Genomic DNA, 72,089 nt, shown 5'->3' with positions numbered 1-72,089 from the left:
AATTTTTGAAGTAGGGTGTGACAATTTGTGTCACACCATTGATATGCAAGTTCATGATTTTTGTTGACATGCTTCCTGACCTCCAATTAATGTGAAATTTTGCATGAGCCATCTCTTATATGTCTAGTTGATGTGTGAATTTTCCTGGAATTAATTATGCCATTTCCAAATTGTTTGAGATTTTATCCCCTGTTTGACCAAAATGTTGACTTGTGTGATACATCTTGCCATATCCTTTGTGAAATTCTCATACCTTATTGGATGATCATGAAATTTTACATGTGCATACTAGACATCTTGAGCTTTGCATTTGTGTTGATCCCATTCATTTCTCATCTGTTTTCATTTAATTATGATTTTTTGAAGTTGACCCGTGAATGTTTGACTTCTTTGTGCATGCTTGAAATTGTTTTGACTTCCTGATTTTAATTGACCATCTTCCCATGATCCAATTGAGCTGAAAATTTGTATGAATGCCATGTTATGGATTGTGATTGACCCTGAATTATTTGATAATTTTTGGAATTGACTATGTTTGGTTTTGAGCTAAGTCTTTCTGTTGACTTCATTGAGCATGCTTGAAATTTGCTTTGACTTCATGATTTTCATTGACTGCCTTCCTCTTGTCCAATTGTGATGAAATTTTACATGCTTACCATGCTAGGTGTTAGGATTGATCATGAATTATTTGGTGATTTTTGAAAATGTTTGAGTTGACTTTTGATGCAAGTCTTTCTGTTGACTTTTATGTGCTCTCTTTTGCCATGCTTTGCCTTTCTTTGCTTATGAAATCATGATGATGAATGATATGAATGTGGGACCAATTGTGTTTGCTTCTTGAATGTTTAAACTTGATTTTGGTTGACTTTCATTTGCTGTTTTGACTTTCTCATTTCATTTTGACCCTAGGCTTGTCCTAGTGGTCTCCTGGCTCATGTTTGAGTTCATTGTTTCAGGTTGAGCTACAAATGCTTCAAAGAAACTTTTGCAAGTTGATTGGGTTTATCTGTTTATCATGAGCTAATATTTGTTTTGTAGGTTGCTTGGCTCATAAGCCTTGTGCCTTGTGCTTTGCACATTTGTCTATCTGTTTGACTGTTGACTTCTGTTTCCTTTTGCTTTAACTGTTGAACTGTGTACTGATTTGTTTGACTATTTCAGGTACCATTTAGTTGCTTAAGTTCTTTGAACTTGCTTTGCTTTGCTAGTTAGCAATTTGCTTTGAGGTAATCCCTCTTTCTTCATGTAGTCTGGAGACCCGGCCTGTTATTTGGCCGGGCAAACTGTCTGAAGTCCTCCTTAAGAGGCAATGCTTGTGTGTGTTTATTTTTGTCCCAAGCAGGAAAAGTCCTTCAAGTAAGGCAATTGGTAGATCAAAGGGATAAGCAACCTATCCCCTACTATTCTGTGAGTCTTCTCCTTGCTCCCATTATATGGTTGTAGCATTGAGATCTTAGCCCAAGATCAATCGAGTCAATAATATGTGGAGAGAGTTCCTACTTTCTGAACTCCCACACTTTCTGATATGCTCTCCCTGATCAGGGATAAGAGCAATGAGGCACACCCCTCATCTCCTTTCATCTGCTTCACCTTAGCCTCTCAATGGCAAGGTTAAGAGCAACTTTTTACCCTATTCCAGTTGGCCTCAGTGCCTAACCCTCTTGTGTGAGCCTCCTTGTTTGGCTATAGAGTGTGTTGTTCGATTCTCATTGATTGCTTGATTGTTGCATATGCACATGTTTGCTTGTATGCTTCATGCATTTATCATCATCTTCAATTGCCATTAGTGCATGATCATCTCATTTGTATTTGTGATGCTATCATTGTTGCTTACCCATTGAGGACAATTGTAAGTCCATTTCTTTGGCCTTTGTTCCTATGATGTGGAAGGATAGAGTGTAAGACCTCATTGGTCACTCATATCTTCTGTTGTTTGGTTCGATTGTATGTGAGGTTGCAGTTATAAGTCCCTGTAAGTTGGCATCTGTTTTCCTGTGATCATAATTTGTTTTGACTGTTGGTATGTGAGGTTGCAATTATAAGTCCCTGTAAGTTGGCATTTGCTTTCCTATGATCATATTGTTGCTTTTGTTCTTGTATGTGAGGATCCATTGTAAGTCCCTGTAATGTGGCATTGGTTTTCCTATGAGCATATGTGAAGTTAATCTAAGTCCAGATAGATTGGCAGTTGACTTCCATATTTCATCTTCGTTTTCTTTTGAGGAGATTAGTGTAAGACCATTGAGTGGCCTCTGATATCCATTTCTGTTTTAGGAGACTGGTGTAAATCCATCTATTGGTATCCGGTATCCACCTTTTACTTCTTTGTTTGAGGAGATTAGTGTAAGACCATTGAGTGGCATCTGATATCCAGTTTTATTTTAGGAGATTGGTATAAGCCCAGTGATTGGCATCCGATATCCGCTTTTGCTTTCTTCTTTGTTTGTTTGCTATTATCCATTGCTATTCCAAAGGACACACTTGAATCATCTTCTATATGATTTCAAGAAGTGAACCTTCTAAGAAGTTTTACAATCCACCCCCATCCATTCATCCTCATTATGTCCTAAACCTTTTCACACTTTACTTTTCAAATTTGAGATAAGCGTTGTGCAAACGTCTTCATGCTTTTCTAACTAAAAAACCTGGACCCAAGTCCTTGACTTTTTTCAAACTCATTTCATAATACTTCTTTTGAATCAATCTTAATCATACTTTGACTCCACTTTCATAATCACAATCAATTAACTTCACCCATTCACTTGTTTTGGCTTTGTCCATTGTTAATCTTTTCATGCATGAGCTAGAGGTTTGATTTATCTTAGTGGTTGATGTTAATCTCACCTTCTGTCTTTAGTGATTGAATTGTAAGTCTTCCTTGCCTATTATAGGGTTAACCCCTCCCTGGCAAGTTGAAGCTGTTCTCACATGGTGGACTTTGTTGTTTGTATAAGGTTGAGTTTTCTCCCGTGGATAACGTAAGACCTTAGGGTTTGTGTTTAAAATTGAACCCAACTAACTTTTGGAAATCTTTTAGCCGAACTACGGCGTTTTGATCCTTACCTTTGATGGAAGGTACGTAGGCAGCGGGTTCATCCGTTCAAACCCAATAAAAATTGTATATTCTTTTCTCATCATCCCAATCATGTTTGCACAATACTTATGTCATAACAAATAACAATCTTTTACAACAAGTGTGAAAAGGGCTCCCTAGGAGTACCTAGGACGTAGTGGGTGCCTAACACCTTCCCATTGCGTAATTTACCCCTTACCCAGACTCTCTGATCTTTTTATTAGTTTTCTACGTGTAAAACTTCTTAGGCTTTTGTTCGCTTTTTAGCCAGTCCTTTGGATAAATAAAAGTGCGGTGGCGACTCAAAATTTCATTGTATGCTTTGCTTATGGTTTAATCGATAAATCATATAGCGACGAATACACCGCTACACTTCCACACGCCTACACAGGCCCATGCATCCAATTTTCAAATTGCCATGCACGTGAAAGAAGTGTGATCAGCTGATGCATTCACCTATAAATTAAGGTGCCATGAGCTTCATTCAATAATCTTGTGGAGATCCCAAGTGCTGCAGAAGTGAAACCATAGCCCTCACCAAAGGAATCACTCAAAAAAATTCATACTTTCGAGCTTGAAATTCAGTATCATTAGCTGAGTTTTAAAGCCTGATTCCTTAGCCAATCACTTCCATTACACTCAAGGATCAAAGAGGAGCAAGGATCTTGGAGAATTCGTGGCCAGAAGTTCATCAATTTGAAGGTATCCATTCAAACTTTTTTAATCTGAATCTCTTAATTCAATGTAGTTTGCTTGTGTTTCTGTGGTTTTCTGAAGTCCTCCCACTTGAGGCAAGATGTTGATGCATTTAATTTAGCATTTCATGAGCAATCCATGTGGACACCATGATTTTTTCTTTCACATTTCTCTCAATATAGGAAGAGTGAGAGAAATCCATTGGTACAGTGATGATCTCCATCGCACGAGCTTCATTTCCATGGCCTTGTTTTTAATTTTCATTAAGATTTATTTTTTGCAACTGGTGGCCGAATTTTGTTGCTTCGTCGGAGAAGACGGTGGTTTCCACCACCACCACCACCATGTGTCTTGCTCCTTGGCCCTTGGATCTCAATGCCACGATCTAATCTTGATCATTCATTTTGAATACTTCATTTAATTCATGATGTGGCGCGTTTAACTTGTGTGCACTGTGTTTCCTCAAATCTGAACCATTGCCTGATGCCATGTCAATTAATGAAATGCATCTGATGGCTCTGGCTTTTTCGCTTATTTCATTTTTCATTTTATTTTCTGTTAATTCATTTCATTTTCAAAAATTCATTAAAAATTCATTTGAAGTCAGAAAAATATGAGACCAATTCCAAAAAATTTCTTGAAAAATCTAGTTCATATTATGATTTTTAATCATTTTTGTGACTTCATTTGATATTTTTTATGAATTACTTGTTTTTTTATGGTTTTAATTCATTTTAAAATACTTTCTGACTTTTAAAAAATACAAAAATATTTTCATAGCATCTATGGATCATGATAAGTCAATGAAAAATAGTCTTAACAATTTCTTGTTTGTTTTGAGATTATTTTAGATTTTAATTCATATTATGCTATTTTTGGTTGTTTTTAATTGTTTTTAATTATTTTCTGATTTCAAAATTTTGTGAGAAAATTAGTCAAAGTTTGTTTGACTATGTTGAACCTATGAGAATTTAATTGGACTTGTTGAAGTTGTTTTGAATTGAATTTAAGGTTCAACTTTATTTGTTTATTTTTTATTTGTATTTTATTTTAATTCAAAAAATACCAAAAGAATATTGTTGACTTCTTGACTTGTTATCTCCGTTTCTTTTCTGTTTGGTGTTGATTGAGGTTGATTTGAACCAACTTTAATCAATTGGGATTGGTTGTTGTCTTCTTATTCCCCTCCCTTTCATCTTCATCCCTTTCTTTCCTTCAATGGCCAATGAGTTAAAGTCTTGAGGTTGGTCTTGACAAATGAGAAGTTTAACGTTCTTTGATCCAAACCAAACTCAACTTGATCCATGATCAAGTGATTTATTTTGTGTCAAAGATAGGTTGCTTCTTGGTCAAGCAAATAACCAAAAGTTAATACAAGGCCCTTCCCCTTTTGTTTTGGCATGGCAAGTTTATGGAGCTTGGCTTACTAGTCATGACCTATAACTTGTGTTCTTTGCCTATATTCTTATTGACCGGCCTCAGATAGGTGTGACTACTACATTAGTTCACTTACGATTGCTTAACATAGCGCTACATTGTCTTACGACAAGCTAACATAACCTTACTAACTACTAACTTTAATTTGAGCTTTTAATTTCTTGCCATTTACTTTTAATGTCATTTATTTCTTGCTCATTATTCATATTGATTTTCATCTTTGCTCACTTGAGCACATATTTTATGTTTATGTCATTTTTCTTTTGCTCATTTGAGCCCATTACTGTATATAAATATATTGCTACTTTGTGTTGTTTGTGTTTGTTTTGATGTGAACCAAATGCAAAGGAGAAAGGACTTAGAATTAGGATTTACCCATGCTTAAAGGAGTTCAAGAGCAACTAGGCCTCATGCCTTTAGAATGCAAAATTTGTTGAAGAGCAACTAGCCCTCATGCCTTTAGAATGCTAAAATTCAAAGTTGATCTCAAAGTACTTTTCCTCAAACTTATTCTTTGTCCATTCTCTTTATTATGTTATGAGCTTTTTAATGTGTGCTTTTGTGTGATAGGGATCTCATCTTAAGACTATGAAAAGAGAACCATTGTCATGAGTAGCCAAGTTAAGAGCCAAGCCGAATGGAGATCCTAGGAGCTTGAATTCAATTTATTGATTGCTTGTTTGTGTGTTAAATCCAAAGGAAAGGAGCATCTTGAGTCATCTCTATGACTCCAAGAAAAGGAACTCCAATGGTTATCTTTCCCCCTCTCATCTTTGCTTGTTTTAGGAATAGCCCTTCTCTTCTTCTCCCCACTCTAACCAAGCCAAAGATCACTTTCAAAACTTTGACTTTATTTCAAATTAGAAACCTAGGCTTTAGGCCTTTGACTTTTCAAAACCATTTTCATCAATACTCATTGTGAATAAACTTTAAATCCACTTTGACTCCATTTTGTAAATAAATTTAACTTGTAAATATAACCTATTTCAAGTTGTTTTGTGGTTCCAATGGCCACTTGTTAAAACCTTTTTAAAAACATTAGTCATAGGTTTGAGTTATCATAGTGGTTGATGTAAATCTCACCTCATCCTTAGTGTTGGATTATAAGTCTTCCATGCTTATTATAGGGTTAACCCCTCACTAGCATATTGAAGCCTTCCTCACATGGTGGATTGTTGGTTTAGGTTGAGTTTTCTCCCTTTTATAACAAAAGACCTTAAGGATTTTGATCAAATCAATTCACCAATCTTTGAGATTTTTACCCCGAACTACGAGGTTTTGATCCTCCTTTGTGATGGTACATAGGCAATGGGTTCATCCATTCAAATAAAAAAAATTGTAAATATAATCTATTCTTTTCTCATCCCTCCAATCTTTTGCACAAATCTTTTCATAAATACAACCTACAACACATGTTTGCAAAAAGGGTTTCCTTAGAGTACTAAGGATGTTTTGGGTGCGTAAAACCTTCCCATTTCATAACCAACCCCCTTACCTAGATCTCTGACATTTTTATTAGTTTTTTATTTGAAAAACTTCTTATATTGGCTTTTGTTCACTTTTTAGCCTTTCCTTTGGACAAATAAATGTGCGGTGGCGACTCGAATTATATGTTGACTTTTGGTTTAGTCAAAAAACCTAAAGGTAACGAAAACCCCGCTACAGAGAAGTGGCAACTTTGCTGGGGAAACTAATGTCGCATGGGTTTAGACTACTTTTTGCTTATATGTGTTGTATGTTTATATTTATTTGTGACATATTTTTGTGCAAATTTGGAATGAATGTATTGTTTATAATGTATGAATTTCTTGATATATCAATTGCTTGTATGCTTGGTGGTTTCTTGTGAGATGAGTTCTATACCCGAACTCGAGTGCACTTATGATAAGAGAATGGTATAGTCTTGTTGACTTGTGTGGAGTTATTCCTTAACAAGTTAACTTGCAAGTCCATTCACTTGGTGGAGGTCTTATAGGGATCAATAATGTCACACAAATAGTCGTGGTTAGGCATTACTCTTTCCAATAGGAACCCTAGAAGCCAAGGACCTTAGATACCTAGCCCATCTTGGCCTATTTTAGGACGTAGTGCGAAGGTCGTTCAAGTGTAAGACTTGATGCGATTGTTACGCGATACTACTCTCATAAGAGTCCCTCTTGAGAATATTTTTGGAGGACGAGTAATCGTTTTATCCGATAATATCCAAAAGATGGGATGATGACTATGGGGACCTTGTAGAACATGATTGTCAGGTTTAACCATAGTACACTCCCGTTGGGTGGTTCTTAACCGAGACTCCATGCTCGTGACTTACAACAAACCCGTGATTCACGGTCGATCCGTTCTCGTATATCCTCAATATCAATGGAACTTGGGTGTTGATAAGGTGTAAACCATAATCCACCAAAATGGATGATTGATATGGATGATGACATGAGCCATCCCGTGACCTTTGTGTGGTGTGACTTGCTTGATCCTTGAGTGTGTTTGTTGCATCCATGCATCCATGCATTCATTCTCATTCATGTCATCAACAATAAGATTTTACAAGGAACTTAAAGGGTCTATTTGCAAAATTTTCAGACATGGATAAGCAAAGAAGGAATACGAAGAAGTATAGTTTCAGACAACCCGACTTGAAAGAGTTAAGGCGTCTGACATCTTATGTATTAGAGTCCTTGGAGTTTAAAGCTCGCCATGGGAAGCTTCTATCTATTCTCTATACCAAGGTGGATGAGGGTCTGATGAGTGTGTTGGTACAGTTCTACGATCCTCTATATCGGTGCTTCACTTTTCCGGATTTCCAGCTTTTACCTACCTTAGAGGAGTATGCTTATCATGTGGGTATACCTATTCTCGACCGATTGTCGTTCAGTGGTTTGGAGAAGATTCCGTCTTCTCAAGAGATTTCTGACATGCTTCATGTGGAGGTATCCGACATTGTTGCCAATATGACTACCAAGGGTTGAATTCAAGGTCTCCCGTCTGATTTTCTGATTGCCAAAGCTACCTTGTTTGGGAAGGCCATAAGTAAGGAAGATTTTGAAGCCGTATTTGTACTCCTCATCTATGGGCTAGTGTTATTTCCCAACATCGACAACTTCATGGATGTGAACGCTATTAGGATTTTCTCTTCTCTTAATCTCGTTCCGACTCTGTTGGGTGACACTTATTTCTCTTTGCATATGAGGAATGCAAAAGGTGGTGGTTCCATTGTATGTTGTATGCCTCTGTTTTACAAGTGGTTTATTTCGCACTTGCCTCAGACGCTTGCCTTCAAGGAGAACAATAGATGTCTACGGTGGTGCACGAGACTTATGTCTCTCACTAATGATGATATCTCTTGGTATAATCGTGTTTATGATGGTGTTCAGATTATTGATTTTTGTGGTGAGTTCTCCAATGTACCTCTTCTTGGTACATGTGGTGGAATTCACTACAACCCTGCTTTGGCTCGACGTCAACTTGGGTTCCTCTTAAAGAATAAACCTAACAACATTTCGTTGGAAGGCATATTCTTTCAAGAGGGTAAAGATCCCCAAAACCTAAAGGATAGGATGGTCCGCGCCTAGCGCAAGGTTCATAGGAAAGGGAGGAATGAACTTGGTCCAAAGAATTATATTGCTTTGGAACCTTACACCTCTTGGGTAAGGAAGAGAGCCCTCGAGTACCGCATGTCATACGAGTATCTGAGACCTACCCCTATGATTATGGTTGGGCCTTCAACCCTCCCTAATCAAGGAGTAGAGGAGTTGAGAGACGAAGACCATTCGCGTGCTTGGGTTCGTGAGCGTGAGGAGCTTCTTCAACAGCTCAAAGATAAGGATGCAATGATAGAATTTCTAGAGCATCAGGTTATTGATGAGCCCGATGATGTGGTTACTTCTCTCCTACCTCACTCCTCTAGGTTTTGGAAGAAGAGGTATGATCAGCTTGCCAAAGAGAAGGCCGACATGGAAGCAGCTTATGAGAGAGAGGTGAAGAGGCTTCGTGCGACGTATCTTCCGATCTCGAAGGCTTTAGACGGTTGCTTCTAGGGCTCCATATGATGTTTATTCTCCTTTTCTCTTATATTGTATTTGGTTACCGAGACTGTACTACTTCTTTGGTGTAAAAAGTTTCCAAATATTATATTGCTAAGAGTATTCCACATATATCTTAAAAAGTTTAATTTTTTTCAAAACATTTGCAAATAGATCTTTATAAAGTTCCTTTGATAAAAAACAAATCATATGCACGAGCATTGCATGCATCATATGCATAAGCAGGTTTTGGTTCCGAACTCTTGATATAGTGGTCTAATTCTTTGCTCTTCATTTATTTGAAGACAAGTTGACACACCGGTACAACACCAGAGCTAATCATCAGAAGATCATGGAACACCTTGAACAAGAGAACCGAGATTTGAAAGAGGAGATTGCCCAACTGACTGCCATGATGGAGTCAATTCTTGCTGCACAGAGTCAAGCTTCTCCAACTCCTGCAACTCCTCATGTGAGGACAGTCATCTCTGAAGTGGTTACCTCAATAGTGCCTGCTGCCACCGCCACTTCGCTCCTAATCTTCCTACTGGATTCCCTTGGGGAATGCCACTTAATTTTGTACCAAAGGGTTTTGCTCCCACTTAAAACGCTGAGAGGCAAAGATCTGTTTGGGAAGAGTGCTGCTGAATTGTGCTTAGTGCCCAACATAAAAATTACAGTCAAATTCAAAGTGCCTGACTTTGAGAAGTACAAGGGAAACACGTGTCCACTCAGCCATCTTATGATGTATGCCTGCAAGATGTCGACCCAAACAGATAATGATCAACTACTGATTCACTATTTTCAGGATAGCCTGACAAGTACTGCGCTCCGGTGGTATATGGGGCTAGAGAGTGCAAGCATCCGCACTTTCAATGATTTAGGAGAGGCCTTTGTGAAGCAGTATAAATACAACGTAGACATGGCTCCAGACAAAGATCAGCTGAGGGCGATGTCCCAAAAAGACAAGGAAACCTTCAAGGAGTACGCCCAGAGGTGGAGGGAACTGCCAGCTCAGATAGTGCAACCCTTGGAGGAGAAGGAGATGACAAAGATCTTCTTGAAGACTTTGAGCTCTTTCTATTATAAGCGCATGATTCCTAGTGCTCCCTCGGACTTTACCGAAATGGTAAATATGGGGATGAGGCTAGAAGAGGGAGTCTGCGAAGGACGGCTGTCCCGTGAAGATTCTTCGGCAAAGAAATATGGAGGATTTGTAAGGAAGAAGGAAGGGGAGACTCATGATATTTCTTCCCATATCAAAAGAAGACCCTTTGTGAGGAGGAAAGAGGTATGACTCATCGTCAACCAACACCAGGTGGCTCATATAGCACCTGCTTTCAGGGAAGCTCAACAACCACAACAACAATCTCGTCAACAACAACAGGCTTACCAGCCTCGCAATAATAACAACAACAGCACCAACAACTATGAGAGGAAGAGGGTGACTTTTGACCCGATTCCTATGACCTATGCTGAATTGTATCCTTCCTTAATTGATAGGAAGTTGATAACTCCGCGTGATCCTCCTGTTGTGCCAGCCAATCCTCAATGGTGGTACAAGCCCGAACTTCACTGTGTGTATCATTCCGGTGCTCCCTGACATGACATGGAGAATTGTTTCTCGTTGAAGACCAAGGTGCAAGACCTTGAGAGGAGTGGGATACTATTCTTTGAGGATGTAGGCCCGAATGTCAAGAAGAACACATTGCCCGAGCATGGGAAGGCAGCTGTCAACATGGTCTAGGGTTGTCCTGGCAAATATAAAGTCCTTTATGTGAATGACATAAGGCAGTCCTTGGTTGAGATGCATAGGTTGTTGTGTGAGCACAATCACTATAAGCACGATCAGGATAGGTGCCAAGTGTGCACTGTTAACGAAAGAGGATGGTGCAAAGTAAGAAAGGACATCCAAGAGATGCTAGACTAAGGGATGATTGAGATACTTCAGAATCGTAATGAGGATGAAGTTGTTGTTATCACTCCTATGTTCAAAATTCCTGATCATGTTGTCATTAAGTACGATGGCAGCAAGAAGAAGGCGATGCCAACTCTTGTGATCAAGCCAGCGGGCCCTGTCCCGTATGTGTCAAATAAGGCGGTCCCGTACCGTTATAATGATGTTATGCTGAAAGATGGGAAGGAGGTGTCGTTGCCCTCAACCTCTGTTGTAAGCATTTCCAATGTTAATGGAGTGACCTGTAGTGGTCGTGTTTTCTCGGCTCAGCCGAAATCCCATGAAGACGTCGTAAAGAAAGATGTTGTTAATCCTTTCGGTCCCGTGGGGACTTCTTCTAAAAATCATTCTATTCCTGTTGTGAAGGGTGTTGACCCTATTGTTGTCAAATCTGTTAAAGCTCATATCCTGGTGTTGGTGTAAGCCCTAGAGGCCAATACTTTTGGTACTTGTATCGAATTATTTATTAATAATAAAAGGCATTTTCTTTATTATGGTTGATTAATAAAGTCCCTGGAATAGATAGTCCGTTTAATGTATTAAGTGTGACTTAATCATGAGAACACATTGAACATAAGGACACTATTCTTAAAGTATTCGTAGTCGAGCTTTAGTGTGAAGTGGGATAACATTAAAGCATTAAGACTATTATGTTTGTAGACTGATGATCACATCTCATGGATCATGGATAAAGAGTTATCAAGTCTTAAACATAAGTATGAATATTAGGAGTAATATTTATACCGGATTGACCCGCTATGAGAATACTATATAGAAAGTTATGCAAAGTGTCATAAGTTATTCTCATGGTGATAATAGTGTATACCACTCTTCGACCTGAAACCACTATGGATCCTAGATGTAGAGTCGAGTGCTTTATTGCTGATCCAACGTTGTCCGTAACTGGATAACCATAAAGACAGTTGATGGGTACTCCATAAAGCATGCTAAGGGACATGAGTGTCCTAGATGGAGTTTGTCAATCCTGCGTAACAGGATAAATGTCTATGGGCCCAATATTGAACTGGACAAGGGTGACACGGTCTATACCTTGTGTTCAATATAGACATATGGGCAAATGGGTAATTAGACACATAATTATTATCACAGGAGGTTTTGTCAGATCACATGACATTTTCGTGACTTGGGTAGCAGTGATGTGTTGCTAGATACCGCTCACTGTTTATTATGTTAAATGCGTGATTTAATATAATTGCCAACGTCGCGAAAACCTATAGGGTCACACACAAAGGACGGATTGATAAGAGATAGAGTAACTAAGGAACACCGTAAGGTACGGTGCACTTAAGTGGAATACGAAATATGGTAAGGTACCAAATACTTAAGTGATTTTGGCATATTATGAGATATGGGCCAAAATACACTTAAGTGGGCTTTCTAGCTTGAAGCCCACACAAGTGGTTCTATAAATAGAACCCCTTGGGTAGAAGCATTGTGACTCCACAGAAACTCACTGAGACAGAAAACACAACTGAAGAGTTGGAATTTCGTATCTCTCTCTCTCACTCAAAGCCTTCATTCATAACAGCTAGCACTGCGATTGAAGGAATCCGTTTGTGTGGACTGAGTAGAGACGTTGTCATCGTTCAACGTTCGTGATCGCCCCGTGGATCTGTATCAAAGGTTTTGATCATTATCAGAGATCTGCACCAAAGGTTTGAATCGCCACAAGAGGTAACGATTCTATCACTGATCATGCCCATTCGTAAGGATCACTAAATGGAGAAAATTTTAAATTCCGCTGCGCCTTGGATGGCAATTCTCCAACACCTGGTTGGCCAGTCTGGCATGTTGAGAGAGGATGGTGATGAGATGCTGAGGCTCATCAAGAGGAGCGAGTACAATGTTGTGGAGCAGTTGCTTCAAACTCCATCAAAGATATTTGTACTATCTTTGTTGATAAATTCAGAGCCGCACCGTGAAGCGTTGCAAAGGATGTTGGATGTGGCATATGTGGATCACGATTTCACGATTGAACAGTTTGACAGTATTGTTGCAAATATAACTGCCTACAACAATTTGAGCTTCTGTGATGATGATCTTCCCGAGGAGGGAAAAGACCACAATTTGGCCTTACATATATCTATGAATTATAAAGACGATGCCATGTCCAATGTGTTGGTGGACACATGGTCATCACTTAATGTATTGCCAAAGTCTACTCTTGCCAAACTTTCATATCAGGGGCCTCCCATGAGGCAGAGTGGAGTGGTAGTAAAAGCTTTTGATGGATCGCGTAAGACCGTGATCGGTGAATTAGACCTCCCGATCAAGATTGGACCTAGTGATTTCCATATCACTTTCCAAGTTATGGACATACATTCGTCATACAGCTGTTTACTTGGTAGACCATGGATTCACGAGGCAGGTGACGTGACATCCACCCTACACCAAAAGTTGAAGTTCGTCAAGAACAAGAAGTTAGTGGTGATAGGGGGAGAGAAGGCTCTCTTGGTCAGCCATTTATCTTCCTTTTCCTACATTGATGTTGAGGATGAGGTTGGAACTCCATTCCAAGCCTTGTCTATTGCTGAGCCTTCTAGGAAAGGACTTTCTTCATTTGTCTCCTATAATGACGCGAAGTTGGCCATTGAGCATGGCGCAACTAATGGTTTGGGGAAAATGATAAAGATGGAAGATAATAAATCTCGGGCTGGTATAAGGTATTCTTCTGGTGTTTCTAATGATCTTGGGTTGTTTCAGAGCGGAGGTTTCATCCACACCGTTGAAGATCAAGAAGTTGCTGCTATTGTTGAAGAAGATGGAGAGGAAGACCTCGGCAACTTTGTCATACCTGGAGGGATTTGTAATAATTGGGTCGCTGTGGATGTTCCAACAGTTATCCATAAGTCAACGTAATATTTTCATTTTGTTTAAAAACCCTTCTCCCATGCCAAAAGGAGAAGTGAAGACATTGTTGGCATAATTGATTAATACAATGATATTCATTCAATAATCGATGTTAAATGTTTGTTTTTCAAATTATTTTTCATTTTTGCTTTTCGCATGAAATTGGTGATCACCATAAAACCCTAAAAAAGAGAATAAAATCAATCTTTTTCATCTGCATAATGATTTGCCTTGTTTGAATTCTGAGATCTCTTTTATACTCAAAATCATTATGCAGGTTAATCAAACCCATTGAATATAATGATCCAACACCATCTCCCAACTTTGAGTTCCCTGTATTTGAGGCAGAAGAAGATGATGTTGAAGAGATTCCTGATGAGATTACCCGTCTGCTTGAGCACGAGGAGAAGATCATTCAGCCACATCTTGAGAATCTGGAAACAATAAACTTGGGGTCTGAAGACTGCATTCGTGAAATGAAGATTGGGGCACTCCTTGAAGAGTCTGTTAAGAAGGGGTTGATTGAGTTACTACGAGAATATGTCGACGTCTTTGCTTGGTTGTATGAAGACATGCCTGGTCTAGATACTGATATCGTGCAACATTTCTTGCCGGAGAAGCCTAAGTGTGTGTCTGTGAAGCAAAAGCTTAAAAGAACTCATCCTGATATGGCAGTGAAGATTAAAGAAGAAGTTCATAAGCAAATTGATGCGGGATTTCTGGTGACTTCTACATATCCTCAATGGGTGGCCAATATTGTGCCTGTACATAAGAAAGACAGAAAAGTCCGAATGTGTGTGGATTACCGTGATTTGAATAAAGTTAGTCCAAAATATGATTTTCCTCTGCCACACATTGATATGTTGGTAGACAATACGGCTAAATTCAATGTCTTTTCATTTATGGACGGATTTTCCGGTTACAATCAGATTAAAATGGCACCCGGGGATATGGAGAAGACAACATTCATCACACCTTAGGGAACATTCTGTTATCGAGTGATGCCCTTCGGTTTGAAGAACGCTGGAGCCACGTATCAACATGCTATGACTACCTTGTTTCATGACATGATGCACAAGGAGATCGAGGTGTATGTCGATGATATGATTGCAAGTCGAAAACGGAAGTTGAACGTGTAGAACACTTGTTGAAGCTTTTCCAGCGTCTGAGAAAGTACAAACTCCGCTTGAATCCGGACAAGTGTACGTTTGGAGTCCGTTCCGGCAAGTTATTGGGCTTTATTGTCAGCGAGAGAGGTATTGAGGTTGATCCTGCCAAGGTCAAAGCAATACAAGAGATGCATGCGCCCAAAACTGAGAAGCAAGTCCGGGGTTTTCTCGACCGCTTGAATTACATTTCAAGATTTATATCCCACATGACTACCACATGTGCGCCTCTATTCAGGCTCCTTCGGAGAGATTAGTGTCATGATTGGACCGAGGATTGCCAAAAGGCCTTTGACAGTATCAAAGAGTATTTTTTTGAGCCTCCGATTCTGTCTCCGCCTGTTGAAGAGAGACCATTGATTATGTACTTGACCGTGCTTGATGATTCCATGGGCTGTGTCCTTGGTCCGTAAGATGAATCAGGAAAGAAAGAGTATGCAATATATTACTCGAGTAAGAAGTTCACCGACTGTGAGTCTCGGTACTCAATGCTTGAGAAGACATGATGTGCTTTGGCTTGGGCTGCTAAGCATTTACGCCAGTATATGTTGAATCATACAACTTGGTTAATATTCAAAATGGATCCGATCAAGTATATCTTTGAGAAGCCTGCTTTAACTGGGAGAATTGCCCGTTGGCAGATGCTGTTGTCTGAGTATGATATTGAGTATCGAGCTCAAAAAACTATTAAAGGTAGTATCTTGGCTGATCATTTGGCGCATCAACCATATGAAGATTATTAGTCAGTGCAATACGACTTCCCTGATGAGGAGATTCTGTATTTGAAAATGAAAGATTGTGATGAGCCTACGCTCGATGAAGGGCCAGAGCCTGGTTCCCGATGGGGTATGGTGTTCGATGGCATTGCCAATCAGTATGGAAATGGTATTGGGGAAGTGATTATTACTCCTCAAGGCACACATTTTCCTTTTACAACAAGACTAACTTTCAAATGCACGAATAATATGGCGGAGTATGAGGCTTGTATTATGGGTTTGGAAGAATGTATTGATCTTAGGATCAAACATCTTGATGTTTATGGTGATTAGGCCCTTGTTGTTAATCAGATTAAGGGTGAATGGGAGACGAATCAGTCTCGCCTCATCCCATATAGAGATTATGCAAGGAGGATTTCAACTTTCTTTACTAAACTTGACTTTCATCATATCCCTCGAGATGAGAATCGGATGGCGGATACTCTCGCTACGCTTGCTTTTTTTCAATGATTGCTGTCAATTATTGGAATGCAGTCCCAAATATTACTGTGATGCGCTTGGATAGACCAGTTCACGTGTTTGCAGTTGAGGAGGTGAAAGATGATAAACCATGGTATTATGATATCAAGTGCTTTCTCCAAATTCAGACTTACCCGCCTGGGGCATCTGTTAAAGACAAGAAGACTTTGAGGAGATTATCTAGAAGTTTCTACCTTAATGGTGATGTGCTTTACAAGAGGAATTTTGACATGGTTCTGCTCAGATGCGTGGATAGACACGAAGCAGACCTGTTGATGACTGAAGTCCATGAGGGTTCATTTAGTACTCATTCCAATGGACCTGCCATGACAAAGAAGATGTTGAGAGCAGACTACTATTGGCTGACAATGGAGTCTGACTGCTGCAAGTTTGTGAAGAGATGCCATAAGTGTCAGATTTATGCAGACAAGATTCATGTTCCCCCGACACTTCTGAATGTTATTTCCTCACCATGGCCTTTCTCCATGTGGGGAATTGACATGATTGGTATGGTTGAGCCTAAGGCGTCAAACGGTCACCATTTTATTCTCGTAGCCATTGATTACTTCACCAAGTGGGTTGAAGCGGCATCATATGCAAATGTGACCAGGCAGGTGGTTGTGAGGTTTATCAAGAACCAACTCATATGCCGATATGGTGTGCCAGACAAGATCATTACTGATAATGGATCTAACTTGAACAATAAGATGATGAAAGAGTTGTGTAGCGAGTTCAAGATTACACATCATAATTCTTCGCCCTATAGACCCAAGATGAATGGGGCTGTTGAAGATGCTAACAAAAACATCAAGAAGATTATTCAGAAGATGGTTGTTACGTACAAAGATTGGCATGAGATGCTTCCATTTGCTTTACATGGCTATCGTACATCCGTCCGCACTTCAACAGTGGCAACCCCTTTCTCCCTTGTATATGGCATGGAGGTTGTACTCCCCGTAGAGGTCGAAATCCCATCAATGAGAGTCTTGATGGAAGCCAAGTTGACTGAGGCTGAATGGGTTCAGAGTCGTTATGACCAACTGAATTTGATTGAAGAGAAGAGATTAACTGCCATGTGCCATGGTCAGTTGTATCAACAAAGGATGAAGAAAGCCTTTGATAAGAAGGTCAAGCCTCGTGTGTTCCGAGAAGGTGACCTTGTGCTCAAGAAAGTCTTGTCTTTCGCGCCCGATTCCAGGGGCAAGTGGACTCCAAACTATGACGGTCCATATGTTGTTAAGAGAGCCTTTTCAGGCGGTGCTTTGTTGCTCCCAAATATGGATGGGGAGGATTTCACTCGTCCTGTGAATTCAGATGCAGTCAAGAAATACTTTGCCTAAAAATAAAAACAGAATAGCTCGCTAAGTTGAAAACCCGAAAGGGCGGCTTAGGCAAAAATGAGCGTCTCGGTGGATTGAAAACCCGAAAGGGCAATCCAGGAAAAAGTTAGAGACATAAAAAAAAGAATATATATCCCGCTAGATTGAGTACCTCACCCTGGGGCAATCTAGGAAAAAATTAGGGATTTGGCAAGTAACTGCATCCTGATAAGACTTTGTTCTACAACTGTCGTCTATCAAAGATTCTCGCTCAATCATCATCAACTGAAGTTTCGAATACAGTGGATTCAGAGTTGGTGGAGAAACGGTCATTATGTTCAATGTAGCCCTTTTTCCATGTATATCACCAATTTCAAATTTGTAAAGATCCATGGAGTCTTGCCATTTGCGGACTACCATTCTCTTAAATAAATTTGAGCCTTTATCCAATTCTTTGCACTCTTATTTGTTTATGTTTGACAAATGTTTGCATGTTTTAATTGATGAATATCATTGTTTTAAAACAAATAAAGTTTTCATAAATAAACTATTTTAAACAAAATGAACATTCACAATGACTGAAAGGATAAGTGGAATGTCCTCAGCGCTTTCCCAAGGATAGCATGATCACCAAAGGGTAAGACATTTGTTCATATTCTGGAATTCTTATATCCTCTTCATCAGCTTTCAAGTTGTCTCCCCAGCGAGCGCAGAAAGAATAATACTTCATCAGCTTTCCCAGAGAGTCTGGTATATGGCAGTGGATTGATCTATCTTATGGATTGCTTTCCCCTAGTTGGATTTTCATCCAACGCATTCCCGGTGGTTTGTTGTGTAGGCATACTTGTTTTCTCCCGCGGAGTTTTAGCAATCCATGATTTGGTATATGGTTGATCTGTGGATGATCCCTTCTGTTCCAATTTTTTCCTCAATCTTTTAGAGAGGTGTATCCCTCTATATCAGGCACTAGCATTCGTGTTTCATCATTTGTATGGTTGTCATTCCTTGTGTGGACTGACCTAAAATCCCTTATAGATTGATAAAGTTGATATGCTTTGAGTTGGGAATTTTTCCTATCTCATTGTCCCGACTGACTACTCACGAGGAATGTTGTCCTTCCCAGCCTGAGTAAAAATCCCCGATATGAGTAAGAATCTCCAACAGAGTAAGCATGTGTTCCTCAGCAGGAAGTTGCCTAGTGCAGTTGATGAAGGGCTTATTCCCCATTTCATTTATTTTGATGAGAGGTATCCCCAGTATGTCGCTTGTCGATGAAGGATTCATTTTCGTTTTCCCCAGCCAGGGTAGTTTTCCTCAAGAGCATTTGCAGCTTGTCCCAGTAGGGTTGCCAGACCAGAGTTTGATGTTTATATCTCCTCCGAGTCTGAAGATTTCTTCTAGCATTTAGAGCTGGTGGTAAAGATGTTTATTTCCTTCCCCAGTGGAGCAAAATGCTATTATTCTCCTCTTGTAGAGTATCCTCTCCGAAAGGCAGAAGGGAGTGTTTTGATTGATGTACGTCTGATTGGTGGTTGTTCCCCACAGAGTTTCACATCCTTTCCTTAGTAAGCTTCCCCAGTAAAGTTTCTTCTCTGGCGGATCTTATTGTTATTTAACCACCTGTCCCCGAGAGATTTGATGGAAACTCCCCGACAGATTTTCTGCATCTTCCATATGTCAGGATTGTTTGCTCCTGGAAGACTTCTCCTGTGCAGAGTGTTATCTCCTGCAGTTGGAAGCTTTGACTTTGCCTATTCCCAGCTATGGTTAAAGTTTTCCTTTGTTTCCAAAAATGATCCCCATCGGAGTTGAGTTCTCTATTTGATTATCTTCTTTTGCTGCTCCTGAATACATCTTCTTTGTATCCTCGGCGAGTGTAGCTTTGGGATAGGGTTTGATATCCCCGATGATTTATTTTCATCCTGCTCGGGTTGTTCCCAAGCTGAGTTCCCCAGTAGGCTTCGCCCTTCTTGTTGAGATGTTTCCCGAGTGTTTGCTCGTAATTTTTGGCCGTGTTTGCGTTAGATATGTCTGTTTGTCAGCATTAATCATACACAAATCATGCATATACATGCATAATCATAGCATTCAGATATTCATGATGCATTCTTTGCCATATATCTTTGCTTGTTATCTCCTGCTATTGGTGAAATGTTCTTCCCCAAGCAGATGTTTGTGTCTGATCTCTCCATATAGAGTCAGCCCCATAGGTAGAAAGTGTCTATCTTACCTTCTTTCTTCCCCACTGAGTTATGTCCTCGTGGATGATTATTGTTTCAGTTTCCTCCCCAGTTATGTATCGGGATGGAATTACTCCCCTGAGTTATATCCTCATTGGGTTGAGTCTTGTTTGATTGTGTCTTTCTAGTTTGTTCCTAGATTGATTCCTTTCTTGTTATCCCCCGCAGTTCCCTGTAGTTTAGTTGTTCAATTGCTTAGTAACCAGTAATTGTTCATCCTTTCCCCAGCAAATTTTGTGGCCGTCTACCCAGTAACCGGTAGTTATAAGTCCTATTTCTGTGGTTTTCTACCCAGTACCAGGTAGATGTAATCCCCTCTTTGTTGGTTATCTTTACCCAGTAACCGGTATTGATATTCCTTCTTTTTTGAGTATATCACCTAGTAACCGGTGATATATCTCTTGGATAATTGCTTTTGTCAGGCAATTTATTCCTGGCGAGTCATCTTTCATTTACCCTTGTTTGGTGATGATTGTTTCTCCTTCTGATTGGTCATCATTTTATACCCAGTAATCGGTATCCCGATGTCCTCTCTTTGCGGTCGATTTATCCTTTATTAACCCAGTAATCGGTTGTGGATAATCTTCCATGCGAGTATGTTATCTACGTTTTACCCATATAACGGTAGTAGATAATATATCTCATGCGCTCTTCAGTCGAAGTCTTTTTCTTCCCTAGTCGAGTAAGATTCGTATTTCCTTGTGGAATCGAATGCCCATCCTGTAAGTCGAGTTTGCTTTTTCAGCCCTCCTTGCGGATGATGAGTGTCTTGAATATGTTCCCAATTCACGCCTGGTTGGTCACCTATTATATGCCTAGTAACCGGTATCCCTGGTGTTCCTTCCTTCTGCTCCCTATTATGACTTTTTTGTCCCCTGTGGAGTCAGATTTTCCTGAGTTGAGATGTGCCTTTTGGGTCCTCCTCAGATGTTTCGGATGATTGATATCTTTCACCCTTATACCGGTCTTAGATATTCTTTCTCCCTGAGCATGTTGTTCTCCCACCCAGTAATCGGTGTTTCGATAACATGTCTCTCTTTGAGTTTATTACCCAGTAACCGATAATATCTCGTTGTTTCTTCCTCAGCTGAGTCCTTTGTGGACGTCCCTGTCTGAGTCCGGATTTTATCCGATGTATCCTTTATGGATAGTTTTGCTGTATTGGCATATTCCCCAATACATGCATCTTTGCGTCAGCTCAAGTTTTTCCATCGATTTGTTTTCGTGAAATCCCTTCGTGTCTCCCAGCAAGTTTTCAAGTCGTGACCTGCTCACGCATTGTTACCTTATTTCCCCCAGAGCCTTTGTCTCCCTAGTGAGTGTGTTACTCCTATGGATCTTCAATTTCTCCCGATTTATTTTCCTTTGTGGCAATTATTCACCATGAAGATTTCATTTTGCATGCATACATTTGCATCATGAGGTCTCTTAGGGACCAAAATTTGTCTCTTTGTTATTATTTAAGCTCATTCTATCTCGTCGAGACGAAGATTTTTACCTTCATATCTCCGGCTAGAACGACCTTAAATAGGGGCCTCTTTAAGACCCTAATTTTGACCCTAAGATCCCTCATGGCATCATGTTATTGCACAAGTGCATTGCCTCAAGGATCATAACATATTTGGCTCCTTAACCCTAGGGTTGGGACTTGTTTGAGTGGTTTGAGATCACCAAGAATGCTTGTATTGTACATTATTGCTTTTCTTATTTTGATTACTAACCAAAAGCACAAAAATATGTCACTAACTCTTTTTGTTCTGAAGCTCAAGTGATCATGTGCTCCCAATGCTCCTAGGAGGCTCTTAAGCCCAATGCAGTGGCTAGATGAAGATGAGAAAAAGTATGACAATGGTCCACAAAGATCCTAATAATCATATATGTCTCCCAATCATCTCAATTTGACAATTTGATCAAGATAACCCAAAGGTCTTGAAGATTATTTCCCAAGGAAACCCTAACTTCACTGTGCTTTGACTGTGCCTTGTCCATGAAGCAATCTCAACCTCTGATCAAATGTAATCAAGGGAAGTTCTTTAATTCATCATTTTATGCATATGTGTGCCTATTTGAGGCCCCTCAATCATTTATTCATCAATATTGGAAGTTTGGCCTTGAAAAGTTGACCAGTCAAGTCATCTGATTAAGCTGAGGTCCAATGACATATAACTTTTGATGTGTTTGTCAAATGAAGATGACCCCAAGATAAAAAATGTTATTAAGAACCATATGAACAACTTTATGTTCATCAAAAATCCATTTGAAACTTGGAAGGTCATCATTCATTTCAAAACAGTATAGGTCATTTTGACTGAAACCCTAATTTTGGGTCAACTTACCAAGGGAACAACTTTCTTAATTTTTATGATTTTGAGGTGATACAAAATCCTTTGGAAATATTGAGATGTCTAATTCAAATGTTATGTTGTAAAAAATTTCATAATCCTAAAATAAATACATGTGATAATGCAAAACATTATAGGTCATCTTGGACCTTATTCATTGAATTTAAAAAAGTACCCAACTTCAAATGCCCATAACATTGTCATAGAAAATCCAAATGATGCAAAATTTGCATCTAAATTGACTACCTTGAAAAGATGTACAACTCTTATGTTGGAGATTTTCTCATTTTAAGCTTATATCATGAGGACAGAGGGGTTTGATTAAGCTTGCTTTTTGGTTAATTTTTCAAAGTGATTTGAATATGTTTTGTACTTGAATTTTCTAAGCCATTTTTGATCAATTTGCAAATGCCAAATGATTTTTTACCCAACATGACTTTTGTTCCTTATTTCAAGGGCTTTCCAACCATTACTCACAATAGTCTTTTGGATTCACCATTTGGGTGATACGAAATTCTTTTCATCTATGTGCAATTTTGATATTGTATGCTAAAACTTGAAATGAAAGCTTTCTCCATTCAAAGTGCACGTCCAAATGACTTTCATGTGAACTCAACAATCTCTTTCAGCCATCCATGGGCCTTCCACACGCCTACACATGCCCATGCATCCAATTTTCAAATTGCCATGCACATGAAAGAAGTGTGATCAACTGATGCATTCACCTATAAATAAAGGCGCCATGAGCTTCATTCAATAACCTTTTGGAGATCCCAAGTGCTGCAGAAGTGAAACCATAGCCCTCACCAAAGGAATCACTCAAAAAATTTCATACTTTCGAGCTTGAAATTCAGTATCATTAGCTGAGTTTTAAAGCCTGATTCCTTAGCCAATCACTTCCATTACACTCAAGGATCAAAGAGGAGCAAGGATCTTGGAGAATTCGTGGCCAGAAGTTCATCAATTTGAAGGTATCCATTCAAACTTTTTGGATCTGAATCTCTTAATTCAATGTAGTTTGTGTGTGTTTCTGTGGTTTTTTGAAGTCCTCCCACTTGAGGCAAGATGTTGATGCATTTAATTTACCATTTTATGAGCAGTCCGTGTGGACACCATGGTTTTCTCTTTCACATTTCTCTCAATATAGGAAGAGTGAGAGAAATCCATTGGTACAGTGATGATCTCCATCACACGAGCTTCATTTCCATGGCCTTGTTTTTAATTTTCATTAAGATTTATTTTCTGCAACTGGTGGCCGGATTTTGTTGCTTCGCCGGAGAAGACGGTGGTTTCCACCACCACCACCACCACGTGTCTTGCTCCTTGGCCCTTGGATCTCAATGCCACGATCTAATCTTGTTCATTCATTTTGAATACTTCATTTAATTCATGATGTGGCGCGTTTGACTTGTGTGCACCGTGTTTCCTCAAATCTAAACCATTGCCTGATGCCATGTCAATTAATGAAATGCATCTGATGGCTCTGGCTTTTTCGCTTATTTCATTTTTCTTTTTATTTTCTGTTAATTCATTTCATTTTCAAAAATTCATTAAAAATTCATTTGAAGTCAGAAAAGTATGAGACCAATTCCAAAAAATTTCTTGAAAAATCTAGTTTCATATTATAACTTTTAATTATTTTTGTGACTTCATTTGATATTTTTTATGAATTACTTGTTTTTTATGGTTTCAATTCATTTTTAAAATACTTTCTGACTGTTAAAAAATACAAAAATATTTTCATAGCATCTATGGATCATGATAAGTCAATGAAAAATAGTCTTAACAATTTCTTATTTGTTTTGAGATTATTTTAGATTTTAATTCATATTATGTTGTTTTTAATTGTTTTTAATTGTTTTTAATTACTTTCTGATTTCAAAATTTTGTGAGAAAATTAGTCAAAGTTTGTTTGACTATGTTGAACCTATGAAAATTTAATTGGACTTGTTGAAGTTTTTTAGAATTGAATTTAAGGTTCAACTTTATTTGTTTATTTTTTATTTGTATTTTATTTTAATTCAAAAAATACCAAAAAAATATTGTTGACTTCTTGACTTGTTATCTCCATTTCTCTTCTGTTTGGTGTTGATTGAGGTTGATTTGAACCAACTTTAATCAATTGGGATTGGTTGTTGTCTTCTTATCCCCCTCCCTTTCATCTTCATCCCTTTCTTTCCTTCAATGGCCAATAAGTTAAAGTCTTGAGGTTGGTCTTGACAAATGAGAAGTTTAACCTTCTTTGATCCAAACCAAACTCAACTTGATCCATGATCAAGTGAGTTATTTTGTGTCAAAGATAGGTTGCTTCTTGGTCAAGCAAATAACCAAAAGTCAATACAAGGCCCTTCCCCTTTTGTTTTGGCATGGCAAGTTTATGGAGCTTGGCTTACTAGTCATGACCTCTAACTTGTGTTCTTTGCCTATATTCTTATTGACCGGCCTCAGATAGGTGTGACTACTACATTAGTCCACTTACGATTGCTTAACATACCGCTACATTGTCTTACGACAAGCTAACATAACCTTACTAACTACTAACTTTAATTTGAGCTTTTAATTTCTTGCCATTTACTTTTAATGTCATTTATTTCTTGCTCATTATTCATATTGATTTTCATCTTTGCTCACTTGAGCACATATTTTATGTTTATGTCATTTTTCTTTTGCTCATTTGAGCCCATTATTGTATATAAATATATTGCTATTTTGTGTTGTTTGTGTTTGTTTTGATGTGAACCAAATGCAAAAGGAGAAAGGACTTAAAATTAGGATTTACCCATGCTTAAAGGAGTTCAAGAGAAACTAGGCTTCATTCCTTTAGAATGCAAAATTTGTTGAAGAGCAACTAGGCCTCATGCATTTAGAATGCTAAAATTCAAAGTTGATCTCAAAGTACTTTTCCTCAAACTTATTCTTTGTCCATTCTCTTTATTGTGTTATGAGCTTTTTGATGTGTGCTTTTGTGTGATAGGGATCTCATCTTAAGACTATGAAAAGACTATCATTGTCATGAGTAGCCAAGTTAAGAGCCAAGCCAAATGGAGATCCTAGGAGCTTGAATTCAATTTATTGATTGCTTGTTTGTGTGCTAAATCCAAAGGAAAAGAGCATCTTGAGTCATCTCTATGACTCCAAGAAAAGGAACTCCAAGGGTTGTCTTTCCCCCTCTCATCTTTGCTTGCTTTAGGAATAGCCCTTCTCTTCTTCTCCCCACTCTAACCAAGCCAAATATCACTTTCAAAACTTTGACTTTATTTCAAATTAGAAACCTAGGCCTTAGGCCTTTGACTTTTCAAAACTCTTTTCATAAATACTCATTGCGAATAAACTTTAATCCCACTTTGACTTCATTTTTGTAAATAAATCTAGCTTGTAAATATAACTCATTTCAAGTTGTTTTTGTGGTTCCAATGGCCATTTTGTTAAAACCTTTTCAAAACATTAGTCATAGGTTTGAGTTATCATAGTGGTTGATGTAAATCTCACATCATCCTTAGTGTTGGATTATAAGTCTTCCATGCTTATTATAGGGTTAACCCCTCACTAGCATGTTGAAGCCTTCCTCACATGGTGGATTGTTGGTTTAGGTTGAGTTTTCTCCCTTTGATAACAAAAGACCTTAAGGCTTTTAATTAAAATCAATTCACCAATCTTTGAAAAAATTTACCCCGAACTACGAGGTTTTGATCCTCCTTTGTGATGGTACGTAGGCAATGGGTTCATCCATTCAAACAACAAAATTTGTAAATATAATCTATTCTTTTCTCATCCCTCTAATCTTTTGCACAAATCTTTTCATAAATACCAAACTACAACACATGTTTGCAAAAAGGGTTCCCTTAGAGTACTAAGGATGTTTTGGGTGCGTAAAACCTTCCCATTTCATAACCAACCCCCTTACCAAGATCTCTGACATTTTTATTATTTTTTTATTTGAAAAACTTATTACCTTGGATTTTGTTCACTTTTTAGCCTTTCCTTTGGACAAATAAAAGTGCGGTGGCGACTCGAATTGTATGTTGACTTTTGGTTTAGTCAATAAACCTAAAGGTAACAAAAACCCCGCTACAGGATCATGATGAATTTTGAGGTGGAAGTTTGGGAAATCAAACATAATTGAAAATTTTCTAAGTCCCAAGTCATATGTTCACTTCTTCCACGTTTAATAACTTTTTCTATGGACTTCAAATGAGAAAGGTTCCTTCATAAAAGTTGTATCTATTTCAAACCTCTTAAATTTAGTCACAGTTTTTACCTAATTTGGATTTGGCATTAAGGAGTTATGCATTTTAGAAGTTGAGGAAAATCACTTGTTCAATGGTATTGGCCCAAAAGGACATATAATGTTTCCTTTTGGAACATGCATTTGCAAGTTGAATTTGCACTTCCTCCAAACATAAAGGTTAAAGTATACATATTGAACGTAATCATTAAATTTTAATGCCTTTTATATCATAAAAATTGAGCAAGGTATGGTCTTGGGAAGTTGACCTCCAAACTAGGGTTCAGACAAAATGACCTATAATCGTTCACCATAAAAAATGACTTTCCAAGAAAAACTAGCTTTATACCTAAACATGAAAGTTGCTTGGAATGTCAATTTGAATAATGTTTATCTTGGAATCATTTTCATATGACAAAAATTGTAGGACATAGGGTCTAGGGAACCCCAGTTTTGACCAGTTGACTTTCTCTGGTCAACCTCCATGAACCATCTTGCTAGCGTAACATTTTATTGACTTTTGGGACTCATGGAGGATCATATATGCATAATACGATGTAATGTGAATTATCCCTTGAAATATTTGATCAATTGTTGAAGAAACTTGTTGAAGAAGTCACACAAGATACCCAGATGAATTAGGGTTTCCAAGGCAAACCAACTCCAAACTTTTGATGATTTCTTGATCAAAATAACATGTGAAGATCATGGGGATCCATATATGATGCTTAGAGCCAATTTAAATCAATTCTTTATTGTGCTCCTTGCATTTAGGGTCTCAAACCCTATATATGAGCTTGATAGAGCATAGGTAAGCATACACACTACCTACAAAAGCAACAAACTATATATAGACATATTTTTGGTATTTTGGTTAGTAAATAATTAAAAATGAAGTATGATACAATCAAAAGTTCTTGGTGATATCTCGTAATGCAAACCCAATGAATGAGGGGTAAGGAGGATGCCAAGATGTGATCCCAATGCTAATGCATTTGATGAGATAGCATGAGGGATCTTAGGGTCAAAATTGGGGTCTTACACCTGTCTCTACACGCTTAGCTACAAATTCACCTTTTTCATTCTTAACTATTGTTACTCCTCCTTTCTTTGGTACTACATGTACTGGGATAACCCATTGACTATCTGATATCGGATAAATTATTCCAGCTTCAAGCAACTTTAACACTTCCTTTCTAACTGCCTCATTCATAATAGGATTAATCATCCTCTAGTGTTCTCTTAAGGTTTTAGAGTCCTCTTCGAGCATAATTTTGTGCATGCACATAGAGGGGATAACTCCTTTAAGATTGGAGATGTTGTACCCTAAAGTTGTATGGTACTTCCTTAACACAACCAAGAGTTTCTCAGTTTCATCTCTATGAATATCAATGTTAACTATGATTGGACGATCAAGTTGCTCGTCTAAAAACTCATATCTTAGGTTTTTGGGTAGTTTGTTAAGTTCTATTGATTGTTCCTTAGGGCTAGGCATAAGATTAGGAGTAAGTGCAATACATTCTCTTAGGTTATATTCTACATAAGGGTGATAATATTTAGCCTCATCTTCTTCTACCATTTTAGTGGCTGGAAGTTCAACTAGCATTGTAGTCGGTGGTTTTACTGATGCTAGCTCTTTTATGCATTCATCAATAATGTCTATAAAATAACATGCACCAGCAATAGTTGGAGCCTTCAGAAATTGAGAAAGAGTAAATTCAATTTTCTCCTGACCAACTTTAAAGGTTAATTTCCCTCGTTTCACATCTATGATCACACCGGTTGTGGCTAAGAAGGGCATTCCTAAGATGATAGGAATATTGGAGTCCTCACTTATGTCCATCACTATAAAATTCATAGGAATGTAAAATTGGCCAATGCACACTGGAATGTTTTCTAGCATGCCTATGGGGTACTTAAAAGAGAGATTGGCTAATTTAAGGGACGTCCTCATAGGCCTAAAGTCTCCTAAGTTGAGCTTTTCACAAATCAAGAGAAGCATAAAACGTACACTATCTCCTAGGTCACAAAAGTACCTTGTTAATGACAAACTTGCCTATCACACATGGAAAATAAAAACTACTAGTGTCTTTCAACTTTGGGGGCATGTTGTTTTGGATAATGGCGCTACACTCTGTAGTGAGTGCCACTGTATCGTCATCTTCAAGTTTCTTCTTATTAGATAGGATTTCCTTTAGGAACTTGGCATAAAAGGGAATTCGTGTAATGTCCTCTGTGAAATGTATAGTAATATGAAGTTGCTTTATAAGCTCTATAAATTTCTTAAATGACCCTCATTCTTAGTTTTAGCAAGTCTTTGAAGGTATGGTATTGGTGGTTTATAAGGTGGTGGAGGAACGTACGACTTCTCTTTCTCAATAGTTTCTTTGGTTATGGCCGTCTCTTCATTATCAGATATTGGTGTTCCTACTTGGCTCTTATCAACCACTTTATCTAGTTCTTTCTCAACTTTTCTATACATCATAGGGTCTAAAACTCTTAGATCAACATGTCTATCTAGTTTCGTCCCATTTCATAGTGTGATGGCATTAACATGGGCTTTTAGTTTGACTTTAGGTTGGTTTGAAATTGTGCCAGCAGAAGAAATAGTAGTCGCTTGTTGTTGGGCTACTTGAGAGATCTTTTTTCAAGCATCTTGTTGTGTGTGGCCATGGCGTCAACCTTGTTCACCAATTGTTTCACCGGCTCATTTGTGTGAACATTTTGGTTCATAAATTCTCTGTTTTGCTGGGCCTGAGTTGCGGTGAAGTTCTCCATCATTAGTTCCAAATTTAATTTTCTAGGAGCGGAAGGAGAAACACTAGATCCCTTTTGGAAATCTGGAGGTGTTGTTGTTGGTGGACTTGGAGCAAATAATGCGTTTTTATTTTTGTAGGAAAAGTTTGGATGATTTCTCCATCTTTGGTTATAATTGTTCGAGTAGGGATTTCCTTGCGGGTAGTTAACTTGGTCTAGCACAGTCCCTGTCAAAATGTGACAATCAGTAGTGACATGCCCTTGGACTCCACAGATCTTGCAGTTTGGAGCCATAGCAACTATGGTAGCTAGAAGGGTAATAGTTAAGTTATTGATCTTTTGAGTAAGTGCATCGACCATAGCACTCACATGGTCTAAGCCATGTACTTCGAACATGCCTCCCTTCTATTATGTTTTCTCTACTTGAGCATATTCGGTTCACCATTGATAATGGTTTTAGGCCATGTTCTCGATAAGATGGTAAGCTTCATTGAAAGGTTTGTCCATTAAGGCACCGCTAGCTGCAACGTTTATGGTCATTCTTGTGTTGTAAAGTAAACCATTATATAAGTTATAGATTATAAGCCATTTCTCTAGACCATGATGAGAACATAGTCTCATCATGTCCTTATATCGTTCTCATGTTTCTATATCGTTCTCATGTTTCAAAGAGTGATTCTCCTTCGGTTTGTCTAAACGTAGTTATGTGATTTCTCAACACTACTATTTTGCTTGGTGGGAAGTATCTGGCTAAGAATGCTTTCTTGAGTTCATTCCAAGTAGTGATGGAGTTTCTAGGTAGAGATTGTAGCCAAGCTCTGGCTCTGGCTCTATATCTTAGGGGAAAAAGGAAATAAACATAAATGAATTGCTCCAGGGTCAACTCCATTACTCTTTAATGTGTCTACATACTGTACAAACACTGGCATATGAAGATTGGGGTCCTCGGTGGGATTTCCATAGAACTAGTTCTGTTGCACTATCTGCAGCATAAAAGGTTTCAATTTGAAAGTGTTCGCCTGGATTGCAGGAGGAACAATGTTTGAGTGTGGCTCGTCTTCAGATGGAACGATGTAGGAATAAATATGGCTCGAAGTTCTTGAAATCGGCGTTTGATATGAATGAAACGCTCAATTTCATTAATCGGTTGTTCTAACTCATCTACGATTGAGCGAGAATTGGGCATAAAACCAAGAGATAAAGAAAAAAATTCCTTAGTCTATACGGTGCTACAACGGAATCACAATATTGACTGTTGGTCCCTAGCAATGGTGCCAAAAACTTGATGGGTATCTCGCAAGTTCAAGGATAAATTAGTTCTAGTATAAAAAATATTGAACCCATAGAGACCAATGTCGACCTACTGTTATCTATTGTCGCTTTATAAATCTAGGGCTTATCAGTAGAAATCTTGTTTGAAAACAAATTAAAATAACTAGATTATGAATTAAATGAAACAGAGACTAGAATGTAATTTCCGGGTACCTTCAAGACGCAGATAAAAGTCAACATCTTACTTTGTTTTTAAAAGTCACTTTCGGAAGAGTTGTTAATTTAAAAATACTGCTCATTATCGCGCACCCGTATTGTATTTCAGAATCGTAGTTGCATGATGTCGCATGTACAAATTACGATTTCTAAACACTTTTTGTAAACCAACAAATCTTCATTAATTAATAAAGCGTTGTCGCTGTTTTTAGAACTAAAAAATCTGAATTTTATGATCGGACACCGCTTTCACACTGTCGCCCTAAAACCATTATCTAAATACTTTCGCCGTCACACAAAGATTTTAACTTTTAGAAACAAAATTCATAACCATAAATTATTTTAATATAAAAAATTAGTGTTGTTTATTTTACCGAATCTCGTTGGAAAACAGTCCTCACATTCCGGATTCTAAGAGTTTAATCTGACATATCTATTGGAATCTGTTATTGATTTGAAATCTAATTAAACTAAAGACAACACTAAACCGATTAATTAAAAACAGTAATATATATATATATATATATCACTGAACAATAAGAGAGACAAGAACAATGACATTAAGTACTAGTAGCAACAATAATAACTATTCAAAACTAAGACAAAAATTAACAACTGGTAAATAAATTGGAACATGCAAATAAAATCTAGAAATAATAAAATTATGAAATTGAATTCAAAAAATAATTTCGGCAAGATTATCTTACTATTGATCCAAGTGCGTATAGAAATTTCCAAAATTCAAATGCTAAGGTGCAACAGTTCCTCAATGTGAGAAACAACTGCTTTACAATGGAGGATTTTCTGCTTAAAATTAATTCTCTAAAACTTGAATACCAAAAAAATAAAATCTAAGCCTATTTATAGAGCTAGAAATTGGTAAAAACGTCTCAAAATTATGTTGGAATAGTGACAAAAAATTGTGTTGAAGTGGGAGAGAACTTGGTATTTTTGTTGCAATTTTTCTGGCCTCAAAGTCCACGGTGGACGCCATGGCCTCATGGAGAACACCATGAGTGCGATTTTTGGAGAACATTCCCTTTGAAGTCCATGGCGAATGTCATGGCCTCATGGCGAACGCCATGAGTTCATAACTCAGCCCCTTTGATTTTTCTTTGATGCTAAGTCGCGCCCATGGGTGTCACGTCATGGAAAGTGTACGGTGTATGCCATGAGTAAAAATCTTGGTCTTTTCTTTGCTTTATGCCGTTTTTGTCTCAATTTCTCGCAGAGATGCTCCTACATGGAAAATACTTGAAATAGACACAATATACCGGCATAACACCATAAAAATGATACAAAATAAGCTAAAATGTCATGTACATCGAGTCAGAAACATGATGTGTTTCATAGTTATCATTATTGTCTGACCAGTTAGAGAATTCGTCCATGTGAATTTTGTTATGATTATGTGTTGCTTTGTATTCATGAGAACCAACAATGGCCTTGAAATCACCAATTATGCTCCAAGGTACATTTAGAGTGTTAATTATGGTAGATAATTACATCCAAAGTTTTCTTCTATACAAACAACTAATAGAGGCATAAACTGCAGTGATGCCCATCAAAACGGCATAAATATTGGTTGTAAATTATACCTGTTAATCTGAGCAAGCAATTACTTGGGGCTCAAACAATTTTTTGCAAATAAACCAAAGGTTAGGGGTTGAGTCATTTCTTTGATTGCAAGCAAAAATTTTGAGGTTCATTGATTCAAAAAATTAAAAGGCAGATTGGAGATGTTCATTTAGAGCTCTTCTTTGGGAAAAAAAGTCTGGTATATATGTTGTGAGGTGTTTTTTAAATACCAACCTTGTGGGGGAGTTGGCTATACCCCTCACATTCTAGTAAATGCATTTCATTATAAATGCTCGAAGCCTTAGATTTGGATTTTGGGGGCTTCTTTTTCTCTAGTTCTTTGCCTTAATATTTTCTTGTGGGATATTGATATTGCAAGACTGATGTATTTCCTCTTGCATATCTGCCATATTGGCCTAGGATTGCTTCAAAAACTCCTCCTTTTTCACTTGTGTTAGAGGCAACCTCTTTTCAGGTTCATTACGTTGTGTTGTATCTATAAACTCCGACTCATTTGAGCTTATTGTATCTATAGTTGCTAACTAATTTTGTTTGCCTATGTTCTTGTCCAATTCATCATTGCTTTGAACAACATTATCAGGATCAATAACTTGGTTGTTTTCGTCTGCAGAGTTAAGAGGTTCGTCTTGTGTGACCTTAGAGATGGAATCTATATAGATAAGTGTACCTAAGCTACCAGCAATGACAAAGATTATCCTGGGGCGCCAATACTCTTGGGATATACCATGTATCTTAACCCATACTTTAGCCAAAGTTTGATTCACATTTGTAGGGATAAAATCTTTAGACTAGGGAAAAAGTTTAAGAATACATGGGTGTAGATTCCATGAGTTTATAGATCTGATTCTCTGAATATCTTCTAGGCTTGAAAAAATGGACATTGGCAAGTGCATTTGTAGAGGTTTAGTTCACATGTTTTGTTTTCTACAAGAGCTTTGTTAGGTTGGTTTTGTTTACAAGCAATGTCTAAAGTTTCAAGGAAATAGAAAATGAGTTAGTGGTGATCCCATTGGAGAAGGTTGGAAAAAGGATAAAGATTAGGTCAAATGCACTTTCCACTAAAATTGGAGCGGCGGAGCAACAACATTTTTAAGAGTATAAGTCATAGGGCTGGACAAACGGTCCAAGCCCGATCCGGAACCGGCATAACCGGAAAAAAAAAATGAAAAGGGATTGGGCTGGGTCGGTTAAACGGTTTAATCGGTTGGTCCAAACAGTTTAATATGGGTAGCATTGGACCGGTTCGGACCTATATATATGAACCATTTAAAACCGAACCGAACCGGTTTAATTCACAATTTTACATGCTGGCAATTTCACAAAGGCCCTAGCCTTTTTCCATTCAGACTCAGCAAAACACACATTTCCTCACTTTTCTCATCTCACGCTCTCTCACTTTCTCTTCAAGAACTGTTCATCTTCTCAAACCCTAATCCACCGTCGCCGCTGCAAAAACCTTAATATGGCATAGATCCTTCTTCTAAACCGTGTATATTGTTCACTGAACTCTTCTTCATCATCTTCTTTAAGGTATTTTCGTTTTCTTCTTCTATTTTTTCAGTCTTTTGTTTCTTCTATATATTTAGGGTTTTACTTTGTTCATGAGTTTTCATATGAATATTTGAGTTTTAATGTTTCAAAGTTATAAACTAACATTATTTATTTGTTTTGACATGTTAGATCTCTGATTCTTCTAAAAAACTCTAATCAGGTAATGTTACTTTTCTGTTTGATTCTTGATTTAATAGCTAATGTTATCTCTCTGATTCTTGATTTATTTGTATTAATTATTTTGTTGGATTTTGTTTTGACATGTTTTATTATATGGACTGGAAATTGGAAAGATGGAGCAAGGAGATAGTAGTAGAGAAGTACCACCAGTTGGGTTGGAAATTATGGAGCAAGAACAACAAGACAGTAAATGTTAATTAACTCTATTTTTTGCCTATGTTGTTTGAATGTGAAATATTGGTTAGGCTATTAGAAGTTTTCAAATGTTAATTTTATTTTGTGTTTTGAAAAACCTGATATGAATTAACAAATATATAATACAGTATTCCTTTTAATAATCTAATACAATATTTTAAAACTACTAGTATTCCTTTTAACCTGATTTTGTGTTTGTACAGTATGTGAACAAACAAATATATAACTAGTATTCCTTTTAATAATCTAATACTACTTATTACTAGTGTTTCTTTCATGCTCATTAGTAGATACAGTATGTGAAAAATAAATAATTTATTAACTAGTGTTCTTTTTTATGTAAATGTTTTTGTTTTACTAAGTGTATTTTTGTATGCTTTATTAATCGTTTGCAGCTGCAACTGAGGCTCTTATCCCTCCTATTGACCATAGTAGAAAGAGAAGGAGGCCTAATGCGGATGGTCCCAAGAAAAAATCTTCATGTTGGGACCATTTTATCGAATTAACTGATGTTGTGGAACGAACTGCTGCCTGTAAGCATTGCCATAAACGATATAGATGTGATCCTAAATCACACGGAACGTCTAACATGCTCGCCCACTCCAAAATTTGTTACAAAAATCCTTACCTAGAAAATGACCTGAAACAAACCAACCTTGCTTTTGGTAGTGGTGGCTTGATTTCTGTTAGCCCAAAGTTTGATAAAGAAGCTTGTAGAAAGGCAATAACTCTGTTTGTTATCCTTGATGAACACCCATTTAGAGTAGTTGATGGTGAGGGTTTTATATTCTTTGAGTCCAGCAGTGGCTGAAGGGCTGATATGTACTCAGAACTGGTTGAAGCCAGCTCGTACATATTTCAAAGACATCAGTTACATAGAAGAGTTTGGGATAACTGAGGAAATCATATCAGGTACCAAAATTCTTGCTCAATATTTATTTATTTATATATTTTTGTTGGTTTCCATTAACTATAACATTTTCATTTTTATTGTTTCAGAATTTCAACAATGCTTCATAACCGCAAATATTGGGGCTGCTGGAGCTGGAGCAGCAGTTGGAGGTGCTACTGGTGCTGCTGTAGGTTCTACTCAAACACAACCAATAGGTTGTGATTGAGAAATATGATGCTTCTAATTTTGTAAGATAATGACTATTTTGCATAATTATTTCTACTTTTTTATACTTAATTTATATTATACTAATTCTGCTTTTATTTATTTTTCCACAGTTTGAAATCATTTTGATATTTTGGAGTCATATATGACTTGTACATCTTGGCACAACACATAATTATATTTTGTAAGCCTTTTTTGGGAGGTCAAATTTTCTGTGATGAATCTTGGCACTCACTCAAGCTTCAATGAAATTAGGTAATGTTTAATTACTATATATCAGTTTTAATTTAACATTCATTATACTTATAATCTATTCAAATTCATTTCAGATTAAGATGTTTTGCTTGTTGGAATTTGGCATTTTGTTTTCAAATGTTTGGCTTGCTTACTATGAGACTGCTCATTTGTCAAAGAGGTACTTTATTTTATAACAAAACTGATTTGTCCATGTGGTTGTGAATAGATGATTTATCAAAACTGACTTAATTCATTTAATACATTTTCCTGTAGTTTTAAAATATTGTTTCATTTAATTTCCATGTAGTTGTGAATTGAAAGCCACAAAACTCTATAACAGTAAGTAACGGTTCCAAGCAACATTAACTTTCCATGTAGTTGTGATTGAGGTACTTGTTATAATTAAATATTGTTTCATTTAATTTTCATGTAATTGTTAAATGATGATTTATCAAGAATGGAACCTTATAATTTTCCCATGCTCTTTCCTCTTTATAGGGTCAAGCTCTAGAATAGGCATTGCTGAGTTGAACCATGGGAAAGTGAATGCTCAATAGATTTAATTGGTGTACAAACAATAGGTTCCGTTGATATCAAGGTATTTATTTCCTCTATTAAACAATCAATTGAAATAAGAATTAAAAGAATGTTATGTCAAAAACCACTGCATCAATATTTTGGCTGTTCCTTTATTTTTGGTTGTACTTTGCAACAATCAGTGTTAATGTTATTCATGTTTCCCTTATTGTATTAAATTGTTAGGTTCAGCATATGCAGATTCAACATACCCCAATTCAACAAATATGCCAATTCAACAATGCATAATGGTTTATCTATATCTTTATCTCAAGAACTACAATCACAATATTTGTCCTTCTTGTTGGATGAATTATTGATCATGTTGCTTGTTGGATGGTTTTAAACTTCTTTGATACTCACTATCGATGATTGTAATTATAACTTTAGATGTGTTGTGTCTATATTAATAGTGTTGTTATAATGCTAAATGTTAAGATAATTAGACATGTGATTGATAATATATTTATTAATAGCCTTGAGCTTGATATATGGATTTGATTTTATATAATGATATCCTATATTCAATGACTTTGTGATGAATGATGTTATAGATATAGAAAAATCTGACTAGTCAATTTTATGTTAAAATAAATTATTTTAAAATATTAAAAGAAAAGTTAACTTTCTTGTAGTTGGGCTGCAATTTTAAATAGGCACAACCCGTATATATCCAACCGAGATACCCGTCAAACCGTCAAACCGAAACCGAATTTAACCGATATTAAATTAACCAAAATTGGGTCTATTTTCTTCATCCACGGTTTATCTTGGTTTGGGTTTTTGGACCCGAAACCGACCGGACCCGACCGTTTGTCCACCCCTAATAAGTCATTTCCTTCCTATCCACCAAAAAATAAACAAAGTTACTTTGGTTGAATTTATTAATATTTATAATTAAGAATAGACAAAAAAATGATGAAAAATTAAATTATAATCACGTTTAAATAACATATAATTACAACAATATTATTGAAAAAAAATTAATGAGGATATTTAGCAAAGAATATTTTTATAAATGATAAAGGTAGAAAAAACTATTTTTAACCAAAAAAAAATAACTATTTTTATTAGAGGAAGAAAATGAGGGTTTTTTATGAATAGTAAACTGTTTAAAATATATTTTGACTTCCAAATATTTTAGCACATTTATTTAATTAAAATCTTAAATTTTAAAATTATTCTTAAAATTTTAAATTAATATCAAAAACATTGATAATAGTACAGTTTTTGTGATTTCAAATAAATAATATTTCTGAAATTATAATTTTTAATCTTTCAAAAACACATTTTTTTTATCCCAGACACATTGTTTTGAATGCAATAGGTAAATTGTACTACTACTGCAATATACATTGGCAAGGACGGAGGGACCTATAGAGTAACGGGGCTATTGCCCCCACTTACTTTTTAAAATTAATTATATTAGGTTTTTTATATTATTTATAACTTAATATTTATTTTAAATATAATTTAAGATATTTTTTCTACTAAATTAATATTTTCTTAAAAATATACTGGTAAAATATTTTATCTTTATTGATATATTTATTTTTTGATATTATAAATCAACAATTTTTAAAAAATGAAGTATTTATTTTAAAAATTATTTTTTGTTGTAGACAAAAATTATGAGCAATACAATTTTTTTAATAAAGATTAAAGATGGTGCCTTGAAATTATAAAATAATTTTATATTATTTTTCAATAAAAATTCATTAATATGTCATGTCATTAATGTAATTTTAAAATATAAATATGATTTGACAGAATATAAATTGATTGGTTGACAGTGTAAAATTATTTTAAATTGTTGATGTATATTCTTTTTTTCCATTTCAACAATAATTTTGTAAAAAATTAAATATCTAACAATATAAAATATTAAATATTAAATAAAAAATTGATTATATCATAAAAATATTTTTTTAATAATATTAAAAATAAATTAATCATACAATAATTTAATTAAAATTTATTTACCCCCACTTATTAATATTTCTGACTCCGTGGTATAAAATAATTTTATAACGTTATTCAATGAAATTTTAATATTCAGCAATGTTATATCAATATTTTAAAAATAAAAATGTGACTTAGTAGAATATACGTTCGTCGTCTATAACAATATATAAAAGGAATATTTTATTTTGATATAATTTTTTCCTTTTTTTATTAACTTTCATATGGTGTAATTTTTTAAAATTATATTTAAATATAAAATAGAGATTATATTTTCATTCATAAATGTTAAAAAATGAAGAAACGAGTACCTAAGTACCGGTCTGAATGGTAGTTGATTAATAATGTTAAATATTTTACACTTTTAATATATATTATTATTTTTTATATAAAAAAGAAGGATTTAATTGAAATACACCGACAATGTAAAAGGATTTTACACTGTCAGTTAATTATAGTCGTTGGATGTTGAAACAAGTTTGACTTTTATTTTAAAAACCTATAAAGTAATGCAAACGGATGATGGTGATAAATCGATTGTGTAAAATATTTTACTCTGACAGTGTATAGTAATTAATCTCAAAAAAGAAAGGGACTAATTATTATGTATTGTCAGTGTAAAAAATTTTACATTGTCGATTCATCACCATCACTTATTTGCATTACTTCTTAAATTTTTAAAATAAAAGTCAAACTTATTTCAATATTCAACGTTTAAAATTAATGACGGTGTAAAATCTTTTTAGACTGTCAGTTTATTTTAATTAAATCCAAAAAAAAAATTAAAATGTATTGTAAAAAAATTACTCCTAAACTTTTTTTTATTAATCATAAATATTTAATTTTAAAATAAATTTAATTTTTATTTTAATTATGAGAAAAAAATTATGCATATTTTTACACTGTCAATCAATGAGAGACGTGCATCCAGCCAAATCACATATTTAATTTTAAAATATTGGTATGAAATAGCATAACGTTATAATTCTATTAAATGATAGTGTAAAAAAAATTTACATCGACAGTACATTATCTTTAATCTCTTTAATTATCTATAAAATAATAAAATAATATAAAGAAATGTTGATAATGAATTAATAATATAAAACTTTTTACACCTGACATAATAATTAATCTCATAATAAAATTATCCATCAGTTAACCAAAAACGTAATCTGTTAAAAATTATTTATAATTAATGATAGCTAAAAATAGTGGAAAGAAAAACCGATTTCACATTAGGAAAAAGGATTCGAATTTTTTGACCGTTGGGCCCATTGTGGTTGAGGTAACCGTTAGGACAACGTAAGAGCCGTTGGTTTGTAACACAACCTTGATAAAACTACCAAACAAAAATCACAGAGTTAGAGAGAGAGAAAGTAACAGAGGTTTGTTCTTCCTCAAACCCATCACCATCATTCATGGGTTGCGTTTCCTCTAAACTCATCAAAAAAGACATCACCGAAGAAAATGATTACCTTAACCATGTCGTTTCTCTCACTTCCTCAACCTATGGAGCACTCAGTCTAGACAAGAAAAACAACATCGTCAACAACAGCAATGACTCTTCAGATTCCAATGTTTCACAAGTTTCCCAAACAGAACCAGAATCAGTGTCGAAACCAAACCCATCACCATCACCAACCCAGAGAGACAAAGAAACCGAAACTGTCATCAACATCAATGCTTGGGAACTCATGGAGGGTCTTGAAGAAGGAGTACCCATTTCGAATATCCCCAAGAAAAGCCCAAAGTCCGCACCTTTTCTTCGTGGCTTTTTGGCTTCTGATAACAGAAGTCCTTTGAAGTTTCTTAATCAATTCGGGTCACCGAAAACCACACTCAAGAAATCCTCGGGGAAGGAGAATAAGGTTCAAGTTACTAATATGGTTAGAGGCGGTGTTCGTCGTTTGGATTATAGTTATAGTCCTAAGGGGATTTTAAAATCTGCCACAAATTCTGTTAAAGGTTCTCCGTTTTCTGCTAAAAGAAACAGTTTTGGGAATGAGAGAAAGAGTACCGGTTCGGTTTCGGTTTCTAGTCCTTTGTTTGAACCGGAACTTCTTGAATCCTATGAAAAGGAACATTCGGAAGAGGAAGAACAAATCAAGAGAATTGTTTTTGCTACTCCAAAAACACGAAGAGCCAGAAAATCTCTTGACTCAATTACCGTTTTGAATTTGTATGAAAACAAGTGTCCTCCGGGAGGAGAAAATTCTGTTGTGATTTACACAACCACGTTAAGAGGAATCAGAAAAACTTTTGAGGATTGTAATAAAGTTCGATCGATCATTGAATCTTACTGCGTGTGTTTGCGCGAGCGCGACGTGTCTATGGATTCCGGGTTTAAGGAGGAATTGAAGAAGCTAATCGGAATGAAACAAGTACAAGTTCCGGTAGTGTTTGTGAAGGGAAGATTTATTGGAGGAGTTGATGAGGTTGTGAAGTTGGAAGATGAAGAGAAATTGGGTGTTCTTTTGGAAGGGATTCCGACGGCATTAGGAGTTTGTGAAGGGTGTGGAGGAATGAGGTTTGTGATGTGTAAGGAATGTAATGGAAGTTGTAAGGTTTTGGATGAGAAGATGAAGAAAAGTGTTAAGTGTGGTTATTGTAATGAGAATGGGATTATTCGTTGTTCTATATGTTGTTGAAAACTTGTGTTTGTGTGTTTGTATTTTGGGATGGTTTAACCAAGAATGATGTTTGATATGTGTTATTTGTTGTCATGTTTGTAGGAGTAGGGTTCTAAAGAGTGTTTTAGTCCCTAATTTGTTTGTTGATTTGATTATTTTATGCCTTGTATTTGGGACACTGAATGTTTATTGACTAATCCAATTCAAATTTATAAGTATCATGCGTGTGTTTGGCACTTTAAACACGTTTAAGAGAGGTGTTACTCTTGTTCAAAATATTGTTTAGATAGTGTGGAATTTCATTTTGCAGAAGATGAAGGGTTGGTAATTACACTTGTATGCTTGTAACTGATACTAGTATGCTAGTAACTGATATCCCTTAAATCTCTCTCTTTGACTCTTCGTCATTAAAAGAACATTTCATACTTGTTCTAACTCTCTCTTTGACTCTTTAACTCGCTTATTTCATTTATTGCCTTGGTCAAAGAATTCAGTATTGTGGATATTATTATGGCTAATGCTAATATGTGTCCCAAGGACACAAGTTAATGATACACTTATAGAAGTATTCTTTTGGAGCGCATGCATTTGATTTCTTGAAATGCCCCAAGGGCACAAGTTAACAAAACCCTATTATTATTATTATTATTTTTAAGATAATATTTCTTCATTTAATTCTTAACTTGTACCCCTAAGTGAGTGTTCCTAAGACATAAGTTATTATTATTATTATTATTATTATTATTATTATTATTATTATTATTATTATTATTATTATTATTATTATGCATGTGCCTTGATTTTAAAAAAATCAATGTTTTAACACTCGTATCGTTTCGATCTATCATACTGTCGTGAATCGGAGGATAAAGCGGTCTGGTAAGATCATCGAATTATAATTGCAATTGATTTAGTGAAATCGATGTGATCGGGTCGATTTAGTGATAAGACCAAAAACGGGTGTATTTCTTAAATCGGCGAATTGATTATGTTTATTTTTTAGCTTAATTATAATTTTGATCATATATTTTCATTTTTCTTAAGTTTTGACACTCCTATTTTAAAATTCGGTTTTATTAATATTTAGTTAATTATTTATAATAAATAAATAATATTAAAATTATAAAATTGAAATTTTGTAAAATTTTAAGAATCGAATATGTAATCTTATAAAATTATAAGGATTGTAGTTTTATCAATGACATCATAAATCTCTTTGATGTTGAATTTATCAAAGAGAAGAGAGTTATATATTCTATATATGCAATAATTTTCTCGAATGCAATTCTCATTAAACTTATTTATTATTAATCATACAATAAAATAATATAATAAATTTAAAAAATTAGAAAATTAATTAAATAATATAATAATACTATAAATTAACAAAAATTTTGAAAAAAATCATGTTACCAAATAAAACAAAATCACATTAAAAATCATCTGGTCCAACCAATGACCCACTGGTCCGACCAGTAACCCAGTGACCCAATAGCATGATCGGATCAATAATCAGTTTGAGTTTTAAAACATTGAAAAAAATACTTCTGCAAATTGTGAAATTTAAGTTTTATTTTTTGTACTATTGTTTTGAGCATACATGACTAAAGAAGAGAATTTGCTTGTTCGATCTAAATAAGAAATATCATAACCTCTATGACAAAGGCAGTAACAATATATGATGATTTGGCTGGAGCTCGAAGGATACACAAAACATTGTAGTGCAACAGAGATGGAAAAGGTTAAGAGAATGCAATGGAAATCAACACGGTTTTTCTTATCAAACAATTGGGAGAAATTATGATCGACCACCAAAAGAAGGGGTTGTGCTTCCACCATGTATGACATGAATTGCTCTAAGATGATAATTGCAGAAGATAATTACAAAGGCAGGCTAAAGACGACAATGATACAATGCATCGAGATGCCAAGAGATCAACAAGTATTGTCACAATCTCTTGGTTAAGTATCTTTGTTCAACACGTGTAAAATTTGTTTTGCATTATTATGTAACATCTCTTACATGGCAACAAATTAAAATTTCACCAATTTTTTTTATGACCTTAAATGATGTGCACGACTAATGTGTGTTGTCACAAATACCATAGATGTACGACTAAAGTAATCAAAACCTCACAACAAACTCGTGGAGATAAAGATGACATACTACAAAACAAAGTGGTGATTGTGGCTCACCCCTCCCCTCTTGGTAGTTAGAAACTCTAGAGTGCATATGGTGAGTCCCTCTACGTTAGCCTTGAACTAATTTCAAACCTAGGGCAGGGAAGGGGATCCGACTCTTAGCTGGCATGGTCCCCAGAGGTGTCTAATAAAAATTTGGAGCACAACCTCGGATGTCAGCCAATTCCCAATGAAGAGAACTCGAACACAAGGCAACACACATAACAGGTAAAAATAACGGTAAGCAAATATAGAAAGAGAAATAGCATAAAAACAATAATGGAGAGTATAAGTTTAGTCTACAATAAGTGTTACATCAAGAAAGAGCATCCGGACAACAAAAAAAACTATGAGTTTGACTCAATACTAATTTTCCTTCCATCCATCATCTCCTGCTTACAGAGAATTTGTTCCTTTGATATTTACACTCTAGGATGGAAAAATTTCACCTGCCTCGGTGCATTCTCAAATGAAACTTATAGAATGGAATAATTGTCTTCCACTAGCTTTGCATACTCTTTGGATAAATCCGGGTTTTCAAGATATGTCTCTTAGAAGTCATATTGAGCCTTCTTCCAACCCACCCGAGCTTTGTTCAAATATATTTTTAGCTTATTTAACCTCTTTCAAGAGGAATGCACTACTTGAGTCACCACAGCTAAAGCAAACTCAATTTTGGATAGTGTCATATGGAAAGACGAAAGGGTTGTGTCTTTCTCCTTTATTTCTAGAGCCAACAATAGCACCTTTTCAGCCAATAGATGAGTATACCTAAAAATACTATATCTCGTTCCCCATTTTCGGCAACTGATCACTCGTCTTTGTGAGCTCCCCCGAAACTGGTTTGTCTCGATAGTAATAACATTAATATGTTCCACCTGCGCCTCTTTCTCTTTTTCATCTGACATTCTTCCAGCTCTTCATAGCGAATACCCTCACCATTGCTTTAAAAATAAGCATAATCTTCTTTAAATATAAAATATCAAAGCTCCTTAGTAATTTGAGGATCAAGGCACGCCAAAAGTAAAATTTATTGGACATTGTTCACAAGATTATGAGTCTATCGGATTAACTAACTGCAAGTACACAGTCTATCGCGTAGTTTTAAAAGATAACGATCCCACAAAGACCAATAGTCAAATTTATCATTTCTAATTTTTACGGTGTTTATCAAAGGAAATAAAATTAAGAATGGAAAAAGATGAAATAATAAACTTTAATAAATTCAGACAAGTAATACTAGAACGTGATTCACATCAATTAACAACACTCTTGGTTGTTTCTAAATAGGATTACTATGCGGGGCAATATTTTCTACCTTGAAAAGCAATTAAACAAGAATTGTCGCTTTCTCGTATTCAAAACCTAATTTTACTCCTTAATTTATACAGTCCACTATCACATATGACCGGCGCTTATTGCGTTAAAGTAGTAAATCCTATTTTAAGGAATTGGACTCTTTACCCAGTTGAAAAGTGATTTTGATTGGAAAGTTTAAATAAAAAGGGTCCCCAACTTCCGCTCAGTTGACCGGGTCCTAACCTATAGGCGCGCGCTTTCACAAATAGTTTTAAAACCACCTTCTAGAAATATTAAACCTCCTAGATAATTAATAAAGTTCTTTCGCAGAATTTACTAACCAAAAATAAACCAATTTTAATCTTTAGTGTCAGACGGCTTTCGATCTTACCTAACGTTATCACTATCCTACTTTCGTAGTAACATAGTAGATTAATTTCAGAAAAATTGCATTAAAACAAAATAACCCACAATTGTAATCCTGAAGAAATAACGGACAGAGTACCGTCAAATGACAGTCTTCACATAATAGTACGAACAAATTAGCTAGACATGATTACGGTAAACAAAAAAGTATTTGGTTTGTATTTTGAATTAAACATAATGACAAATTTAAATAAAATGGTTTTTAAAGGCAAAGGCGAGGAAATTAAATTAGGGAAAATAAAATGCGGGAAATAAAATGCGAGGAAACTAAATAGACAAGGTAGTTAAAACGTAAATAAAGTTAAATAAAATAAGAACCCCCTCCAATCGGAGACTTGAGTCTGGTACAGTGCAAGTAGACGAAAATAAACTTCGAAGGAATGTAAATGTGGGAAGATAAATAACCTCAAAATAAAGGTGCTCCAACAGTAGCGTGCGAACGTCAATACTGTTCAGTAAAAATAACCAAACAAATACGTCATTTTTGAGCCGAACTACGAAGCTCTGACTTTCCAATTGTACGCATGCTAATCTTAATTGTGGTGTCAATGTTTTAGTTATTTGAGATGATTATTACTTTCTCAGTATTTTTCTTACATCTTATTTACTAGTCTAAATTGATATATCAAAACAAATTATTGGGAATTGATTTGAAGACATTCCTTAAGGTACAAACTTGCATCTTCAATCTAGAGGTGTAATTTTTCTTATGGCTGTCAATACAAAAAACATTGTCAAATTTTTGTGTGTTGATCATTGTAATGTTGAATTGATAACTTAAAGCATAATTAGGAGTCTATGTTAGCTTATATATTTCATCATCACACTATAAATATTTTTGAAATTTTTTTGTTATCCATGCCTAAAACATATCACTGATTCAACTTTCTTCCTTTTATACTTTCACAACACGACAAATGTCACAGAAAAGGGAACTCAGTTGGTATTGATATTGTTAAGAATCTTATCAGATAATATATGAGTTGAAAATATGTTTATAGTTTTTTTATTTATTTTAAATATTTATAAAATTTGTGATATAGTTTTTGATAATTTGTTTCCTTTTTTATGTATGGTATAGTTTGAGAATAACTAATATTAATTAATATTAACAATTCTCGCTGGATTGGACAATTTTTTTTGGATATTAAGTTCTTGAAAAACTAAACATATAATCATTAATCCCTGATCTAAACATAATGCCAATCTTTCATTCTATTAAGTAAGGGAATTGCACCGCCACTGATGAACATGATTGTGCATATGATCATTCTCATTATATATACAAGGGTGAAGTTAGTTACATTTTAACCAATTTATGCATACTTTAATTACCTATCATGCACCCTAACCAACCTATCATACACCTTCACTTCATTACTATATTTACATTTCAATACTCCCCCTCAAACTTATGATGGTTTGTCACGAAAGTTATCGAACAAAGTTGAGGTAAGAGGCTTAGTGAAGATGTCTGCAAGTCGGGCCAAAGCGGATACTTGTTGTATATGAAGCTTGTTTGCCATATTCCGCTTCTGCACTCGACTTGGTAACAAGGGATTTTGGAGGATTGACTTTTCTGTTCTGATTTTTCTGAATATATTGTCTCCTCTAATTTGTACAGAAAGGGACTTCTCTAATTCAATTGGTTATGTTTCAACTCATGTATTTTGTGGCTGACTTTTTTCAATATAATTTTTAATGATTGATTGTATGTTTAAACCAGGGAGAGACAATGCTGATTTATATATAGTGATTTCAAAAGGATAACGATCACTATAAGTAGGGAACATAGACATTACGAAGAAGATTGGAGTACAATCAAAAGTTGTGGCTGATTTCAATCATAAAGATTACTATTTCATAAATCAGGAGTCTGATTAATCTTTTTTTTCTATTGATGTTGCAGCAGAAGGCAACTATGGATAAAGCAAAAGATCCAATGGTAGGAATCATGGATACGATGAAAGTTAGATTCAGTTTTCTCTTTTAGTTGGTTGAGGCTTCTTTGTCTCTACAATTTTATGCATTTATTAATGAACTCTTATGAATATTAATATCAATTTGACTTATGTTATATAGACTTTGTTTTGAAACTCAACCATAGTTCAAAACCATTTATTACAATTTATTTCTTTTTTAATTTTATTTTCTATATTATAATAGTTTGAATATTCTGTATTAAATTATTTTTTATTGTAGGATCATAATTTAATATTTAATTACTATAAAATCTTACCAAATATTTGAATACTATAATTATCTACTTCCTACTAGCAATATTGTCAAATTCAATAATATATCACTCTCAAATTAATGTTATATTTAAACTTAGTTTTTTTCATTCACTTTAGTCCTATTTTATAAATTATGATATGAAATTATTTATTTATACTATTTTATATAGATTTATAATCTTATAGTATCATATTTAATAATTTTTACATTTTCTTTTTCTTTTCTTTTCTTTTATTTTATCATTCTTTATATCTATACTACAATATAATTTACAGTATAGTTAGTTCATATTAGTAATATTGATAAATTCAATAACATGCAACAATGTTATATTTAAATTTAGTTTTCAAGACCTAATTTTATAAATTTACATGTTTCATTAATCTTCCTTCGTTTGCATTATTTTATAGATTTTTAAAATAAAAATTAAATTTTTATAATGATATTTTGGTGACGGAATTGCAATCTGTTAGCAACTCTTTTATTACGGCGAAGGAGAATAAGTGGGATATGGAGGACAGAATTACTCACAAAGGCTCTACGTTGACAAGCATTGAAGACATTCTAATGGGTTTTGAGGAGGTCTCATTGATTTGTTAGAGAATTTATTAGGGCATCCTTGTTGTTAATATCTAACACCCTCAATTTTTAAGACTAACAAAATGTTATTTCTATTATTTACCCCATCTCAAATTAGTGGTTGATTAACAAAATTTACTTTCAAAGAACAAGTAAAAAAAACTAAAAAACTGATAGAATATTTCAAAAATCTGATATAAATTGTACTAATAATGGTGAAATTTTCACTTTTCTACAGGATTTTAAAAATCCGATATGATTTTTATTGATTTTTAAAAGAATTTAACTGATATACACTGACAGTGTAAAAGAATTTTACACCGTCAGTTAATCATAGACGTTGGATATTAAAACAAGTTTGACTTTTATTTTAAAAATCTATAAAGTAATGCAAACGGGTGATGGTGATGAATCGACAATGTAAAACTTTTTACACTGACAGTGTATAATAATTAATCTCTTTTTAAAATATTCGATAAAATGTAAATATCTCTAAAAAAATTAAACTTTCGGTGATTTCTCAGATATTTTGATAATCTAGTATGCCAGATTTTTCTCACACCTATAAAAAAAATTAAGTAGTTTAATCCACCTGTCCTTGTTTGCGTTTGAGGTGGATAGTTCTTCTACATATTTTATTTAGTTTTTCACCATTGATGTTATATATTTTACTTGCATGTTTTTTATCTTTTGAAACTTTTAAGTGACATATAGTATCTCTGGCATAAAATTATTCATTATATGTTTTAATTAATAAATATTTTCCTCCCACGCTAAGGTGTTATCATGGGCATTGTCTATTGGGAGACAACATGATATTAATGTTGTTATTGTCATTCAGATATAACAAATCGGCTCAAAGCGAGGAAAGAAAAATTGATTATGGATTGTGAGAGAGAAGGAAACTACACGAACTAGAATTCCTCTCAAGGAAGTTTTAGTAAAATAGTAAAATGTCTATTTATGTTTAGATGTGTGTGAAACGGTATTGGTTGGAATGTAACGGTTAGACGTGGTATTCACAATCATGAACTAACTAAGGATTTAATGGGCCGTGACATTAAAACCTCATGAAAGACATCTTATGAATGAAATAACAAAATACAACAGGGCGCTGAGGTTCATAGTTACCGTTTTGAATGATTGAGATCCTAATAAATTAATGAGTACAATGCGGGTGTATAAGGCAAGATCTACATATCGGTCTACCATAAGAGGTTCATTCACGGAAACGAAAGATATGTTAAACTAATTCATCAGGATAAATACACGTGTTCGACCAAAACCAAGGAGGAATCATATGTTATTGCTGATATATTTTTGACATCCTGAGTTTGTGAAGTTATTCAACAAGATTCATTTGGTGTTGATCTTTGATTATTTGTGAAGAAAATGCATTTACTGGTTTTTAGTTCCACAAAGCCAGATTTTGTGTCTGATGAAGAATGAGAGTTTAAGCATCAATATGTAATGTGGTTTCATTCGACAATATGTAGAAGATAATATTTATAATCATATTGATAATGAGACACATGTAAAAACTTTGTGGGAGAGATAGAGTCCTTGTATGCCTCTAAATTAGGGAATAATAAATTGTTCTTGTTGAATAACTTCATAACTTTGAAGTATAAGAAGGGGACTTTTATTTTAAATCACTTGGGTAAATTTCAAGGGCTCCTTGATCAGATGTCTGAAATGAGTATCAAATTTGATGATGAACTTTTGGGACTATTTCTATTGCTATCTTTACCAGAGTCTTGGGAGACGTTTCAGGCTTCTATCACAAGTTCTGCTCCTAGAGGTGTTGTTTATTTGGAAACGGCTAAGGATGGTATTTGTAACACCCCGATAAAATATGATAATTATTTAAATTAAGTTTAATAGTATATTATGATGATAATATGAATGAGAGGGTATTATTTTTCAAAATAAAAGATAAACCCTTCATATATATTATTATTAGTATATTTATTAATTTAATTTAATAATTGGAATATTATTGGATTATTATTATTGGAATAATAAAGTTGGAATTGGAACGATTGTTGGAATCGGTAAAGAGTCCCATTTATAAAAAGGGTTTTTTCACGTGAAAGGAGAGAAGCGACTAAAAAGTGGAAAAAGGGAAAAAAAGAGAAGAAACTGAGAAAGGGGGAAGAAGAGGCTAGGGCTCAAGAGGAGAATTCACGATTGTTGAAGGTCAAAGAATCAATTGCCGGATTAACTCAGGTAAGGGGGTTTATCGTCGTTTAATGGGTATTATGGGTTAACATGTAATGGGTAGTAATAAGCCATTGAATCGACTCTAATTAGGTTTTGAGAAATACCCTTGAATTGTGATGAATAAATTACGTTAAAACTGTGAATGAACCTATATTTGGATGAGTCGTAATTTCCTGGAAGTGTAGCTTTTTACGGAATCGAAATCGGAGGTCCGGAAGTCCTCAAACGGCGAAAAATGCGGGGAAATCTGCATTCTATTTCGTGTTAGCGTAGGAACAGCTTTCTGTCTTGCGTTAACCTGTTAACCCAGGGTGTTAACCGGTTAACACTGTTATGATAATTAAAATAATTAAATTCTGTCTTGCGTTAACCGGTTAACCCAGGGTGTTAACCGGTTAACACTGTTAAAAATTGCCAAGAAGCGCATTCTGTTTTGCGTTAACCGATTAACCCAGGGCGTTAACCGGTTAACACTGTTTGAAAAGTGAAAATTTGATATTTAAATATTGTGTACATATTGTATGGACAGAAGTTGGATTTTTCTGAGCTGTTGTTGTACAGTTTTGGTCGTTTCAGCTGAGTGATGTAATTTAGCTGATGTATGATATAGTAGGGATCATTTCCCGTTGTTTTGAGCAGTATATGTATTAGTAGAGTGTGCTAATACTGTGATTTATTATTTGGCATGACATGATATGATTCTGTGATAAATATGCTGATGATGTATGATGGTATGCATAATGATGTGAATATATCTATTATGTATGCAATTGTGGATGGACTGTTTATGGCTTAGAGTGTGAGCATATGTCCATTGTGGATTGTTGTTGATGTTTGCATGCTAGGTGATTTAGCGTGCATAACATGGCCTTTATGGTGGTAGCTAATTCCCATGGTGAGGAATTAGTGAGTTGTTTATGGCTTAGAGTGTGAGCATATGTCCATTGTGGATTGTTGTTGATGTTTGCATGCTAGGTGATTTAGCGTGCATAACATGGCCTTTATGGTGGTAGCTAATTCCCATGGTGAGGAATTAGTGAGTTGTTTATGGCTTAGAGGTGAGCATATGTCCATTGTGGATTGTTGTTGATGTTTGCATGCTAGGTGATTTAGCGTGCATAGCATGGCCTTTATGGTGATAGCTAATTCCCATGGTGAGGAATTAGTGAGTGAGTCACTAGGTCTCAAATGAGTGGGACTAGTGAGCTTGGTAGCCGTATCTGGGTTTGATCGATGAGGTTGAACTATGTGTTCACGAATAGTCGGTACCGCATGCATGGAGTCTCATTTCATAATGTATGTATGGCGTATAATATGAATGGATGTATTCCAATATTATACGTGTGTTTCGTGTTTGTGTTGAGTATGACTATGAGTTGATGTTGCCGTTGCTGAATGTGTGATATGATTAGGGTGATGAATGTGTTAATTTACTTAACATTACATGATATTTTATAATGCTTATTATATCGATTGAGGAACTCACCCTTACAACTATGTTTCAGGTAACGAGCAGTGATTGAGTAGAAGCTAGTACTTGGAGTCTAGTGTAGTTCCTTAGTGGGTCATGCTCTGGTATATGTAACATTGGGACGGGATGTTTTACTTTGTTCTCATTTTTGGTTGTTGAACAATTTTACATGTAATGTGTTACATGGTTTGCATGTTGTTAGATTTCTATCCGCTGCGTATTGTGCAATGTTTTATTTTGATTAATAAACGAGCATGACAAGATATTTTGGTGAATGGTGTGAAGTGTCAAGTGTGACACCCTGAAATTGCATATCTACTCTGATTCATATTTTGTTGTTTGAATTAATTATTGGGGTATTTTAGAAGGGTGTTACAGTATTCTTAATGAGGAGACGAGAAGGAAGGCGCATGGTTCTTCATTTCAATCTGAGGCATTTATCACTGAAAAATAGGGGGATAAGTCATAAAAAGGAACTGAAGGTTGGTAGAGAGAATAGAAGAAGCAAGTCCAAGACGCGATACAAGAATCTGAAGTGTTATTATTGTCACAAAACATGACACGTATAGAAGTATTGCTATTAGTGGAAAAGAGATAACAAAGGCAAGAAGAGTAACTATAAAAAAATACCATGAACATAATGAATATGATCATGATACTACTGCTACTAGTGATGACCTTGATATTCTCCATGATCATGAGTCTGTTAATCTTGTATCAGACGAGAGCATGTGGATAGTTAACAGTGGTGCTACATGTTAGGGACCAATTAGTACTACTTTTTATATCATTTTATTGGTCCCTTTTACCAAGTTTTGATGTAATTACACACTTTTATTCTTATTAATTTGTATAAATGCAATTAGGTTAATTTTTTTTTGTTTGAATAGTTATTTCACAGATTTGTTAGTTTTGTAGAATTTTTGGATGAAAGAGCTTTTGGAATGCAACATCATAATATGGAAGATTTTGGATGAAGCTTTCAAAGAAAGAAAGTTGGGATAGCTTCAGTTCGCGCCGCGAACCTCCTTCGCGCCGCGAACCTGTCTTGGAATAGCTTTTCTGCTTTGGATGAAAATGATCAATTAAGGAAATGTCAACTCTTTTAGGATAGGAGAACACATTATTCTAGGGATTCATTATTTTTTTTTCACACATTGATACATTGAGATATTTTGTAAGAGAGAAAAACAAAGTTTTTCTTCCATTAACATTCTGCTTTGTAACAATGATGATGGGGAGCTAAACTCCATTTTGTCAAGATTGGAGGTAGTAGTTATTCTCATTTGCTTATGTATTCCATTTGATTTTTATATATGATAAAGATTGTTGATGTATTGAATACTGTTTTTGCCCTAAGTTGAAAACCAGATTTGAGTAGTTGTTGAAAGAGATTATTTGAGTCTTGACATAAAACAGATTTTCAAGTAGTGAATAAGTTATAGAGATAGATTTATTCATTACTCTTCTTTGGTATCAAACATTAAAGATTGCTATATTGATAGTTAAGTGGAGAGATCGTCTAAGGATCAATATAGTGATTATCACAATATCATTTAGACATAAATGACTTTGAGAGGATACTTGAACATCATCAATAATCTTAAATCTATATAGTTATCATAAGGAATCATAAGCATTTAGAATAGTGAACTCCAATCTTGCCAAGCTTTTACATTTGATTAAAACCATTTTACTGTTTTTAGTGACATTTACTCACAAGATAATTTTCCAAACAAAACAACTTTGTTACTTTTCAAACTTATAACAATTTGGATTATAGAACGACGGTAATAACAACCAATCTTTGTGGATACAATATAAAAATATTTGCCGAAGATATACTTTTCAACAAATTGGCGCCGTTATCGGGGATTGGTGTTCGATATTACAAGCTGTAGCACCTCAAATTTGCACCTCTCATTTGTACATTCATTTCATTTTTAGGTCATTAGCATTGCATAGCATGTTGCATTTCATCAGTCAAGACTGATCAGGAGAATCCATCTATGCAAGAGAGCAAGGGTTTTTCCATGAGATGAAGACCCTAGGGTTGTTCCAATGAGCTTATATGAATCAAGGATCATTTTGAAGCAGCTTGACCTTTGGTTTGAGGTTCAAAGTCCACAGTTCTTGTCCAAGTCATCTGAGGCCCATAAAAGTCAATTGCAAGTCAACTGAGGGCTAGGAGATGGAGAATTGGTTTGAGACACTTCATTCATGCCTAAAAGAGGTTTATTCTTCATGTTAAACATTTATCTTGAAGGATTTGAAGCTAGATCAAAAGTTTCCAAAAATGGAAAATGATCTGTAATTTCAAGTTTCCAAAAATAGCAAGTTTTTGGACCAACTTCAACTTAACTTTCCAACATCAAATAAGCTTCAAATGAAATTTTGTCCAACATGAAAGTTGAAGATCTTTCTCTCTCATTTCCAAAAAGTCCAAGATCATGAATTTATGACGAATGGTTAAGGAGTTATAATCAAATCATGACAAAGTGTGCTTGAAAATTCAAATGGCCATATCTTTTGAACCAAGACTCCAAATTTGGTGGTTCTTTTTGCACTTTGCTTCTCATAACATGTAGTTTCCAAAACACCCATTAGATGGCATGAATTTCATTTGCATGATCATTTGCTTATTCATGAAGTTTTTTGAAGGAAAATTGCTAAAATTATTTTGGTTGATCACATGCATGAAATTCCAATTCTGATTGGTGCATGGGCTTATTTTGGATGAATTTGGGCCTTGGTGGTGCACTGTTCACGTGGCCATCTCATGCATGGAGTGAAAATGCAAATTGATGCATACACCTTAAAACACCCTAATCTCCATTAACCTTGGCTTAAGTTTGATTTCAGAAGGTTTAAGAGGGCATATATAAACCTAATTGTAACTGCATTGGGGATTACACAAGCTTTTCAGATCTAGAAAATTTGCATTTCCAAAAACTCTCTCAAAAAAGAACTCCAAAATTCTTCACATACACATCATTTTTCTTGGCAAATTGTTGATCCTGGTGAAGTCTAGGGTAAGAACCAACCATTGCTTTGCTCAAATCGTGCCAGAACCATACACACACTAAGCTTGAAGGTGATAATGGAAATTCAAAGTTGAGCTGGATTCAAGAGGAATTAAGCATCCATACACACACAAAGCTTCATACCAAAGTTGATAGAGTGGAACTAGACATTGCTGAGCTTTAAACCTGCTGTTTTAACCAACTGTTCTTCAAGAAGGTAAAATTTCGCATCTCACTATTCTCTATTTCATTGCCATAGTTGTGTAGGTCTTCTCTCCCTGATCATGCTGATATGAATATCTTTTAAAATGGTTGAATATTGGCTAAGTTAGGCTTGATAGAAGTTTTGTAGATCTAAATATTTTCCTTCGATTCTATTAATATGTGATGAAATAGATAAAATGGATGGTGGATTCGTATTGTTCTTGGTGTAAGCTGTCGATTGGTATGATTATTTTCGTTTTCTGGAAAATTCCGCGCGAGCTTGTTGACTGCTCCGCCGTCTCCACGAAGGAGACGGTTGTTTCCGCCCCCTAGACCACCGCCTGGTTCAGTGTGACTGTGTCTAGGGTTTTGTCCTATTCACATGTACACCTGCGCGCCCTGTAAGCAAATCCATTGGCTAGCGTTTGTTGACCAGTCCACATACGCATGTGACTGCTGAGCTGGGCATGCCACTTCATTAAGTGAAGCTGTGCATTTTGCCCTTACCCCCATTCGATTCTCGCCTGCAGCACTTTTCCATTTCCAGTTTTAATACCATTTCATATTATTTTCACATTATTTCAATTTTTATTTCAATTATTTTCATGAACTTAGAAAAATCATAACTCAATGAATATTAATCCAATTGATCCCCAATTTTTTGCCAAATGATCCTTGTGATGTCTAGTTTTTTCTGGTGTAATCTTCTGATTTTTACCATGGCTGATTTTTGATTTGTGTTAGAGTATGTGAACCTATATGCTTTCATGACCTTGCCTTGCCTTTTCTATCATGAAATGCTTGATGTTGATCCAAATTGCTTGAAATTTTGCATGAGTGTTCTTGACACATTGATGGATATTTTGGCTTTGGTTTGACATTTTTCCCATGCTCCATTTCTGTTTTGTGTACATGCTAACATGGTGTGACAATTTGTGTCACACATTTGGTTGTCTGATTTGTACAATTTGATTTCCATGCCAAATGACCTCTAATGCTTCTGATTTTTTGTATGATGGATGTTTTAGATGTGTTGAATGTTCATGATTTTTTCCAGAATTATTTGAATCATTTCTGTTTTGATTGGGATTTTTCATTCTTAATGTTCAAATGTGTGCCTTGAATTGGTCTTTGACTTCACATGCCTATTACATGAACTTGCATGATGATTTTGCTTTGGTCCTTTTTAGGACTTGCTCTTGATTGATTAAATATGATCCATGTTGAGTTTGAAGTTCTGTTTTGGATTTTTGATCCTCTTTTGACCCTAGGCTTTGACCTAGTCGTTTGGACTTACCATTTGGGTTGTGAATTTCAGGTTCAAGTGTACATTTCCATGATTGGAGTGGCTCCTTCATTTAAGTTTGGTCATTTGTTATTATTTGCTAACCTTTGTGTGTTTTGTAGGTTGAGGATAATTCATTTGTGTTTGCCTTGTGGATTACTCATTGTTGTCTGATGATGACTTGTTATCTGTTTGATATTGACTGTTGACTGTTGGTCTGAACTGTGTACTGATTGGTTTAGTTGTTTCCACAGGTACCTAAGTTGCTTTAAGTTCATTTGAACTTGCTTTGCATTGCTTGTGGTTTGCATACCACTGAGGTATAATTCCTTGATCTTCATGTAGTCTGGAAGACCTACTGTTATTGGTAGGCACATGTCTGAAGCCCTCCTTAAGAGGCAATGTTTGTGATTGTTTATCTTTGTGCCTTGTACATTCAAAGACCTCCTAAGTAAAGAGGCATTGGCAGATACAAGGGATGTGCAATCCATCCCCTGCTATTCAGTTGTGTCATTCACTTTGCTCACACACCATGTGTTGATGCATCTTGAATAAGAACCTAAGATCTCGTTGTGTCAGTCATGTGGAGAAGAGTTCCTTCATTCTGAACTCCCACACTTTCTATTTTATTCAAGCCGTCCCAGGCCAGGGATAAGAGCTATGAGGTCTTACCCTCATCTCCATTTCATCTGCTTCACCCTAACTCTCAATGTTAGGGTTAAGAGCTAACAACACCCTGTTCCAGTTGGCTTGTTTGTCGAGGTTGACATGACCCCTTGACTAAAGCCCAGCCTTGATGTTTGAGCCCCTTGTTGGTGTGTTTACTTCATGATGTATGTGTTTGTGTGGTGTGATTGTATCCCCTAGGTTTGCTAGACTCCGCGTAGTCTCGTTTGCATGTCAATTAAGGTAGCACGGTTCCTTCGTCTAGGACTTCCTTTCTTGCGTGAGCATCCTAAAACACAAACAAATATTATCCCCTCTTAAGGATACGTTAACTCCTTCTACTACAAGTGAGTAAGTCTCCAAAGGTCGAGCATCCGGTAGATTGCATAGTGATGTTGTCCGCTTAAAAAACACAAACCAACAAGAATAGTTTAGCCGAACTACGGCAACTCTGATTCTCATGTCCAGATGAGATACGTAGGCACGAGATACAATGTCTTGTCGAGTTTGACTGACAACTAACACTAATTCTTTTCTCTCGCCCTCGTTACGTTTGAGACCTTCCCTTTCTCTTGCCCTAGTTGCAATCGAGACCCCTTTGTGTGTGTTTGGAGTCTGACGTAAGTCCAGCGATTGGCAGTTGGTTTCCTGTGTCTTGTTTGCTTGTTGGAGTCTGACGTAAGTCCAGCGATTGGCAGTTGGTTTCCTGTGTGTGTTTGTTGGTTCGGAGTCTGATGTAAGTCCAGCGATTGGCATTCGGTTTCCATGTTTGCATGTTTGTGGGGAGTCTGACGTAAGTCCAGCGATTGGCAGTCGGTTTCCTGTGCGGTTTTGTTTGGCGTGCGTTAGCCGAGCTACGAGTGCTATGATTCTTCTCTGGTTAGAGAAGATACGTATGCATAGGATGCGACATCCTAGCGAACACGTTTCCTCTGTCCCCGAACTACGTCGACTCTGATGTCTGTGTATGACAGGCTACGTAGGCCCAGGATGCGATATCCTGTCGAGTCCCGTTTCTTTTGTCTTTCTGTGTTTCCTTCCAGCCTTGTGCAGTGTTTGAGCAGTCTTTAGCAACCTTTCTTCTATTCTTTCTGAGCGTGGATCCCGTCGAGTACGACGGATGCGTAGGGGTGCTAATACCTTCCCTTCGCATAACCGACTCCCGATCCCATCTTTCTCTGGTCGCGAGACCATGTATTTTCTAGGTTTACTTCGAGTGTTTCCTTTCCCTCCTTTGGGATAAATAACGCACGGTGGCGGCTCTGTTGTTTCGTTTTCCCGCCGGTTTTTCACGTAATGCGACAGCTGGCGACTCTGCTGGGGACTATCCCGAGAAGTTGACCTCTTGCTGGTCCATCTTCCCTAAGCGAGTCACTCCTAGCGCTCTGTAGGATAGGGTTTGGTTACTTTTACTGTTTCGTTTATTGCAGTTATGATTATGCTGTGCATTTATGCTTGTATTTATGTTTGCATTTATGTTTGCATTCATCATGCTTTCATTGTGCTGGCTGTGTGTTTGTCTCTCTGTGGGGTGGGAGTTACAAGAGGTAAAAGGCCCCATACCCAGGCCATGAGTGAACTTTAGGACACCTAGGAATAGAGTGATTCATGGGAAGCGGGTGGTATTGCGTCACTTAGCGGAACATGATATCACGAGCAGTTCAGACTCTGATGGGGTATTATAGGTGCATACATCGGGTGTGCACAGGATGATATTCTTGAAAGGGTTGTTTATCCTGCATTTCTCTTGACCTTACCCTGGCCTAGATGACAGCCGTGAGTGGGGAGGGAATGAATCATTTTATAGGTACAGTTGGTGACTTGATCTGTTTGTGACTTTTGATCAGTTGGTGACTGTTGGTTCCTATTGGTGACTTGGTTCAGAAGTTTGGGTTCCAGATGACTTTGGATCTCAGATGACTTTGTGGTTCCGAATTCAAGCCGAAGCTTTGAACCTGTGCTCCGTGATACACGACCAACCAGTCGTGTTTGCATCATTTGCATCATAGCATGTTTATTTTCGAAAAATAATGCAAAAAAAAAATAGAAAGGAAAAAAATAGAAAGGAAAAAGCTAATCTCCTCATGCATATCATTTCTCAGGTTCATTCAGGAGTCTGTTTACTGTGGGAAATGACAGCCGTCCCAGAGATGAAAAGGAAGACTTGCACCTACAGTTTTCACCGTGAGCCATTGACATCTTTGATAGAGCTGAGCAATCTTGTGACCGGCAGTAATCAGAAGGTGTTTGTTGATCAGTATGGGGATTTGTTGACACTGTTGAGGATGGTGGTAGATCCAGTACCGTTGCAGACTCTCCTACAGTTTTATGACCCAGAGCTCCGTTGTTTCACCTTCCAGGATTATCAGTTAGCACCCACTCTCGAAGAGTATTCTATTCTGCTGAATGTCCCGATCAGATTCCAGGTTCCCTTCATAGATGTGCCAAAGGAGGTGGATTTCAGGGTTGTAGCCAGAGCTCTTTATTTGAGTATCAAGGAAGTGAGTGACAATTGGACATCCAGTGGTGATGTTGTGGGTTTGCCTTTGAAGTATCTGGTGAGGATGGCTACAGAAGAAGCAAAGAAGGGAAATTGGGAAGCTTTTCATGCTCAGTTGGCTATCATGATCTATGGAGTAGTGCTGTTCTCGAGTATGCCTAATTTTGTGGACTTTGTTGCTGTCACTATTTTCATTGGAGGAAACCCGGTTCCTACATTGTTAGCTGACACTTATTATGCTATTCATAGTATGCATGGTAAGGGTGGAGCTATCAGATGCTGTCTCCCGTTGCTACTCAGATGGTTCTTGTCCTTGTTGCCAACCAGTGGACCTTTTGTGGATGCTCAGAGCACTCATAAGAGGACTCAGATGATTATGTCTCTTACCTCCTATGATATCAGGTGGAAATCTTACCGGATGGATGTGCGTAATGTCATCATGAGTTGTGGAGCGTTTCGTAATGTGCCACTCATAGGGACTAAGGGTTGCATCAATTAAAACCCGGTTCTTTCTCTTCGCCAGTTGGGGTTTGTTATGAATGGAAGACCACTAGATGCTGAGATCGCTGAGAGTGTGTATTTTGAGAAGCGGAGTGACCCGGCTAGATTGGAGCAAGTGGGAAGAGCTTGGAAGACTATTGGTGTCAAGGATGGAGTTGTGTTAGGGAAAAAGTTCGCAGTTGCTATGCCTGATTACATTGATTGGGTCAGGAATAGAGTTGTGACTTTGTTGTTGCCCTATGATAGGATGGAGTCATTGCAAGAGCAACCACCTTTGATCCTTGCTGAGAGTGTGCCTGCTGAGCACTACAAGCAAGCCTTAATGGAGAATTGTCGGTTGAAAGAGAAAGAACAAGAGATCCAGATGGAGCTTTACAAAGCCAAAGCTGATAAGTTGAGTTTGGCCCATAAACTCAAAGGAGTCCAAGGTGAGAGTGCTAGCAGGTTGGGAAGCAAGAAAAGGTCCTATGAGGAGGTAGAAGCAATGTTGGATGGAGAACACCGTGAGCACTTGAGGTTGCAAAGAGCGGAAGCCAATTACCAGAAGAAGATACGAGACTTGGAAAGGCAGCTCAAAGACAAGGATGTTCAGTTGAAGAAGGAGGTAGACCTGAGGCTTGCATCAGAAAACCAGCTTGGAGAAGAAGTTGTGGAGCTCAGAAGGCAACTGAAGGAGAAGATCACCCCTTTACCTGATTGTTCAGAGTGCGACCATTTAATTGATCAATGCCAGTACCTGAAGACTCTCATTCCTGGAGGACGACTTCCGTAGTTTATCTTATTGTTTATTTTGAGAATCACCTCCAGGATTGTTGGAAGGGATCCCTTGTTGTACTCTGATGTTATCTTTGATTGAACTATGTTTGTATGACCTTTATTGCTCATGTCTATAGATGAGGTTGTTGATGTTTCACCTTTTGTTCATTATCCTGTGTAGGTTGTTTCTTTGGTGTTCTTGTAGCAGGTTGCCATTTTCCCAAAGTGAATAAGGCTCTTAAATGCTTGAGGAATGATAAAACATATCATGTGCATCATACGCATCATGTGCATCATACACATGTCATTCTTGTATTACAGGTGTTCTTGAACAAGACTTCTCATTCTGGTTCCTGTTTCAGGCAGGATTGCTGATCAACATCCGCACCGCTACTCTACGAGGTTGAACCAACAGAGGAATATGGATCAAGTGCAAGCTGAGTTAGCAGAGATGAGGGCTAACATGGCCCAGTTCATGCATATGATGCAGGGGGTTGTGCAAGGTCAAGAAGAACTTCGAGCCCTAGTCCAGAGACAAGAAGCTGCAATTCCACCGGTCAACCATGCTTTGCCAGAGGGGGTCCCTGTTAATGACACTGCTACTGCTGCTGTTCCCATCAACAACTATGTTGTGGGTGAGGAGTTGAGGGGTATCAGAATCAACGGTCAACCTATTGCTCCAGAGACAGCTAATGCCAGAGTGACTCGTGCTCCAGTCCGTAATCCTGCTCCATTGGTTGATAGGCAGGAGGATATGTTTACTCTCCTCAGTAAGGATGATGAAGTTGTGGGAAGAACTGACGAAAGGGATATGAGGGTTGATGCCCTAGCTGAGAAGATCAGAGCCATGGAGTGTCAGAACTCTTTGGGGTTTGATGTTACAAATATGGGCTTGGTGGATGGGCTGAGAATTCCTTACAAGTTCAAAGCGCCTTCTTTTGACAAATACAACGGTACTTCTTGTCCTCGCACCCATGCGCAGGCTTACTACAGAAAAATCTCTGCCTACACAGATGATGAAAAGATGTGGATGTATTTTTTCCAGGATAGCTTGTTTGGAGCGTCCTTAGACTGGTACATGGAGCTGAGAAGAGAATCCATTCGAAGTTGGAGGGATCTGGGTGAAGCCTTCTTGAGGCAATACAAGCATAATATGGATATGGCTCTCAGCCGAACTCAGTTGCAAAGCTTATGTCAGAAATCAGGAGAAAGTTTTAAAGAGTACGCCCAGAGATGGCGGGAATTAGCTGCAAGGGTGCAACCTCCTATGCTGGAAAGGGAGTTGACCGATATGTTCATCGGGACTTTACAAGGTGTGTTCATGGACCGGATAGGGAGTTGCCCGTTCGGTAGTTTCTCTGATGTGGTGATTTGTGGAGAAAGGACAGAGAGTCTCATTAAAGCTGGAAGGATTCAGGATGCTGGTTCTTCATCTTCAAAAAAGCCATTTTCTGGGGCACCCCGAAGGAGGGAGGGGGAGACTAACACTGTGCAACACAGGAGAAATATGAATAGCGGACATTACCGTCAGGTTGCTGCTGTGACTATCCCAGCACCCCAACAACGTCAACCTCAACAACAGAGAGCACCACCACCACCACCACAACAACAACAACAACAACAACAACAACAGCAACGTCCGTTTCAGCCAAGACAGAGAATGTCGGATCGTCGATTCGACCTGTTACCTATGACATATGCTGAGTTGCTGCCCGAATTGCTTAGATTGGGGTTTGTTGAGTTGCGTACAATGGCTCCGCTGACGAAGATACCTGCTGGGTATGATGCCAACGTTCGTTGTGACTTCCATTCCGGTGCACCGGGGCACCATATTGAAAATTGTCGGGCTTTTCATCATAAGGTCCAGGACTTGATCGACGCCAAAACAATCAATTTTGCTCCTGTGCCTAATGTTGTGAACAATCCTATGCCTCAGCATGGTGGGCCCAGGGTGAATAATGTGGAAGGTGAGGAAGCTTTGGATTTGGTGGCTAACGTTGATGAGATTCAGACACCATTGCTGGTTGTAAAAGAGCGTCTGCTGAATGGGGGAGTGTTCCCGGGTTGTGATGAGGGCTGTGTAGACTATGCAGATTTAGAGAATGGTTGTATGCAGTTGAAGAGTGGTATCCAGGGTTTGATTGATGAGGGTTGTTTGCAGTTTGCTAGGGCTGTGAAAGATCGTGGGGTGGTGTCAACTGTCACCATTTATTTCAAACCGTCCGAGGGACGTGGCCAGAGAACTGTTAATGTACCTGTAACCGTTGGTACTCCTGCTACCATTTCTGCTCCAGTAACTGTCAGTGCTCCCACTACTATTGTTGCTCCTGGTAGAAGGGTTGTTGAAAATAGTAGGGCTGTTCCGTGGAAGTATGATAATGCTTATCGCAGTAACCGAAGGTCAGAAGGTCAGACAAGGCCAGTGAATCAAGCCCCTGTAACTATTGGTTTACCGAGTAGAGTTCCTGTGACTGTTGGTCCTACTGTGGACAATGTAGGGGGACCTGGAGGGTTTACCAGGAGCGGTCGTCTGTTTGCACCGCAGCCTTTGAGGGACAACAATGATGAGGCTCTCGCCAAAGCAAAGGGTAAGCAAGCTGTGGTTGAAGAAGAACCTGTACAGAAGGAAGCGCCTGAGGGTTTGTTTGAGAAAGACGTGGAGGAGTTTATGAAGATTATTAAGAAGAGTGACTACAAGATTGTAGATCAGCTGAATCAAACTCCGTCCAAGATTTCTATCCTCTCGTTGTTGTTGTGCTCTGAGGCACACCGTAACGCCTTGCTGAAAATGTTGAATCTGGCTTACGTGCCTCATGAGATTTCTGTCAACCAGTTGGAGGGTGTTATTGCTAATGTCAGTACCAGGCACGGTTTGGGGTTCACCGATTTGGATCTGACGCCTGAAGGTCGCAACCATAACAAAGCCCTGCATATCACCATGGAGTGTAAAGGCGCAGTGTTGTCACATGTGCTAGTGGATGCTGGCTCTTCGTTGAATGTGCTGCCCAAGAAAATTCTGAGCAAGATATATGTTGAAGGGGTTGTCCTCACTCCCAGTGATCTCATTGTTCGTGCATTTGATGGATCCAAACGGTCTGTTTTTGGTGAAGTCACGTTGCCAGTGAAGATTGGCCCGGAGGTGTTTGATATTATCTTCTATGTGATGGATATTCAGCCAGCATATAGTTGCTTATTGGGGCGTCCCTGGATACATGGGGCTAGGGCAGTTTCGTCAACTCTCCATCAGAAGCTGAAGTATGTTTGGAACGGCCAGATTGTAACAGTGTGCGGTGAGGAGGACATTCTGGTGAGTCATTTATCCTCTTTCAAGTATGTGGAGGTGGATGGCGAGATCCATGAAACTCTATGCCAGGCGTTTGAGACCGTTGCTCTTGAGAGGGTGGCTTTTGCTGAGCAGAAGAAGCCAAGTGCCTCAATTGCATCCTATAAGCAGGCTGTGGAGGTTGTCAACTCGGGCAAGGTAGAAGGCTGGGGCAAGATGGTTGACCTGCCCATCAAAGAAGACAAATTCGGTATTGGTTATCAACCTCTGCAGGCAGAGCAGAGTGAGCAGAAAGGGCCGAGTACCTTCACCAGCGCTGGGCTGATGAATCATGGTGACGTCTTTGCAGCCGGTGGCGAAGACTGTGACAATGATTATGATCTAGACAACTGGGTTCGCCCGTGTGCTCCAGGGGAGTCTATCAACAATTTGACAGCAGAAGAAGTGATCCAAGTTACTCTTCAAACAGAGTAATTTTCTTTTGTTTTTCATTTTGCACAAAACCCTACGTTCTACCCAAGGCGTAGTGGTTCATTGTAGGGCCTCATCATGTTTTTCAATGATATCATTAATAAAGGATATTTTGCAAACAACTTTGTGATCCCTGTCTTTCTGTTTTTATTTTCATTTTTTCAAAACAATAAAATGGCAATGTTCTTTGTTTTTGTGACTGTCTTGAACTCTTTTTTCTAAAAAAAAGCATTAAACATGCAGAATTGATCTTACGGACTCCACTATAAACAGTTCTGTTATGGCTCAGCATGATTTCAATAATCCCATATACCAAGCTGAAGAGGAGAGTGAGGAAGATTGTGAACTCCCCAAAGAACTGGTCAGATTATTGAAGCAAGAGGAAAGGGTCATCCAACCTCATCAGGAAGAGTTGGAAATCATTAATCTGGGTACTAAGGACGCCAGAAGAGAGATCAAGATCGGGGCTGCTTTGAAGGAAGATGTCAAGAGAGGGCTGATTGAGATGCTGAGAGAATATGTGGAGATATTCGCCTGGTCGTATCAAGACATGCCTGGGTTGGATACAGATATTGTGGTGCATAGGCTACCTCTCAGAGAAGATTGTCCTTCAGTCAAGCAGAAGCTGCGCAGAACTAGTCCTGATATGGCTGTCAAGATCAAGGAAGAGGTTCAGAAGCAGTGGGATGCGGGTTTTCTGGCAGTGACCAATTATCCCCCGTGGGTGGCCAACATCGTTCCCGTGCCGAAGAAGGATGGCAAAGTCAGGATGTGTGTCGATTACCGGGATTTAAACAGAGAAAGTCCGAAAGATGATTTCCCGTTACCTCACATTGATGTATTGGTTGATAACACGACTCAATCCTCGGTTTTCTCTTTCATGGACGGTTTCTCTGGTTATAATCAGATTAAGATGGCGCCAGAGGACATGGAAAAGACGACATTCATTACACCTTGGGGTACGTTCTGCTATAGGGTGATGCCATTTGGGCTGAAGAATGCCGGTGCTAATTATCAGAGGGCTATGACGACTCTCTTTCATGACATGATGCACAAAGAGATTGAAGTGTACGTGGATGACATGATCGCGAAGTCTCAAACAGAAGAGGAGCACCTGTTAAATCTGTAGAAGTTGTTTGAAAGGCTGAGAAAGTTCAAACTGAGGCTGAATCCAAACAAGTGTACGTTTGGGGTGAGATCAGGGAAGCTGTTGGGCTTCATTGTCAGTGAGAAAGGGATTGAGGTTGATCCAGCAAAAGTTAAAGCTATTCAAGAAATGCCTGAACCGAGAACAGAAAAGCAAGTTCGTGGGTTTTTAGGGAGATTGAACTACATTGCACGGTTTGTATCTCACCTAACTGCCACGTGTGAACCGATATTCAAATTGCTAAGAAAGAATCAAACAATCAGGTGGAATGATGACTGTCAGAAAGCTTTTGACAAGATAAAAGAGTATTTACAGAAACCTCCAATCCTTATACCTCCAGTTCCTAGGAGACCGCTGATAATGTACCTTTCAGTGACTGAGAACTCGATGGGGTGTGTATTGGGACAGCATGACGAGTCTGGTCGAAAAGAGCATGCCATATACTACCTTAGCAAAAAGTTTACAGACTGTGAAATAAAATATTCGCAGCTCGAGAAAACTTGTTGTGCTTTGGCCTGGGCTGCTCGCCGACTGAGATAGTATATGTTGAACCATACTACCTTATTGATTTCTAAGATGGATCCAGTGAAATACATCTTTGAGAAGCCGGCTCTCACCGGGCGTGTTGCTCGTTGGCAGATGATCTTAACAGAGTATGATATTCAGTACACGTCACAGAAGGCCGTCAAAGGTAGTATTCTGTCAGACTACCTTGCCGAGCAACCAATCGATGATTATCAACCGATGATGTTTGAATTCCCTGATGAAGACATCATGTATCTGAAGATGAAAGATTGTGAAGAGCCTCTTGTCGAGGAAGGACCGGATCCTGATGACAAGTGGACATTGATGTTTGATGGGGCTGTGAATGTGAATGGCAACGGTGTTGGGGCAGTGCTTATCAATCCTAAAGGGGCTCATATACCTTTTTCTGCCAGACTGACTTTTGACGTAACCAACAACGAGGCTGAGTATGAAGCTTGTATCATGGGGATCGAAGAAGCCATCGATCTAAGGATCAAAACTCTGGACATTTATGGAGATTCCGCTCTAGTGATTAACCAGGTCAATGGAGATTGGAATACTCACCAGCCGCATTTGATTCCTTATAGAGATTACACCAGAAGGATCCTGACTTTCTTCAAAAAAGTGAAGTTATATCACGTCCCCCGAGATGAGAATCAGATGGCTGATGCCCTGGCTACTTTGTCTTCTATGATCAAGGTCCATTGGTGGAATCATGTGCCACATGTTGCGGTGAATCGACTCGAGAGGCCTGCGTATGTGTTTGCAGTCGAGTCTGTTGTTGATGAGAAGCCGTGGTACTATGATATCAAGAACTTCCTCAAGAGTCAGGAGTATCCTGAAGGAGCGTCAAAGAATGACAAGAAAACTCTGAGAAGGCTAGCTGGAAGCTTTTATTTGAATCAGGATGATGTGTTGTACAAGAGGAATTTCGACATGGTTCTGCTCAGATGCGTGGATAGACACGAAGCAGACATGTTGATGCAGGAAGTACACGAAGGATCTTTTGGTACCCATGCTGGTGGTCATGCAATGTCCAAGAAATTGTTGAGGGCCGGTTATTATTGGATGACTATGGAATCCGATTGTTTCAAGTACGCTCGGAAGTGCCATAAATGCCAGATCTATGCTGATAAGGTGCATGTACCACCAAGCCCTCTGAATGTCATGAATTTGCCCTGGCCGTTCGCGATGTGGGGCATTGATATGATTGGGAAGATTGAGCCTACTGCTTCTAATGGACATCGCTTCATCCTGGTTGCGATTGATTACTTCACCAAATGGGTGGAAGCAGCTTCCTATGCTAATGTTACCAAGCAAGTGGTTGCCCGATTCATCAAGAAGGAAATCATCTGTCGTTATGGGGTTCCTGAGAGAATCATTACTGATAATGGTTCGAATCTCAATAATAAGATGATGAAAGAGCTTTGCAAAGATTTCAAGATTGAACATCACAATTCTTCTCCTTACAGACCGAAGATGAATGGTGCTGTAGAGGCTGCAAACAAGAATGTTAAGAAGATTGTGCAGAAGATGGTCGTGACATGCAAGGATTGGCATGAGATGCTGCCTTTCGCTTTGCATGGGTACCGTACCTCAGTATGTACGTCGACCGGGGCAACCCCTTACTCCCTTGTGTATGGTATGGAAGCTGTCCTACCTGTCGAAGTGGAGATTCCTTCTATGAGAGTCCTGTTGGATGTCAAGCTTGATGAAGCTGAGTGGATTCGAACAAGGTTTAACGAGTTGAGCCTTATCGAAGAGAGGCGGTTAGCAGCTGTGTGCCATGGGCAGTTGTATCAGAGAAGGATGAAGGAGGCCTTTGATCAGAAAGTATGTCCTCGAAGCTATCAGACTGGTGATTTAGTTTTGAAGAGGATCCTTCCTCCCGGTACAGATAACAGGGGCAAATGGACTCCGAATTATGAAGGTCCATATGTTGTTAAGAAGGTTTTCTCTAGTGGAGCCTTGATGCTTACAACTATGGATGGTGAAGATTTTCCGTCCCCTGTGAACTCAGATGTAGTCAAAAAATACTTCGCATAAATTGACCCGCTGGACAAAGAAAAGAGAGTCCAGGCAAAAAAGGGCATCCCGGCGAACCAAAAAAAAAGAAAAAAGGTTCGGGCAAAAGTTAGGGATAAAGAATGAAAAGAATATGTACACCCGGTAAGTCGAAAACTCGCAAGGGCGGCTTAGGAAAAAATGGGTATCCCGGTGGATTGAAAACCTGAAAGGGCGATCCAGGCAAAAGAGGGATTAAAGCGAAGACTACAGTCTGAGTTATCTGTACTCCATCGCGCTTTAGTGTCTACCATCTCGAAGGATATGATCGGTCCAGTCATTCTTCTCAGAAAGCAAGGAATATGGGGAGAAATTGATGATCTGTGAGTCATAACAGAATTGGGAAATAGTGGATGCCGTATTCACATTGCCATTAGGATAGTTTATTTTCCTTTTGTACGCAATTACCTCTTCTTAGGAATTGCTTCCTGATGTATTCGCCTGTTCAGGCCCATTTTTAATCAATAAAAGTCGTTATTCAGATAAATTGCTCTCTTGTTTTTATTTTACTGTTTTGTTTGCAAAAACGTCCTAATTTTTGATAAACATTGCATATAAAAACATGAAGGCTAGACAATAACGTGCAGAAAGATAAAACATTTGAAAATCATTTTGAATGTTGAGTACACTTGAGTGTATCTTGTCCATACATCCCCTGGGGCATGTATGTCTTGTTGTTTGCAGGTTATCACCTTTGGTTCCTGGCTAGAGCAGATAAGCCACGGTTTGTTCAGAGATGTTTCGACATTGTCCGTTGGTGTGAGAAGTTTAAGACTTGTCTCCCCATCATAGTCAAGATCAGAGAGTCCTCAGCAGGGGTGAGGACGTTTCCTCAGCAGGCTTGGAAGTGGTTGTTTCCCCAAGCGAGTCTGGAAGCTGTTAGAACTGTTCTTCCCCAGCAGTTGGGTAGCAGGTTCAAAGGCTATTCTTTCCCCAGCTAGTCTGAAGGCTGTTATTCCCACTGAATCTGAAGTTTGTTATATCCCCGGCAGAGGTATCAGTGAGTAGTTTATTCCTCAGCAGTCGGGTATGAAGTACTGTAATCCTCAGCATGGTTGTGAATATTCTCCCCAGCAATGTTTGAAGTGGGTGGTCTTCCCAGCGGAGGTTCGTGTTGATGGTTATCCCCAGTAGAGTTTATCCTACTCAGGGGTTGGCAATTATCCCTAGTAGAGGTGAGCCTTGGTTGTTTCCCTAGCAGAGTCCCCAAGTGGATTGGATTCAGTGGAAGTTGTCCCCGGTGGGATTTATCCTTTCTCCAGCAGCAATGCTAGTTCCCAGCACGTTTGAGAAGTTGGTGTGTTCCCCAACAGTGCGTCTCCCCACAGAGTTGGAGGATCTAATCAGATTTGTGTGCTCAGCAGAGCAATCCGTTTGCTCCCCAGCAGGAGTTTTCATCGTTTTGCATCTTGCATGTAGTAATCATCATTTGCATCTTCAAATTGCGTAGCATTTCCATTCAATATGGAGCATTACGCCATAAAAACTCAAACATATGCATACATATGTTACACCAGTTGGATCATATCCCCAGTAGAGGCGGATCGTATTTCAACATCTGTATGGTGTAACACCCATCTAAAATACCCCAATAATTAATTAAAACAACAAAATATGAATCAGAGTAGATATGCAATTTCAGGGTGTCACACTTGACACTTCACACCATTCACCAAAATCACTTGTCATGCTCATTTATTAATCAAAATAAAACATTGCACAATTCGCAGCGGATAGAAATCTAACAACATGCAAACCATGTAACACATTACATGTAAAATTGTTCAACAACCAAAAATGAAAACAAAGTAAAACATCCCGTCCCGATGTTACATATACCAGAGCATGACCCACTAAGGAACTACACTAGACTCAAAGCACTAGCTTCTACTCAATCACTGCTCGTTACCTGAAACATAGTTGTAAGGGTGAGTTCCTCAATCGATATAATAAGCATTATAAAATACCACCATAAAGGCTATGCTATGCACGCTAAATCACCTAGCATGCAAACATCAACAACAATCCACAATGAACATATGCTCACACTCTAAGCCATAAACAGTCCATCCACAATTGCATACATAATAGATATATTCACAGCATTATGCATACCATCATACATCATCAGCATATTTATCACAGAATCATATCATGTCATGCCAAATAATAAATCATAGTATTAGCACACTCTACTAATACCTATACTGCTCAAAACAACGGAAATGATCCCTACTATATCATACATCAGCTAAATTACATCACTCAGCTGAAACGACCAAAACTGCACAACAACAGCTCAAATAAATCAAACTTCTGCCCATACACGTATGCCTCATGCCCATACGCGTATGGCACATTTCCTAGCCAAGCCCATACGCGTATGGCCTGTCTCATACGCGTATGATACGCGTACCACTTCTCCCATACGCGTACCAACAGAGACAAAACTACGTTAGAACATCATCTTCTTCATTCATACGCGTATGGCCTCACCCCATACGCGTACCACTCACAGGCTACGCGTAAGTACACGCGTATGGCGCGTATCAGCACCAGTCTCCTCCCCTCCAGGCCATCTCATACGCGTATGGCCTAGTGTCATACGCGTATGACCAGAAACCAAAATTCCAGATCTGCTATGGGCTTTTCTCTGCTACGAGATTTCTCAAATCCAACCTCCCACAGTCCAATTTTTACACAGCATTTGTTCATATTATCTAACACAGATCATACCCATTCGATTTCACAATTTCTAACCTTATTACATCTAATTCCTACGAATTTTCTTCAATTATAAACCCATATCTCATTCATCCATAAGTTCACAATTTGCAGCATTCATCATCCTGATTAGAGTCAATTCAATGGCTTATTACTACCCATTACATGTTAACCCATAATGCCCATTAAACAATGATAAACCCCCCTTACCTGAGTTAATCCGGCAAATCCTTTAACTTCAAGCTTTTCCCTTCTTCAACCCTTTTTCTCTTGCTCTTCCTTTTTGCCCTTTTTCCACTTTTTAGTCGCTTCTCTGTTTTCACGTGTAAAAACCTTTTTACTAAATGGGACTCTTTACCGATTCCAAAAATCGTTCCAATTCCAACTTTATTATTCCAATAATAATAATCCAATAATATTCCAATTATTTAATTAAATTAATAAATATACTAATAATAATATATATGAAGGGTTTATCTTTTATTTTGAAAAATAATACCCTCTCATTCATATTATCATCATAATATACTATTAAACTTAAATTAAATAATTATCATATTTTATCGGGGTGTTACAACTCTCCCCCACTAAAAGAGTTTTCGTCCTCGAAAACATACCTCAAGCGAATAACTCTGGATAAGACTCCTTCATCTGACTCTCAAGTTCCCAAGTCACATTGCCACCTGCTGGTCCTCCCCAAGCTACCTTTACCAAAGCAATCTCTTTACCCCGCAACTGCTTCAACTCTCGATCCTCGATCCTCATAGGTGATGTTTCAACAGTCAGGTTATCTCTTACCTGTACATCATCTACTTGGACCACATGCGACGGATCAGGAATGTACCTCCTCAACTGAGACACATGAAAAACCTCATGCAAATTCGCAAGTGACGGCGGTAAAGCGATACGATAGGCTACCTCCCCTATCCTCTCCAAAATCTGATAAGGACCAATAAATCGAGGTGTCAACTTCTTCGACTTCAAAGCTCGACCAACCCCAGTTATCGGAGTAACACGAAGAAACACATGATCTCCCTCTTGAAACTCAAGTGACTTCCTCCTCTTGTCGTGATAACTCTTCTGACGACTCTGAGCAATCCTCATCTTCTCCTGAATCATCTTAATCTTTTCCGTAGTTTGTTGAACAATCTCCGGTCCAACCACAGCACTCTCATCGGACTCATACCAACATAAAGGTGTTCGACATCTCCTACCATACAAAGCTTCAAACGGTGCCATACCAATGCTCGAATGAAAACTATTGTTGTAGGTAAACTCAATCAAAGGTAAATAACAATCCCAAGCACCTCCCTTTTCCAAAACACAAGCCCTGAAAAGATCCTCCAGTGACTGAATCGTCCTCTCAGTCTGACCATCAGTCTGCGGATGATATGCAGAACTCAATCTCAGTTTAGTTCCCAAAGCCTTCTGCAAACCTTCCCAGAACTCCGATGTAAATCTAGGATCTCTGTCCGAAACAATACTCGACGGAATACCATGCAAACTTACAATTTTCTCAATATACAACTCAGCTAATCTCTCTAACGGATAATCCATTCTGATCGGAATGAAATATGCCGATTTTGTCAATCTGTCAACAATCACCCAAATAGCTTCAAAATTCTTAATTGTCCTCGGCAAACCA

General features: G+C 37.3%; 2 protein-coding genes and 1 long non-coding RNA gene across 3 annotated transcripts; 2 read left to right on the top strand and 1 right to left on the bottom strand.

The window, feature by feature from the left end:
- Positions 1–27,814: 27,814 nt before the first annotated feature.
- Positions 27,815–29,065, bottom strand: LOC127129918 (uncharacterized). The gene is made up of 3 exons (XM_051059022.1): positions 28,876–29,065; positions 28,620–28,816; positions 27,815–28,561 (listed from the first exon to the last, which is right to left on the bottom strand). Exons 1-3 carry the CDS (start codon positions 29,063–29,065, stop codon positions 27,815–27,817), a joined length of 1,134 nt encoding a protein of 377 aa, XP_050914979.1.
- Positions 29,066–35,158: 6,093 nt separating this feature from the next.
- Positions 35,159–36,643, top strand: LOC127125644 (uncharacterized). The gene is made up of 7 exons (XR_007804774.1): positions 35,159–35,265; positions 35,353–35,493; positions 35,584–35,725; positions 35,800–35,885; positions 36,015–36,046; positions 36,206–36,305; positions 36,470–36,643. It is a non-coding gene; the product is annotated as an uncharacterized LOC127125644 (long non-coding RNA).
- A 2,931-nt stretch (positions 36,644–39,574) lies between these two features.
- LOC127125643 (uncharacterized protein At3g28850) lies at positions 39,575–41,096 on the top strand. The gene has a single exon (XM_051054425.1). The coding sequence runs from the start codon at positions 39,667–39,669 to the stop codon at positions 40,894–40,896; it is 1,230 nt and encodes a 409-aa protein (XP_050910382.1). The 5' UTR covers positions 39,575–39,666; the 3' UTR covers positions 40,897–41,096.
- The last annotated feature ends 30,993 nt before the right edge of the window (positions 41,097–72,089 follow it).

The sequence above is a fragment of the Lathyrus oleraceus genome, chromosome 3, assembly GCF_024323335.1.
Source record: "Lathyrus oleraceus cultivar Zhongwan6 chromosome 3, CAAS_Psat_ZW6_1.0, whole genome shotgun sequence".
Lineage (NCBI taxonomy): Eukaryota > Viridiplantae > Streptophyta > Magnoliopsida > Fabales > Fabaceae > Lathyrus > Lathyrus oleraceus.
This window is presented reverse-complemented; position numbering and strand designations above follow the sequence as displayed.

Coding starts and splice junctions, on each gene's coding strand:
- LOC127129918 (XM_051059022.1), bottom strand. CDS start 29,065: ATGTATAGAAAAGTTGAGAAAGAACTAGATAAAGTGGTTGATAAGAGC. Junction 28,817..28,875: donor TGCTAAAACTAAGAATGAGG/GTCATTTAAGAA, acceptor TACATTTCACAG/AGGACATTACACGAATTCCC. Junction 28,562..28,619: donor GCAAGTTTGTCATTAACAAG/GTACTTTTGTGA, acceptor ATTTGTGAAAAG/CTCAACTTAGGAGACTTTAG.
- LOC127125643 (XM_051054425.1), top strand. CDS start 39,667: ATGGGTTGCGTTTCCTCTAAACTCATCAAAAAAGACATCACCGAAGAA.